The sequence below is a fragment of the Dreissena polymorpha genome, chromosome 9 (assembly GCF_020536995.1).
Source record: "Dreissena polymorpha isolate Duluth1 chromosome 9, UMN_Dpol_1.0, whole genome shotgun sequence".
Classification (NCBI taxonomy): domain Eukaryota; kingdom Metazoa; phylum Mollusca; class Bivalvia; order Myida; family Dreissenidae; genus Dreissena; species Dreissena polymorpha.
The window spans coordinates 37,549,585-37,610,687 of record NC_068363.1 but is presented as its reverse complement, the minus strand read 5'-3'; the positions used below and the strand labels follow the sequence as shown (position 1 = coordinate 37,610,687).

Genomic DNA, 61,103 nt, shown 5'->3' with positions numbered 1-61,103 from the left:
TAATATTACGCTGTGTGTGATGCATAACGGAAATATAGTTCTAGTAATTCTATGTGCAAAGTTTAGCCTGTGGATTCCACAATTGCAAATCAGTGACGACACAGCGGTTTTATGGAATTTTTCATCTTATTGAAGACTCTTCTTAGCAAAATTTAATTTAGACTGAAAGTGTCGTCCCTGATGATCCTGTGCGGACTCCATGGGCTTAACTTGGACGACATCTGACGAGCATCCATTAAACCCTGTTTTTCCAGGGCGAGACTTAAATGCATGGAAATAAAAAAAAATGATTTATGTAAGCACGCACAATTGAATCATTCATTTCAAACGGCGTCTCCTCTGAATTCAACAAAAACACACAGACAATAAAAACAAAGCCCATTAAAGATGTCTTTATTTCCTCTTGCGGCAACAATTCTATTCGCCGACAATTACTTAGCAAATGCGTTGAAAAATAGACTTCGCATCTGAGACAGGTTGTTTTCGCTCATGTCAATATGCTCTACCGCTCGTTCAGTTCTCCCGAATATTTCCTTGGAGATCTGTAAACTAATGGAATCTCGTGAATAATCAGACCTTTGTCAACACTGATACGACATCGGTTTGTCAACTCATTACTTACCGGGACAGCAAAACGGAAGTAATAGTGGGAGATTTACGGGCTTCAGTCACCTTTAAACCCGCATTGGCTGGCATTTATTATGATGCTTTATTTTCAGTGAGCCATGGATCATATGTTAAAAGGATATTCAATAATATTTTAAAATAAGTTTAGCGAGTTGAATATTTTGTATCAGGTCTATATAATTAGTAAAATAAACAATTAATACTTTATGTGTTATACGACCAGATAATTTTCTCTTTTTTTTGTATACTTTTATCGGTTTAAACGTGAACAGAATAATTTTTGACTGGAGATTTTTAGGTCCAATGTTTAAATTTATCAATATAAACCATTTAATGACAAGCTTCAATACATGCCAAAATCTGTGGCATGTATTGAAGCTTGTCATTAAATTTGTCAAAGATGATAATATTATTTTATGGTAATATTACGCTGCTGTGACGCTGCTGTGTTCTATCTATTGCATTCAATCTTAAATTATTCACTCCAGCCATACATATTTTGACAATACATCCATTACTACATTAGTAACATATGACAAGTGTATCCTCTAACGTATCTTCTAGAATACATTAAATGGTTTCTTCTACGCCCAATTTCATGTCCCTAGGAACGAATAATGATATTAAAGGAATGAAACGGTACTCGCACAGTGTGCTTCTATGCGAGGTCTTAATGAACGTCACAAATGAGTTGATAAGTTCTACTCATGCAAACGTCTAATACGTTGGCATCAGAAATATGAGACTTTCGCTGATGTTCGAATACGTCAGTTGACGTGTTTCATTAGCGGTAAAATGGAAACTTGTCTCGTTTTAAAAGGAACATGAACAATGTGTAATACTTAGTTTATATGTGACCTTAAATATGCCGTTCATTAGGCTACCAATATATTGAAAAAGCAATTATTTTCAGAATTGGGAGATTTGTCTTTGTGACATAGTTTAGTTAGTGTCACCATTAATTAAATTTACTACTCATAAGAAGATATCTGCTAAATCTGCCAGTGCCTCGTCGAACTTTCTTCATAGTGCATATCTTACATAAAACTCTCTCATTCGTCATCTTTGTGTGAAATATGCTGCTTTCCGTATCCTGTATATTGCCAATTTGACCGCCGAACATCCGGAAACCGTCACAAATGAAAATATCGGCGTCCAAAATTTTCAAACGTCCACAATTCGGACGCGTAAGTTTGTTCCAAATAAGAACAGGTACCGAAGATTCCGAAGATTTCACAAGACTTAAAATCGGACACGAAATGGTCCCTGGCGGTCATGAAGAGTCAACGAACAATCCCGTTTTTGCAAAAGTTGCTTTTGTGAACTATTAAGGAGCCTAGTTGACGGTAGGTTTACATGGCATCACTAAAATGTTGACATACGTGTATTTTAATAAGATGTTTCGTAGTCCGTGGCTATTGTAGTTATAAAAAAACAACAACATATTTGTATACAACATATTTATATACGCATGATAGATATAGGCATTTTAATCCCTGATTACAGAAGCTGCCACATGTCTCTGTCCCACACTGTCGACCCGCTAGAGGTCGTCACATGCGCTCTTCTTTCCCCCACTGTCGACCCGCTAGAGCTAGGACTGCTCTTTGTACTTAACATTCTTTGCTAGTTCGCGATCGAAGCGACCGGGACTAAATCAGCTTATTATTCTACGTTTTTTTTTATAAATATTTGCTCATATAGGTATGAATTAAAAATATTAGGAAGGTGCGCGTCGGATGCGCTCCTACCAAGATCCGCTTATGACTATATCAATAGCCTCATCTGCATGTTCGTGTAGAGTTAAGTTAATAAATAACTCATTTTGTGTTGCAACACATTTTTACAGCAATAACATTGTCAGAATCATTACAAACATGTTTCATCAAGCACGTTCTTATTACGGCGTTCACGGTTATGTATTGCACGCAGACGTCTGCTATCAGTTTAAGGAATAGCCGCATCTTACAACTTATATCAGACGCATTATGAAACATGCTTCTTGTCAAAACACATTAATTCCAGAAGAAAAGATCAAACCATGTTAATGGCATAAACTAATTCCCAATAGTGTATATTAATTGATGTTCCGGTTTGTCATGTCCATTAACCACTACTAATATACTTCTGAAAACGTCAGGGTTGGCTAGTGTACTGACAATAAAACATTTACGGAATGAGTATAACATTTACGGAGTGAGAATAACATTTACGGAGTGAGTATAAACATTTACGGGGTGATTATAACATTTACTGGGTGAGTATAACATTTACGGGGTGAGTATAACATTTACTGAGTGAGTATAACAATTACGGGGTGAGTATAACATTTACGGGTTGTACGGGGTGTACGGTTTTGTTGAACATAAATTATTATTAATGATGTTTTATCACAGTCTACGCTGTTTTCCATTATTGCATGCAGCCGTGCGTCCATCTGCCAATCCATTTTTACGATGCATACCTAGCATATGGACCTCGGACGTACCGGTGTTAGAAGTGTCGATGGGATGTCCAAACATGATATTTTATATTTTTAACAACCTACACATAAAAAATACATGTACCTTATGACTAATCCTCTTCAGATACTTATTCACATTTAATACTAGCGCATTACTTATTCACATTTAATACTAGCGCATTACTTATTCACATTTAATGCTAGCGCATTACTTATTCACATTTAATACTAGCGCATACACATTTAACGGTAAAGCAACCCCTTAAAGCTTTAGAGATAACCGTATCTTAGAATCTGCGTCTTTAATAAGCGACTGAGAGTGACAATATGATAAAATGTGACGCCCGTATATGACCCGTCCGTTCTATTATTTTGCAATTCAAGCATGTCTTGTGTCTTGTAATGGATATCTTAATGGAACAAATGCATTGAAATCGGTAAACTAAGACAGGTTCGCTACATGTGTCGCTTAGTGTCTCTACATGCGATAGATGGTGATGTCGGTAGAACAAATATTTGTATTTGATTTGAATTTAAATACGAATTTGCACGAATAAAATAAGCTATTGAAACACTTTCATCAACATTTATAAAAAGTTTATATAAAAGAAATTTAGTGCCTTCCGTTTACATGGTTTTCTCCAACTGTAAGAACAGTTTATATTATTTATAACACATTCTAAATAACTTTTATTTGCAAAAAAATGCCATGCCAAATGTCCTGCCATTTTATTGAAACATAATATAATATATCGCGCTCGATTGATTTACTTTGGAATAAATTTTACATTTCGTAAATGATCATCAATTCGATCGTGTACACATATTAACATTAATGTTTGCACTTAATGCTACGTAATTTGCTGTATAAAAATATGTGCTTAAATTGGAAAGGTTCATAATATTGTAGCAACTCGCACTTTGGAACTTATATACCGAATGAAAATGAAAAAAAAGTAACTTAAGAAAAAAAAATCGTGGACTTCAACACTGATTGTAGCGCTACACGTGTACTCGGAAAAACTTTTGACACATTAAGATTATGTTTTTTATTCTTCATTTTCTTTTTAATATTTCAATATGAGCGGTTTTCTTCTGTATTGTGTGATCATTCTCGATTAATTCAGCCAAGTTAAAAAAACACGACTTAAAGATAATTCTTCATACTTGTTTATTGAATAATTTAAATGCCCGATATGGTATGACAAACATCACAATATCCCAGAACATTTTATATGCTCTTTAAAATAATGTGTAGTAAAACTATATACTTTTTTCACAAATAAAATATGTAATGATCACAAATATGTATGATGTTTTAAAATATATTAAGGGAGTTAAGAATATGTATATGCTCTGAAAAACTAAATGTTGGCTAATAAGCTTCATTAGAAACAAATCAAAACTTGTACCGGCCGGTTTGATTGGTTCATGTTACGCATGCGCAAATAAATTCATTTTTTGTCCGAATAGGCATATGCTAAGTTTGATGTCAGTTTTGCAATATAATATTTTTAGCGATACTTTGAATATGAACGTGCTTGCCAAAAGTACTATTTAATTCAGTTAAGGAACATTCCTTGACGAGAACTGTCTGCAGGCATGCACGCACGCACTGTATGGTATTTTTAGTTCCAAGGAAGTCGCTCCTTATCGAAAATCAAGTTTAGGCGGAAAGTGTCGTAAACTTAGTTTTCGGTAAGGAGGGACATCCTTGAAACTTAAAATACCATACAAGCGGAAAGTGTCGGAACGGAAAGTGTCGTCCCTGATTAGCCTGTGCGGACTTCACAGGCTAATCTGGGACGACACTTTACGCACATGCATTAAGCCCAGTTTTCTCAGAACATGGCTCAATTGATTAGACAAATCACAATGGTTTTACATAATGTGAAGGCTAACAAGTTGAAATGGTTGTCGTCACTTCGCTTATATTCCTTTATAAAACACTAGTCGTGTTCGTTAAAGTACCGGTACTCTCATATAGTGGTGGAGGCGACATACCTCCAAATTATTTCGCCATGTTCTGTCTTTTGAAACCATCACTGACAGTCGAGGACTGAACAGCGCCATATTGATGACGTCGTGAAAGTTGCGGTCGCGATTTATCAGCTCGCTCCTCGTTGCTGTCGGACATCACAAGTGAATGCCCGGAGAGCCGGGGATTGCTGTAGATGTCCGCAAAATGTCAGTAATATCTGTTTAAACCCTCCGAGGTTAATTAATTAATGCAAAATTATATATTACATGTAGCAGCACTACAACTGTACTACAGTGTGCTGATAATGTCACATAATTTCAATTTCGAAATGTCACATCACTGCAACTGTACTACGGTTTGCTGGGAATGTCGGCGTGTCACATGTCACATGTATTGGTTATTTTGTCAAAAGTAGTATTATCACTTGAACAATATATAAATCAAGTATGTTTTAGTGGATTAAGGATATTAGACTTAGTATTCGTTTGAATGCTGTATGCATATACATGTGTAGTGTGCTTTAAATTATTAAGGATATTAGAAATAGTATTCGTTTAAATAGTGAACTAATTGAGTGCGCTTTAGTGAACTAAGGATAATGATTAAAAAAAGGTAGCTGTAGCTTATTTCACATTGCAGGATTACAATTGAACTGTATAGCAGGCAGTAACTCATGAAATGACAATGATTTCCTTTGCCTCACACCTGCTATTTTTTTTTATTTAAAAACAATATAATTACATATAACATTTCATTATTTTATTTAATATTGTATCGACTAAATCTTAAAATGTCTCTTCAGGAAATCTCAGCTTTGACATGGTCAGCCTCCCAATTCCTTCGTTCAAGGGAGGCAACTCACACTTAACTATGAAAAGGTTAAACACACACACACACACACACACACACACACACGCACACGCACACGCACACGCACACGCACACGCACACGCACACGCACACGCACACGCACACGCACACGCACACACACACACACACACACACACACACACACACACACACACACACACTTGTAATGGAATTTTTACGTTATGACCTCATCTTTCAAACAATTAATGATTCTAGGTTTGAAAGTAGCATTGTCATGATGGAAATTGACATAATATATTGCAAAGTAAATACAGAACAAAGAATCGATTTATTTGCGCTTGTGCAACAACCAGCGTCTTATAATTCTTTTGGTTCATAAAATAGTTAAAAGCAGCTGAGACACGTAATGTTATCAAGAAGTACCAGAGCATCACCTCGAAGAACTTTTAATAACTAAAATATTTGTTTAAAAATGTAATGCTGCGTTTACATCGTAGGCTCGTCTAAATGACTTTTCTTGCGTATAAATGTGTAAATTCTTAAATAAATGTATAATTGTTTGCGTGCAGATTACTTTAGCATTCCAAAATTCATGTTCATTACAAATTCTTGCAAATATGTTTTTTTAATTACATTTGCGAAACGACATGTATTTGTATACCACTGTTAATAAAGATATATATATATATATAGTTGTAAGTCATAACTTTAAAGTTTACACTTTAATAAGTATAGTGTTATTGTATTTTTGTAAATTCGGAACATTTTAATGTTTATTTTGAACGTTTTAACGGTTAAAACAGCTTCCTTTTGTCTGTATGTACATGTGCGTGCGCGTGTGTACATGTGCGAGTATGGTTATTAAAAGACACCTGTTATTTCGAAATATTTACAATGACAACCTTAAAGTATATCGCCAGTAGGGGATAATTCTGCCTTAAGTGCGGGACGAGAAACCGGGTCCTCAAGCTATCAAGGCAAGTGCTTTAGAGAGTAAGCTAACTGAACCGCTTACATAGCGAATCACCAATCCCGCTCAAGTTGTGTGCCTTTTCTTCTATAAAGTCGCAATAAACCTTCCACGTCGTGTAACATTGCACAGTATAAAGCGTATCTCGGAGAACATTATTTCACACTTCAGTGTCTCCCGTCGGCACAAATGTCGCAAGGTGGTAAAAGAGACAACCAGTCCGGGATTTCAGCCTCAGATTTCCTAGCAAGGCGGGCACATGCCAACAATTAACCTCAGGCAAAGAATGGAAGTTAACATTTTTCAGCTAGCATGATATTTTGAATATTAACTTGCTTTGGCAAAGTGCTATTCGATGCAGATCGTAAACGTTTATTGGTGAATACTATCTATACACACGCAGGAACGCACGCACGTACGCAAGCACGAACGGACGCACACAAACACACTCACACGCTTCATGTGTTTGTTTTTAATCAATTACATGACAAGTCGCTGAGTAAACGTATGCAATTTAATAACAAAGAAATAAGTAAATGTGGATACATTAAAGAAATTGAGTAATTAGACAAATCAGGTTGGTTTTATATTATGAATAGGGAAACTAACAGGTTGCAAGTGTTGTCGTCACATCGTTAGTATTCCTTTTTAAAGCACTTGTCATGTTCTTTAAAGTCCCATATGGTGGAGGAAGAGGCGACATAACGTCCGCACATTTCGCTATGTTATGTCTTTTAAAACTCTCACCAGCAGTCGAGGACTGAACAGCGCCCTCTTGGTGACGTAATGAACGCTGCGGTCTCGCGCTAACAGCTCGATCCTCGTCATTCCCGCTGTCGCTGTCGGACAAAACTAGCGAGTGCCCTGAGAGTCGGGGGTTGCAGCGTATGTCCTCAAAATAGCCGGACGTTCCTAAACGTCGGTTTAAATGTTCTGAATCAGGCCTCGGAAATGTGGACGTACGAGCCCTGTTTGCAGAGTACCGCTCGGGGAAGTGTTGCCCGTAGGCGGAGGAACATGTCAGATCACCGTCCGATTGGAATAAGTTTTTAAGGGTATGATTTTCAGAAATGAACGGGTCACGTTTAGTTTCCAGTGCTTCCTGGGGATAAACAATGCCTCGCGTATGTTTATGATGCAATAATTTTTCCCTGTCGCCATTTAAATCAAGATTATCTTCAAACTGCGGCACAAAATCGCTAGAAATGTCACAGCTGGTTACTTGACTCCCCTGCGTCTCATTGTGCTCCGATTTTCCGACGTCACCGTCGGGGTCGGTAGAGCGCCTTGAAGGAACGTGTATCGCGTTTAGTTCAACGTGGGGACACTCGTGACGCAAATCGCCGTTCGTCGGTTGTATGATGTCGTCCTACAAAACATAATATGAATCATGTAGAGGTTAAAAAAGAAGTACAATGTATGCAACAACAAATGGCAACGGAAATATATGGCGTTGTAAAATCTATAAAAGAACGTTATACAAATAAAAAGATATTGTAAATATAATGACTTAAAACTGAACAAAACTACCGATTTTTAATTTTTTGTTATAACAGCCAGCACTATATGTCCCATGTTAAGAGGTAATTGACAATCGTGATAGTAGTTGGGATCAAGCATAAATAAGTTTTAAAACGTGAGGATCGTGGTAGTAATTTGATTATAAAATTTGTAAATAAAATACAGTGTACACCAATACATTAAAAAACAAGGCTATGGCAGCATACTGTGTATATGTTCTGCTTTAAATAAACGAGTATGTGCCATTTCAACCTTGGAAATCTCAATTACATCTACAATATTTGTATAAAATAACAATGCTGTCAGGACTTACTTTTTTGTATTATATAGTGATTTTCTAGGACCAAGCGTATGAATCCGATCTATATTTAAATAAAACTTTATCACACGTGCTTAATTAATAATTATTAATGAATTTATGTTCTGATAATATTTTTGAAGAAGAACGATGAATAACATGAAAATAACGTTGAACTGAATTCGACTTGACTTGAACGCCGTGAATTCCGTTATTTCTGACGATAACAGCTCTTTCATTTATGTCCGATAAAGCACCTATAAGCCTATGTCTGGGACAAAATACTGGGCTTAATGTATGTGCCTTAAGTGTCGTCCCAGATAAGTCCGCATGGGCTTATAAGGGACGATACTTTTCGCTCACATGGATTTTTTCGTTTGAAATGAAAGTCCAGTTTACAGGACAAGTGTCGTCCCTTATAAGTCCATGCGGACTACACAGGCTTATCTGAGACGACACTTAACGAACATGTAATTAGACCAGTTTCCCCAGAACTAGGCTTTTTCCTCAAAGTTTTGTTAATTTTTTGTAATGGAATGTACGCTCTTTAAACATGACACTTCATAAAAGCATTACTTTATTTTCACCATAATTAACGAAGTTGGACAAAACTTATGCGTTATGTTTCATCATGCTACGCAGTTTATATTGACGATTAAATTGTTGCAGGAGACGAAATTCGGATTTCGAATGCATTTGCTCGTGAAATGGAAAACCGTTTTTATCATCGATAATTTGAACAGAATGACCACAATTTCCTGACAACAGTTGCTTGAACGCCGTGATAGTAATTTGAATACATCCGCAGTCGCGCGCCTGTAATTTGCCAGCAGACGAATACGAACGGAAAGACGTTGTTCGTTGGTTATCTATTAATTGACCTTAAAATAAATATACTTAAAACTTCACACGGCATTATAAAGTTTTTATTTCAATCGTAGAAGCATTTTCCATATTGTGAAAATATTCCAAAAAGTATTATAATTATCTATATTTATAGGTCAATAGACATACTATTTCTCTTTCTTATGCATGTTTATTGAACAACTCGGGCTAAAGCCTGGTTTAATTCTTTTCGCATCAAAACTTCACACCGTCATGTAATGACCTATCAACGACGGCTAAAAAAAGAAAAGAACGTCTTAAATAGTCTACGCACCATTTCGTAGCGTTTACTTCCGGCGCGCTGCAGGCACACGGTGGCCATGATGATGACGATGCCGCCGCAGAGAAGCCCCAGGATCACGATGCCGCTCATTGCCCAGCTGGACAGGTGCTCGAGCCCCGTAGGGCAGTCCGAGTGGTCCCCGCACGGGTTGTGTCCGTTGCACACGATCTCGTGTTCGATGCAGCGCTCGTTGTTGCACTTTCGCTCGGACGTCCTGCACGACCCTGGAATGACCATTATTTTCAAATGTAAGTGTGTGTTTTGTTTTATTTAATATTTTTCTTAAGATTGAAGATAGCTATTTTACTTAAATAGACACAATGAGTGGAGTTTTTTAATTTATTTTTTAACTTACGGTGAAAGTAAAATTAATTCGTTAAAATGTTTGTATTATTTAGAGATTCAATTAATAATTAAGAGACACCATATTCTTATTAGATGCTATTTCTTAATTACTAGTTGGTGTACCGGTAATTAGAAAAAGCATACGCTGTTATAGCTGTTGAAATCTCTTATAAAGCGAAATATGATAAAGTATGTGTTAAGTATGAATGGACTGTTCACCAAAAAAAGATAAAACACAATTTGACAATTATATTGGAAATCAATTATAAATAATAGCATTTTACCAGCTATATCCGATATTTAAGAACGAATGGACATACACATTATAACACGTTTGCCTTCACTACTAATTCAAAGCGTGAAACAAAAACTTTCAGATCTGTTTATTAATGAATGGTACTCAGATATACATAATTCTAGTAAATGCAGTAATTATAGGCTAATTAAAGACACATTTGGGTTCGAATCATACCTTCTTAAAATTCCTGATAAATTTTTAAAATACATTATACAAATTCGGACAAGAAATAACAGGTTACCTGTCGAAACTGGAAGTTGGTACGGAATAGAATCGAACCAAAGACTGTGTAATTTATGTAACTCCAATAATCACATTGGTGATGAATTCCATTATTTACTTGAATGTAATGCCCTTAAAGATCTAAGAAAACGTTTTATTGATAAAAAATATTACACAAGACCTAATACTATTAAATTTAAATTGTTAATGTCATTCGATTATCATACTAACAGTAATTACAGAAAACTATGTATGTTCATTAAGGAAATATTGAAACAGTTTTAATGTTGAACTTATATTTTTCTGGTGTTGTTTTTCTATACAATTAAATAGTTTATGTTGTTACCCCCTTGTGATTGATGCTTAACTTCTAAACATTCTCTCCCTTTAAATGTTTTTTGTGTGTGTTTAGTTTGCTATGTAATGGCCCCTTCAACTATGTACTTTTTAATTTATGTTTGTGTAACTTTTGCTCACACTGTCATGTTATGCATGAAATGAGCTTGAAATAAATAAACTTGGAAACTTGAAACTTAAATGATGTGAAGTGAACTTGAATCAATGCCTTGGCATAATTGTTGATTTAAAGACATATACGATTACAAACCGGTTTTTTTTCGGAAACGAAACGGTGTCATCAATTATGCAATTTTATGTTTTATAACGGCATTAATTGGAAAACGATGACGCTGTAAACATCCGCTGCGTATAAAATTTATAGACATATTTGCATTATGAAGATCACGGTTTCTATGGCAATACTAGTTATCATTAAATTTCGTTTCATTCGAACATAATGAGCCATCATGACGTTGGATTGGGAATTGATACGAAATATATGCATCTCGTAACAGAATCGACATCAACTAATGTAACATGATTACAACACGAAATACGGTTATGATTGCATTGTCATCTTTATATCCATTCCCAAGTGTATCCAATCTTCTCGACTCAGTAATCAAGGCGTTTAACAAACTCCCCTGGTACTGGGCTAAAATCAGCCATCATACAGTAGGCAATATCAGCATTCCCTTGACGCACATCTATGCTAACAGCAAACCAAATAAGCGGACAAGGGTAATTCAATATATTTGCTCGTAATTTATGACTTTATTTACTTAAATTCATAAGTGAATCCATCACAGCTGCTATAAATCATATGCGTGGAAGACAAACGAAGTGTCTGTCTTCCATTTCGCCTCAAGTTTGCTAGACGAAATCGGGATTTATTCACTTCAATACGAGATACTGTACCACACGTTCAGTACCATGATAATTCTTACTGAAAACAATTTTAAAGGTCATATCGGCGATGTATATAAATCAGGGACGAAGGTTTCTTACTTGTTTTTTTTTTAAAGAGACTTCCTTCAACGAAAATTTCCAAAAAGCGGACTTTGTCGTCTCTGATTAGTCTGTGCGATTTTTTCTCAACAAATCACGAGCCACATTGGGCATTAAGCCTATTTTGATATAATTCTGTTGAGTGACATTTCATGAATATAAAATCAGGGCAATTTGTACCTCTTCAAGCTTTCCATAGAAAATTTAGCGCGTAATTGATGATATTATTCAGATGCCTGCTTTGACACAAGGGCATTTAATCAACGATAAATATCACGCAGTCGCCACTGAAAGTCAGCAATCCCCGGCCAATGTGTCATTTCCGGGAGACAATAGATGGCTGTGACACTGAATACAATACACATCCCTCTGAAGTTCTTGCATATTTACTAGGATTTTCGTACGTTTGATAGCCTGTTGAATAAAAGACATGTTGTGTGGAATCCGAGTATTTATTCTTTAAAGGTGCCTTTTCACAGATTTTGGCATTTTTTAACTTATTCATTAAATGCTTTATATCGATAAATGTAAACATTGGATCGTAAAAGCTCCAGTAAAAAATCAAGAATAAAATTAAAAAAAGGAAAACAACATTGTCCTGACCAGGTTTCGAACCAGTGATCCCTGGAGTCCTGCCAGAGTCCTGAAGTAAAAACGCTTTAGCCTACTTAGCTATTCCGCCGAGTACACTTACTTGACGTATTTTATACATTATATAAGCAATCTTCGTAGTTTCACCAAATTTAACGACAAAAACAGAACTCTCCAAATTATTCAATCGTTTCGCGTTGCAACGCTTTATAATTTTTAGGTTTTAAAATCGTCAAAAGATGCATATAATGGCTATATTAGACCATGGTAAATGTTCAGTATTACTGTTTCCTCACAAATATCATAACTAAAACGAAAATTTGCGAATCTGAAACAACTTTTTTCAATTTTGTCAATTTACCAAAGCGTGAAAAGATCCCTTTAAGACAACTATATACAACAACAATTACTACTACTACTGCTTCTACTACTACTACTACTACTACTACTACTACTACTACTACTACTAATACTACTTCTACTACTACTACTACTACTACTACTACTCCTACTACTACTACTACTATTACTACTACTACTACTACTACTACTACTACTATTACTACTACTACTACTACTACTACTACTACTACTACTACTACTACTACTACTACTACTACTACTTCTTCTTCTACTACTACTACTACTACTACTACTACTACTACTACTACTACTACTACTACTACTACTACTACTACTACTACTACTACTTCTTTTTATTAAACCTTTGCTATAACCTCGGGCAGTTCTGTTGTATCACAGGTTAGCAGACACGATACATGTATTTACGGGTTTAATCAACGACATCTACTTTTCTCGGAGGGGTTGATTTGAATGCACCGATGTGCCAACTGAATATTTCATTCTTGGTCGCTTACGAAGGCACTGACAGATAAACACAATGACCCTTGTCAGAACATCTCATCACGATAAGAGCAATCTGGCATCGGAAGAAATGTCGTTCGAATTTACAATGTGCTATATGACAAGAATATTTATACATTACAAAGGGCCGTGAACAAATAAGATCCTGCTCGAAAACTCCAAAAAAAAAAAATAATATATATATATATATATATATATATATATATATATATATATATATATATATATATCCGTACACCGAGTGCTCATGTATATCGTTCACACAACCTTTTAAGTTCTGTATTAAAGCCTTCTTGTTGACAAAATGCGAATTCCGCGACAAAATCTTTTAAATAATATGTGACGTCAAAATGCGGATCTTGTTTTGGTTCTCATTTTAAAGCAAATAATAAACGTGGCATGCGAGATTAAACAACCCCACTATCAAATGAGACTCGCTCCGGGGAACACGCGGCTTAATGCATGTGCGTAGAGTGTCACCCAAGATAAGCCTGTGCAGTCCCAGAAGGCTTATCAGGGACTACGCTTTTCGCTTTTCTGGTACTTGTCGTACTCATGATGCGGTACCGATGTGTACGAAATACTATTCATTCATATGCGTATGTACGACTTGTATTAATATTATGCTGTGTGTGGTGCATAACGGAAATATAGTTCGAGTAATTATATGTGCAAAGATTGTAATACAAGTTTAGCCTGTGGATTCCACAATTGCAAATCAGTGACGACACAGCGGTTTTATGGAATTTTTCATCTTATTGAAGACTCTTCTTAGCAAAATTTAATTTAGACTGAAAGTGTCGTCCCTGATGATCCTGTGCGGAGTCCATGGGCTAAACTTGGACGACATCTGACGAGCATCCATTAAGCCCTGTTTTCCCAGGGCGAGACTTAAATGCATGGAAATATAACAATGATTTAAGTAAGCACGCACAATTGAATCATTCATTTCAAACGGCGTCTCCTCTGAATTAAAGAAAAACACACAGACAATAAAAACAAAGCACATAAAAGATGTCTTTATTTACTGTTGCGGCAACAATTCTATTCACCGACAATTACTTAGCAAATGCTTTGAAAATAGACTTCGCATCTGAAACAGGTTGTTTTCGCTCGTGTCAATATGCTCTACCGCTCGTACAGATCTCTCGAATATTTCCTTGGAGATCTGTAAACTAATGGAATCTCGTGAATAATCAGACCTTTGTCAACACTGATACGACATCGGTTTGTCAACTCATTACTTACCGGGACAGCAGAACGGGAGTAATAGTAGGATATTTACGGGTTTCAGTCACCTTTAAACCCGCATTGGCTGGCATTTATTATGATGCTTTATTTACTGAATCATAGAATGAATCAGGGACCCTATATCAATATAGTTTTAACTAATATCTAAATATATTAATAATAATGAATAGTTTTAAATATGCTTAAGCGATTCGAGCGCATATTAACGCAGGTTAATCCGTTTATGCCTAGTGGACTCTCCCATCCTTCTAAATTGAATATATTTATTTCCAAAATAAGGGATGTCTAGTATATTTATTTCTTTTTTTATAATATTTCTTACAGAAATTCCTTCAAGCAAACAGCGCAGACCCTGATGAGACGCCGCATCATCATCAGTGTCTACGCTGCCTGCCAAGGCCTTTTTTCTAGACGCTAGGCATAAATGGGTTAAGGCAAGTACTTAGGTCAGCGATGAATACGAAACAAACAGTTTAGTCTGAAGACGTTAGACGACTATATTTTCTTTTAAGTGCATTTCTTTAGTGTTTTACGAGTGTAATTGTATATAGCTAACTTATTTCTAGACCAAAGCCTGGTCGACACATAATCCTTATCTATAGACTTTTCAAAGAAAAAGTATAATACAACAGCACTTACATAAAAGTATTATGTATTATCTTTAACGGAAAGGGGCTATTGAAGATAATTATTTTTAGTGACGGTAAAAGAACTTGTATCGCTTTATAATTCTTACCTAGTCTAAATGCTGCAAAAACAATCTTGAAATGCACATCGATTCCGAATCCTCGATTTCTGTAAAATCTCAGTGACAAGGCATTTCCGGTTGTTGCGTACACTTTACTCCCTATTTCCACTTCCGTTTTGGAGCATATAATTGGACGCATGCCTGCAATTTACAAGAAGACAGTTTCATTCAATTTTGAATTTCCGGTTTCTAAGTTGATAATGATACACTTCCTTGAATTTGATAGGTTTGTCAATAATCTACGCGAACCATAACACACAATAGGTTTATCTCTATTTTCATTTTAATCGATAATCACGTTTGAAAAAAATAGAACCACTAAGTAATTCTACTCCATAAAATCATTTTGTAGTAGTTTAAGATCAACAGAAAAACATGCACCTATAAGTAATGTGGCAATCTGACGCCGTATATTCAGTTTTTCGGCTCTTTTTTTATGTTTGATTACATTAACATTCACAGCATCATGCACATTAAACAGTTCCTTGGGTAGATGGCACTGTAGCAAAACAGGATATAAACACGTGCTGTTAACGGTCAACATTCGAAGATATGGTTAATGTTTTGTTTAGTTTAAACCTATTTATTTTAGCTCGATTGCATCGAAAGCCTCGGACTTATTTAAATGTTCTCGATGCCGTTTCCTGGGCCTAGAACCAGTACTTGGTGTCTTTGTGGAAGATCTTAAGAACGCTCCCACAGTGGGGATCAAACCAATGACCTCCCGGTCGTTAGGCAAATACCATATCAATTACAACAGGGCCACTTTAAATGGTTTATGATTGATGTAAACGTAGCGGTATTTATGTTCCAAAGTCATGCATCGTGGCTATCTGTGTCGTTCAGACGAGGTTCTTTTACAGTTCCAGTAAGTCCACGGACGATAATTCAAAGTACTTTAAAGAAAGAAATGAGTCCTTATTAACTTCAATAGTGTGTTTTCAGTGATATTGTTTTGATTGCGAGAATGAATTAAATACAGTGAATGTTCCAATACGTTTAGTACGAAGTTGTATGAACCACATGTACATATAGATATCTCACAACGCAATGTACATTTGATAATTGTAAACGGTTTATACATGTCTAGACGCGTTGCCACTCTACGAGCAGAGATTTGACGTGAAACTGCATAGCAGGATCACATTCCTACCTTCGTAACCAACCACGTGATGATAGCCGAGCCACGTGGTTCAACAAGTTCTCCATTTTTTATTTGTTATTTTTACTTTTTGTTATTATGAACCTAAACTTATACACTAGATTCAAAATATAAAAGAAAATGATCCTACTGTTCCTAATATAATACTTAAACAATATTTAAATAAAATCCCACCAAATCTTGTAGGATTGTTTTCTTGTGATGGCAGAGATTGTATGTGAATGAATGGAACGACAACTCTGCGTGGAGATTGATGCGTCGCAAGCTGTGAGATGTACAGTAACTTTTCGATTTGAAGTTCGAAAATCGTTATGTACTTATTGTTTTCGAGATTTTGTAACTTGTTGAGGTAAAATGTTCATGAAAAAAGATTTATATTTCTTGTTTTACACATGTTTGAAAAATTGCGGTTTAATTAAAATTTTCGAGCAAACGCTAATGTGTTTGGCCGCCTTATATGCAGACGAGCTCCAGATTACAGCGTATTCACCGAAAAGACAACACTAAAGCAATTTTAAAGAATACATGTGATATGTAGTATATTTACCAATATAGTTGGTATGTGCTTCACTTAACAGAATACTTTACAATATTGTCCGTCAACTGCCAACGATTTATATATTTTGGTTATATTCAATATCCAGAATTGCATCCATTCGGGAATGTATGTACATGTATATCAATTTACTATTGTATTTACAAGTATCGCGAACAAGTTGTAATCGTGCACACCACGAATCAGGCTCGCGACGGTTTCCATTTGGCAGCGCTGGTGTGACAAATGGATCGATTAAAACATCTTGCCCCCGTGTGTAGCCATCGCCGTAAGGACCTTTCATCACGCTACCAACATTGGATATCTCGCTACATAAACCAGGGCTTTACCGAAAATTATCTTAATATTCCCGCATCGGTTTGTCATCTGTACTAAAGGTCAAATAACTCAGGAATGAAGTGTCCACTGTTGATGAGAACAAAAGTCGTGCCTATGTTAACGTCATGACCATAGTGATAACATATTTGCAGTTTCAATGTAATCTCTTTAAAAAAAGTCAAAGTAGTTCGTTTAACGAACATGAAGCATTTATTCCATCTGATCATCTGATAGACCTGTTACCGCAAAGCCTACACACGCTGTACAGGTTTTATCATTTCTCGAACTCAGTATCGACCTTGTGACATGTTTTCAAGAACTAAACAGTTTATTGTTAGAAATCGTTAATTTTCGTCCAATCAATGAGGGATGCATGTGATTACACATGGATGAAAATATATCAAAGAAATTTAAAAACTATTTTATACAAAATGATGCAACTGTTCAGATTTAACATTGGACGTGATAATCCTCAAACAGTTAAGCACACAAAAGTAATGCAAGCGGACATTTGCCTTTGGGTTTAGGATGACTATCCGAAAAGAATTACACAAAACATTCTGTCGAACAATAAGGTGTACTTAACCCATTTATGCATAGCGTCTAGAAAAAAAGGCATTGGCAAACAGCGTAGACCCATATGAGACGCCGCATGATACGGCGTCTCATCAGGGTCTGCGCTGTTTGATTAAAGGAATTTCTGTAAGAAATATTCTAAATATAGAAAGAAATATACTAGACATCCCTAATTTTTGAATTAACTTGATTCAATTTAGAAGGATGGGAGAGTCCACTAGGCATAAATGGGTTAAACGGATAGGTTGTGGGGTGCGTATATCGAATGTGCCAAAGCACCTTTCGTAGTAGATCAGTCTTTAAACATTCCACAAACAGAGGTCATGGGAGTGAACCTTTGCGAGTGACTTTGTGGTCATCATGATAACATCCCATGAGAGCGTGGGTTGAAAACCAGACGATACAAAATGACATTTGAATTTAATGCATTGAAACGTTGTTGTCAACAATCCATACATCAAGTAAATATTTTAAATAAGACAATCCAAAATATAGAACTCTATGCATCCTGTCAAAAAGAGACTGAAATATAAATACAAATGAGAATTCTACAACAATATACATACACCGTTTTTGTTACAAGTAAACATTAATTAATACAAGTAAGACAGTTTTGTCGATATGGTTGGAAAGTGAGCGGCATTTTAACAATTAATAAAACAAGTAATGCGCATTAAACGGCGAAAAATACCTGTCTCGGCATGGACGTCGTCATCTTGTTTGTCACGTGATTACCCCCTATGTTTTGTGACGTTGGATTTTGATAATGATTTTTCATAGTGTTTGTAGTGTTAGTTTGAATGGAAAGCGATCCGTTTTAAGAAACGTTATTGGTAAGAAAAGATATTCATGGTTTATCGAAGTACAGCGTTCGGGAGTGGATGGAGGATTTTAGGTAAGGGGGAGGGCGCTTGAACTTTTATCATTTAAAATTGCATTTGTAAGCTACCTATCTTGTAGTTCAATATTGCTTTTGTCAAAGACTTTTGCCAGGGTCATAGAAGTAGGAATTTTAATCCCGGTTTACAGCCAAAGCGCGGCCATTTCCCGAACTGTATAGGTCACATAACCCCACACCGGAACTCCTGTTTGCAGGGTTACATGCAGTCAACTTGATACTTAGCACACAATGTTCAGTGGTTCATTTTGGTATCAATTTGAAGGTATATTTGTTAGCAATAAGAAAAAAAGCCATTTGTGTGCTCTACTTTTTGTGTTGATGGTTCCCGGCTTTGAAAGTAGGTCATACTATTTGAGCCCAAAATGGCATTCTGCACAGCTGTCAAAACCGGTGTGCCTATTCTAAGGTAAATATTTTGAGTTACCACGTATAGAATTTAAAGACATGCATTTGTTTCAAAAGATTGTGCATTTATCTTTCCAATGATGTATGATGATATAGTGGGTATGCGCTTGGTCATGGTAAAAATTGATCACGAACTTCAACTTTTTTATATGTAATATAGAAGGAAATTAATTGCGCATGCCTGACCTATACCCGATAGCGATAAGTACAGTTTTATGTATTTAACATTATGTACACATTCGCGAATGAAGCGAGTTAAAAATATAAGCATGCGTTTCCATGTTTTCCATCTATATGTGCGTTTATCTAGATGGCCCAGAAATATTTGGGTGGCGCGCGCAAGGGATGCTCCCAACCCGCCTGGATCCGCTAATAACAATTCTGATAGCCTCATCTGCATCTGTGTTGAGAATAAGTTCGTAAATAATTCATTATTTGCTGCTGCACACTTTGGCCAAAAGAACATTGCCAGAATCATTACAGAAATGTTTCCATAAGCACCTTTTAATACCTCGTTTCAGTAATGTATTGCCTGCAGACGTCTGATATTAGTTTTACGAATAACCGCACCTTGCAATTAATATCAGACGCATTATGAAACATGCTTCTGGCCAAAGCACGTTAATATCAGTGAAACAAATCAAACCATGTTTATGCCATGATATTTTCCCCATAAGCTTGGTGTTGAAATTGATGTTAAGGTTTGTCATTTTCTCAACCGATGTTAATATACTACTGCAAACGTCATTGTTGCCCAAGGGTCATGACAGTATAGCAATGCCATAGTGTATCGGTACGTATGCCTGTGTCCCTTACGATAAAATAATATTGTGTATGGTATAATTGAGTATATTTAAATGAAAAAAATCACCCAAAAGTTTCGTTTAAAATACAATTAGTATTGATAATGCTTAATCACAGGCTACTATGTTTTTCAATGCTGAATGCACAAATTCTTCTATTTGCTATTCCAGTTTACGATACCAAATCTTGCATGTGGAATTTGAATGTATTTTAACGTTACACGTATCGATGGAATGTGCAATAATTACCTCAATATACTAAAATACATATCTGTAAAAACTTATTTTAAACGTAAAATCTTCATATGTAAAGTCAAATTTTTAAACGGACAAAGGCATTCACGTCTAAAGACAATACTTAAAGCTTTGCTGACTTCATTAGGTTTAGAGCTAACAATATTTCAGGATTTGCGTCGTAAATTAGCGACTGAAAGCGCGATATGATCAATGTGACGCCGTATATGACCCACCCTTTCTATCATTCTGCAATACAAGCGTGGTGTGTGACTACAAATTCTTCATTTATTTCACCATTTCCACAACTATGAATGAAAATGAAAATTTGAAATTCAGCAATTGTTTGCAATGGTCATCTTAATGGTATGAGCGCTTTGACATCGGTAAAATAATAACGATTTGCTAACTTGTGAACTACATTCGATATATGGTGATGCCTCTAGAATATTTACTATATGTATAAACTAGATTCCTACAAAGAGTCGGTGATGAATATTCAGTTTGCAACAATTATTTTCGCACCAAGTAATTATTTTGAAAAGTCGGAGAGCCTAGTCAGTTTCACGATCACCTTCGTTTTGTCAGATAATGACGCTGATATAATCAGATATCGTTTAAAGGGGCCTTTTCACAGATTTTTGGCTATTTTGAAGTTTAATAAAATGCTTTATGTTGATAAATGTAAACATTTGACCTAACAAATTTCAGTAAAAAATCAAGAATACAATTTAAAAATAAGAAAAAAACAGTAACCCTCAGCATGACTCGAACCATGATGTCATATTATATACTTTATATAAGCAATCCTCGTACGACAACAACAGAAGTCTCTAAATTATTCAATCGTTTCGCGTTGCAACGCTTTATTATTTTCAGGTTTTTAAATCGTCAAAAGATGCATATAATGGCTATTTTAGAGCATGGCAAAGTTCAGTATTACTTTTTCCTTTTTCACAAATATCATAACTAAAACCCTTTAAAAGCGAATATTTACGGATTAAACATTAAAGGAGTAGACCATGAATGTCATTTAAACGAACATCCTCTTCCTAGTTTATACAACGCAACTTTCAATGCTGAATATATTCCGACCCCAGGCGAATTTGACACGTTATTGAATCTATCAAATGAGCACGGACGGATCGATATGTATACAATTAACAACCAAATTCATCAAATAATCATCCGTACGCTCGTTAATGCTTCATGTTTCATTAATGGAGAGAAATGAAACCGACCATTTGCAGTGATGTTGGGCAGCGATTTATGGCTGTTTTATTTTTGTATAATACAATCTGAAGCGATGACTTGTTTAGAATGATCCTGCACGTCTATTTCAAGGCCTTTTAGAGAGCAGTTTTATGAGAGCATTATCAATTTTGTGGATGGAATGCAATTAGAAAAATTGAGTTTCACGTTTATTCTAGTTTAGCTAGCAAGTAAGCGTTTTTTAACTTTTTTTACAGACATCATTAAGTAGTTTAATGCCTTAGATTGTTCTTATTGAATTACGATATATTATGTTCTTAACAATCTTGGTTTGTTTGATAAAAAATAACACTCATAAACAAAACGCATTGTAATGCGAGTGTTTCCATTAAATGTCGTTTTTTAGAACTATGTGTTATGACCACTACCTTTATACGTGACATTTTTATCCCCCGCTTAAGGCGGAAGAATATAGAATTGGCTGTCCGTCCGTCCGTCTGTCACAAAACTTTTTAGGGATATCTCTCATAAACTATATAAGATATCAACATGAAACTTTATAGGTGAATAGATATCAATGAGTTGATGTGCCATGCAAAATAATCACACCACTATACTTCTTTAATAAGAGTTATTTCCCTTTTTTCATTTGATGTAACTTTTCAGGGCTATATTTCAGATTCCATGCAAAACTTCAACATCACACTTCATGGGTGTATTGATATTAATGAGGAGAAGTGTCATGCTTTGAACCATAACCCTTCGCTTGCTTAAATCAGAGTTATTGCCTTTTGTTGTTTTGTATCACGGAACTTTTCAGGGCTATATTTCAGAAACGATTCAGCATTTTAACATGAAACTTCATAGGTGTGTACAGATCAATGGAAAAAGGGGCTATGCACATGAACCATAACCCTACACTTTCATAATTAAGAGTTATTGGACTTTGTTGTTTTCGTATGATATAACTAGTCCAGGCTATATCACAGAAACGATACAAGATTTAAACAAGAAACTTTGGGTGTACATGTATATGAGAGATATTATACCGTATATAAAGGGATTTGCATCAAACTCAAAACAATATTTGGCGGGGGATATCAATTCAACAAATTTGCATGTTATATATGATATGTATGTAAGGAGAAGACTATCGTTGTACTATATACATGTCTGAATAAAGTATATATGTCCTGGTGTGTTCTGTCGAATATAACTCACCCAACTGAATCATCAAAACATTGAAGCTAGAATGGACAAATATTAATGAATTTTATACTTTTACTTGAGATGTAATGTGCGGCGTTCGTGGAAAGAAGGCATGCCATTGACCTCGTAACTCGAAACCTTATTTCTTTAGTGTTTTACCATCTCTTAATCAGATCCACTTTTTAATAAAATGAGTCGCGTTCTGAGAAAACTGGGAATAATGCATGTGCGTAAAGTGTCGTCCCAAATTAGCCTGTGCAATTCGCACAGGCTAATCAGGGACGACACTTTCCGCCTAAATTGGATTTTTGCTAAGAAGGGACTTCATTGTAAAGAAAAATGTCATACAAGCGGAACGTGTACGCACATGCATTATACCCAGTTTTCTCAAAACATGACTCAAATAGACAAACACAACTTATTGTGTACTTTTGTAGAAAGGCATGGCTCTTATGACGTAGCACAATTAAATTTAGTGACGTCAATTCTAAAAAAAGCCGACGCACCTGTGGGGACGCTTTCATACGGGCCGTTGACGTCACGAGGCTCGAGGCAAGCTCTGTCCACGCGCTCAGTGCGGTTTGGCGACCCCATGTAGAGCTCGGTGAAGTAGAACATCACATGACTCCCGATGCCGGTGCGTATCGTGAAGTCACAGGAGACCCGGGAGTCACTGTTGGTGGCGCTGCTGATAGAGAGCTCCAACGCCGCCTGGTGCACCTTCTGTGTCTCCATGTCGATGACGTCATTGCAGCTGGTGTCTGGAAACAAAAGGGCCTGACATTTGAAATACTTATGAGTGGTTACAATCGTGAAATTGTTTAATTTAACAAAACAACGAACAGCATTAGAAATATATCGTACGAAAGTGAGCGAATTGCATTTTAACCAAGCGAGTATGACACATTTGAGAAAACAAATACTCGCATGTTGCTATATTTGGTAAATGTTTGTTTTTAATATATTTGCGCAAATATTTTTGTATCAAATAAGTACGAGACGACATGAAAGATAATCATGAGATGCATGAACTTCTTATTAATTCACAAATTTAGAATATATTTTTAATCAAACAGTCCGTCATGAATAGTTCTGCAGTACATATGCACTCCGTCTGAAAATTATTTGGTATTTTTCTTATATTTCTTATAAATATCGGTCAGACACAAGGCACTGTTTATGCATATGATATGTGTATTGTTTTAAAGATGCAAAGCTAAAACACGAATGTATTCTAACAACTGCAAATCAGTATACCGGCAAAATAAACCATGATAACGATGGACTTGTCTCAATGCATAAACATTGTGAAGTACAGAAAAACACATTTGAATGTTTAGGGGACAAAGTTTAATTTTTTTTATTAATTAATCAAACGGTAGACTCAAAGAATCGATAATAGTCTTTCAAAATAGAACCTCTTATTTTTCATAGTAATAACAGCGCATGAATTCATCTCTACTAAATGAAATAAAATAAGAATTGCAAAAACAAAAACCAGAAACAGTAGAAGATTACTTATACAAAAATATAATTGTATTAAAAACCTATATTTATTAATTTAAAGTGTTTTTCTCTGTAAGCAACAAGTCGACTCATTTTGCTTATTGTTTTTATTTTCAATTACAGAATTTCCGTCACGCAAAGCAATAAATATGCCACTAATTTTAGGTAAATAGTATGTTTCATGATTTTATTATCATGTCTTTGTATTACATATTCATCTAAATGGTTAACGTTGTGCACATGTTGTCATTTAAATGTTCTTAATTTTATTTAATAACTCTATATCATAATGGAAATATGCTTCATGTATTGTAATTCTTCCCTATCTGTAATTATTATAATTAGTTACCGCTTAGTTATAATTTACGTATTCTTAGAATTGATTGTGTTTATTCATATTTGTATTCTTAAATGGCCATTTTATTTTATGTAATGTTATGCTAATGTACTTAATTACGTGACTGAAAATAATTTGTATATTTGAGTATGAAGACGATTTAATTGTGTATACGTTCTGAATAAACAGTCCATCTGTCTGTATAATATAAATTGAAAAGGGATAAGACATAAGTAAATCGACATGAAAGTATAAATGCACAATACTTACATGTGTTAAGGTCGTGAGTCATTGCTTCTAGAAATGGTAGCTTTGCAATCATCAACAAACACTGGCCTAGCGACAAAACCTTCACTTGGACATAACACTCAAGCTTAGCCATTTCACCCTTTATATTAATTAACACATATAAAATAAAGCTATAAAAGCACTGTCACTAACACGATTATAAAAAGTTGGGTAATTTAGCGCCTGCCGTTTACCCCTACTGTAACACCAGTTTATAATATTTAAACGACGTTCCGTAGTAATTCAGTTATTGCACCTATCAATTGACTTAATAACATGCATCTATTCATTGAATCGATTAAATAAAAAGTTTGACATTTCATTTCATTGAAATATCATAGTATAGAACGCGTCCGATTGATTTACTTTGTAATAACATTAGCGGTTCTGAAAAATACCATCATCAACATTTTTCAAGAAAAGACAAAGTGCGATACAAATTTGATGCCATTCACATTCAGTTACATCGAGGAATTGTATATACAACCATGAACAGTCTTATTTATAATTTATCATAACACAATTTACTGACACTGTCTTCATACCCAACACTAATATTACCGAAGACTATTTATTGGTCACATTTATAATTAACCAATATAACTTAATATATGTTGCAAAGTTTATACCCTATTAAGTTTCTATAAGGATTTTCTAATTTAACTCCAAGTTCGTGGGTTGCAAACGGTAAGTTCCTTGTTTATTTCTTAAATAGAGTCCTCCACACACACCACACGCGAAGATGGACAGAAGTTTCAAATAATTCAGCGTTACGTGTCAATATCTATACGTTCAGCCGGTAACGATTTGCTAATTTTTCCAATCGCAATTGGAATGACAGCGAACATGTATGGTGTACAATTATTGTCAATGCGCTGCTGCTGTGATACAAATACACTTCTTAAATAAAATACAAGTTATTGAATGTAAATGACTTTGATCATTTGAAACCTATGAGTCATAGTGTATACTTAAATTTAACCCATTTAAGCCTAGTGAACTCTTCCATCCTTCTAAATTGGATCAATTTATTTCCAAAATTAGGGATGTCTGGTATATTTATTTCTATATTTAGAATATTTCTTACAGAAATTCCTTTAAGCAAACAGCGCAGACCCTGATGAGACGCCGCATCATGCGGCGTCTCATCTGGGTCTACGCATTTTGCATGGGCCTTTTTCTAGACATTAGGCATAAATGGGTTAAAATATAATCTGTTAATTTCACAGCTGTACACATTTTGCACCCAACACTACGTACGCCATCTATGTTGTAATATAGCACAGTCTTAGTGATACTGTATTCACCGATGATATATTCAAACGAATTCTAAATCTGAAGTTTCAGCACATCGTGGAATGCACGTTGACACAATTTTCAAAAGATTAAAGTAATGAAAACATATCATATCAACGCAGCCATAAATAAAGAGTTTGGAGAGAACATTAAAACTGAACTTAGAAACGGAAGAGGTTGACCCAAGCCTTAAATGACGATAGCAACAGGGATCAGAAGATAAGGTTCGAAGTAGAAGAAGAAAGAAGAAGCAGAAGAAAAAGAAGAAGAAGAAAAGAAACAAGAAGAAGGAGGAAGAATAAAATGAACATGCACACCACAGTACCAAGTGCGAAAGAGAAAGCTGTCCGGCAGGAACGAAGAAAACGGACCGGCAAAGACAAAAAACGAGCATGAAGCCATGACGAATGAGCGTCAAAAGAAAAATAGAAGGTTTTCAATAACTAAAGAGACGGAAATATCAAAGCGCAAAGGACATCATCAACAAAACGATCAAACAATCCTACCATGAAGTTTTCCAAACGCTGTTGGACATCTTCAATGTCAGTTGGTCGCAGAGCCAGGAACCATAATGCTTGGGGGAGGCCATGAATAGTACTGTCCCGAAGAAAAGAAGAATAAGTCGAAACGTCTGGGTTTTGACTCATCAGCCTAGTAAGCAGAATCTACAAGACCATGGGGCGCGTTGTCAAACAGCACATGTGGCTTGGAGACAGAGAGCATCATAGCGACAGAGCAAGCTGTTTTCAGACGATATAAGAGTACGAACGACCAGATAATACACCTAGCACATGTTATAAGTGACGCATTTCAGACCCAGAAGGTGATCATTGCGGTCGGCATTCGGAAAGGCGTGAGAATACTCCAAGTGTAACGGCGATCCAAAAGAAGAAGAACAAAACTTACTTGGCCATTTTATTTTACACCACAGCACACATTTGTATACAGTTTTAAACTACAAACTCCTACTAACGCCTTTACTAAAACGAAGCACATGAAAAATGTAATGTGAACATTATTCAGTCGACAGCGTCTTCTTATATTCCAAGTGCAACGTTACAAACTTAATGAATACAGTACTTAAAATAATGCTAATTCCGACATCCATAGTACACTAAAGCACAGTTAATGATTACGTTATTCGAAGGAATTATACTCATATACCCCTGTATACAGCGCTCAAACAAATATTACTCCTGATATTCTTAGTTCGCTTAATGTATGTTAAGTTCACGCGAATACTTCTTCTGACATCCCTAGTGCGAAATAACCCACAGTAATTATGTCTGCAGTTTTCACACGATTGTTCCACTTTCGACCCCGGAATATCATCACACGTGTAAACACCGTTTACAAAATAATACGACTCACAACTCACCACTATTACACCTGCCCATTTCTGGTTTACCCTGTATATACACACAATGTAATACTACCGATTTCGTCGCATAATGTGAATGCCACCCCTAGCGCACCATAGTACGACTGCAGTGCTGTGACAGCGGCAGACTGTCTCATAGGAATTTACTGTTTGTTTGGCACGCTAATTACGCATCATGCTTTCAAAAGAATATTTGTTATCGATCATTTCTGACAGAGTTTCATTTCAATTTAGAGAAATTTTAATAATTAATAAACTAGTTATTGTATGAATGATTTGTAATCTGCTAACGTATGGGAGAGTACAGTAAATGGAAATATGGTTGAAAGCTAACAGGTGTCATCTTCGTCATCATCATCATCATCATCATCATCATCATCATCATCATCATCATCATCATCATCACCATCATCATCATCATCATCATCATCATCATCATCATCATCATCATCATCATCATCATCACCATCATCATCATCATCATCATCATCATCATCATCATCATCATCATCATCATCATTATCCTTCTCGTCATTCTCCTCCTCCTCCTCCTCCTCATCATCATCATCTTCAGCAGCAGAAACGGCAACAGCAGCAGCGGCAGCAACAGCAGCGGTAGCAGCGGCAGCATCAATCATCAACTTCTTCTGTTCTCGTCTTCTTCTTCTCTTTCTTCATCATAATCATCATCGTCGTCGTCAACATCATCATCATCATTATGTTCATCATCACCATCCTCATCATCAACTACAACATCGTCATCATCAACATCAGCAGTATTATCATCAAAATTGTAACACCGCCAACATTCCAGACAGTCGTGCGTATAACCGTTTCATACTCCATGATTTTCACCCTGCTTATCACCAACACTTAAGTACTCCTTCGAGAGTTCACTGGAATTTAAGTTTTGTAATGTAGAAGAACTTAGAATTGTGTTTTATAATGATACTTGACAGTGTGTCGACAACGTTTTCCACCTGCACTTAATGCTTGCTCAATCCATGTGTAAATAAAGTGGAAATGGTTTAACATCAATGCAAATAATAATACCATTATTGAAAATATTAATATGATATTTTATGACAATCGATTTGTAGGCCTGATAATATGAAACAGTGGCATAGCTAGCAAACAGGGAACATATTAGCTACGACGTAAATTGTGTATTCTTTATAGTACACTGTTTTAAACATATCACCCGTTTATCCTGTACCAGTAAAGAAATAAATAAAATATATACTATTGTATGTTTCTATTGTTCTTTGAATACGTTTTATTCATGTTTGGCAGAGCAAGTAAAATAGCTTCGTTTGAATAATTATTCGCATTTAAGCAACTCTTTGCTTTACTGATGAGTTGGTTATGTGGTAACCTAACCACGAGGAAGTAAACCTTCTTTGATTTTATAATACATGTCCTAACTCTAGAGCAATGGTAATTGGACTTCAAACACTATCTTAATTAACAATACTTATAATCGTAGTATGAATTAATATAATTGCATTGACATTGTAAAACGTTTCGATTGCGTAATTGTATATGCTGTCAAACTATCGCAATTTTAACAATATATTAACGCGGCAAAATATATAATACTACAGCCTTTATTAAAGTGATATTATGGGCATTTTTCACTGTTGAATTGAGCTGAAAAGAATTAAAAGGTCAAAAGAATTCGTTAAAACTGACCATTTATCTACAACTCATCTTGCTACCTATAAAAATATATATTATTTTCGATATTTTACATGACTCACCCAGTCCTCTAAGCCGAAATGATCCGTAAAACAAAAGTGTGTCTTTGTGTCGTATGAACGAATCTGCATGAAAACTACATTTGGACTCACATCGCACATCGAGTCATTTCTGTCGTCAGTTGTCAAAACGAAAGTACGGTTGATATTCAAATGGATTATTTGCTCTTTCCGGGATATTGTTTTAGTATGGTGATGCTGCATTTACAAATGTAAGTGCATATGAAGAGAAAACACCAACAAATAAACAACGGTTGCGATAGACACTTATATACTGTTAGATGCCCATAATATCACTTTAATATCCAAATACTTTTCGAATAAAACTACTCAACTGCAGTGCTTTTCGAATAAAACAGCTAGCTACGAGCTTTCTGCGATAAGCAATTGAGAACTTATTACCCCCTGTTGTTGAAGGGGCCTATTCACGGTAAATTGACACAATTAAAAAAAGTTTTTTCAGATTCGCAAATTTTCGTTTTCGTTTTGATATTTGTGAGGAAACAGTAATACTGAACATTTACCATGCTCTAAAATATCCATTGTATGCATCTTTTAATGATTTGAAAACCTGCAAATTATAAAGCGTTGCAACGCGAAACGATTGAATAATTTGGAAAGTTCTGTTGTAGTCGTTATATTTTGTGAAACTACGAGGATTGCTTATATAAAGAATAAAATACTTTCTTCATTGTGTGAGCGCGGGTGACCGAGTGGTCTTAATGGTACATACATTTTACTCCAGGACTCCAGGGGTCAGTGGTTCGAACCCAGTTGAGGGTTACTTTTTTTTCTTTTTAAATTTTATTCTCGATTTTTTACTGGAGCTTTTTATTTCCAATGTTTACAATTATCAATATAAAGCATTTAACGACAAACTTCAAAACATGCAAAAATATGTGAAAGGCACCTTTAAGTAACGAAAGTATTTGCAAATGGTTTTGTTATATCAGAACTTGCCTTTAGGACGTTTTCAAATGTTCCCTCCATATAATCCGCGTCTGTGATTGGCCGATTATCTTGTGCGCACAATATAGCGATTGTGTTTTCAAGTCTCAAAAAAAAGAGACGGGAAAACAGAACTTGTGTTTTCCGCTCCAAAAAAAAAGACGTGAAAACAGAACTTTTGTTTTCCCGTCGCCAAAAAAAAAACTCCTGAAAACAGACTTATTTTGTGTTTCCCCGAGTTAATTTTTTTTTTGGCGACGGGAAAACATAACTTGTGTTTTCACGCCTTTTTTTTTTGGAGCGGTGATGTCACCTTAGTGCCACCGTACGAAGCAGTAACGACAGTGAATCTGAGGTTTATAACTCATGCATGTTATTCTACTCGTGGAAAACATTTAGGATCGATCTTAATCGTTTCATGTTGATGAATTCTTGTACAACATGGTTACTTTGTAGAATATTACGTCTCCAGATGTATATATTTATTTATTTTTTTTTATTTTTTTTAACGAAACTTTTTAGAAGTGAAATACATAAAAGTCCGATATACTTTTACGGCTGGACCCGGCCAGCTAAGACTGTATAACGCTGGGCTCGCAATTCGATGTACAGTACTTAAATTCGGGCACCAAACCGACATCGCCGTTATAACAGTTTCATTACAGTTCCATATTTACGGTTTATGATACCACCGCATTGATATCTACCTGATATAACGTTGCCTGATATATTTTTTTATATCATGGTAAACAGGAAGTTCTTATATCAGTCAAAGTTTTTAGTTACTTGGGATTTGCAATAAGCTCAACAATTTCTATCAACATAAATCAGATTCAACAAAACAAACAATTCGATAAAAAGAACGTACATATTTTATTCTAGTTTAAAGTCATAAATCACAAAAACGTTATTTTTTTTTTTAAATCACCACAGCCCGCACTACTGAAGTTAGATGACGTCATCATTGGGACAATAAATCTTAAATACCGATACAGTCATTGCACTCGCAAATGTTGCACAGAAAGTAAAGACAAATGATAACTGTATGCTTATCCTCAACTATTTAAACAAACGATTTAACACGCTTATGTCAATATTGACACCATCATCAAAATGTCGATTTCAATACACATGTCCAAAATGGCGTCTCCAAACTATTCGGTGAAGTGTGTATTCGATTAAATTTGTCGCTGCAGTCCATTCCTGATCTCCAATTCAAGACGTTTATAATTAAAGCTGGTGAACTCTTCCCATTCGTAGTACAAACAACTTTTTTTCTCTATACGATGTTTAAAATAAGCGAGTATTCGTGTTGTCTTTTCGAACGCCGTTGCTTCATGTATGTCAACGTGTAAAAGCCATATCAGCAAAATGAGCAGAGATCCGTACATTTTAAATATTAAAAAAATGAATTGTTTTGCAAATTTTTAGGAAAATGTGGTATAATAAACAGAAAAACAGGTTACTGTCCCATCGCAAGCATCGCCGTTATATTCTTCTTCTCGCCTGATATATTACAAAACGATGGGACAATAACCTGTTATTCTCTATATATACGCTCAAATGCAGACATGAATTAAAACAATATTCCCGCTTTTCAAACAGATTGCAACTCATGCTTACAAATTGCCCACCTCGTGGAAATTCTTCAGTTCGTCCATCAGTCGTGGGTTATACCCGAGGTTTGGTCTTCCGGCGAGCCATTTTGTGACACAGATGGTTCTCCTTTTTATTGACGATGCTGGAACAGCATCGTCTAAGGTATGATAACCATCAAAAAATTCTTCACAATAGCGACCTATGTAAAATACCGAGCCAGTTCGATTGAGATAACTCGATTTTTCTAATCGAAATACCTCGACCCCGTTTATTTTCATTGATAACATTCTCCTAGCAGAGTTGTCGTACGTGTTTCAACATTCAACAATGGCCGCCCCCATGAGAGTCTCGAGTCAAAACTTTCTTACTGCATAAATTGGCTTGTTTCGCTATTTAGAAGCTGTCATTTATGATATATGAGTTATTTATTCACTAAATCCCCGCTAATGACAACAATGGATGGAATTCGAAGGATATATTCGATGTGAATGGATCACTTTCTACAACAATGGCTTCGCCCATGAAAGACTTGATAACACTCGTGTCAAAACTTTCTTACAGCTTAAATCGGCTTGTTTCGCTATTGAGTAATGCAACAATAAATGGAATTCGAAGGATATATTCAATGTGAATGAAGCACTTTCTGGATCTCGACAGCTTGACAAGGCAAAACTGGCATACTGATGATACTGGTATTTTTAGTTATCAATAAAGTCACATTTTGCTTTATAAATTTTGTTCGAGCATTTTGCGACTTATTGAATGGCTATGATACCCGATATCAACATGTCATATGGGATTTGCATATCACCCAGCTGTCCTGAAATACAACATTGATTACAAACTCTTTACTCAAATTACTGGTTTGTATGAATTCTTTCTTTTTTCTATTTAAGTAGTTGATATAATTATTGTCCAAATAATTAGACGTAATTTACCGTTTAGTCCATGTATATCGACCTCATATTTACAGGAGTAGATATTATGTAAAAGGGGCATTTTCACAGATTTTGATATGTTTTGAAGTTAGTCACTAAATGCTTTATATTGATAAATGTAAACAGTGGATCTTAAAAGCTCCAGTTAAAAATCCAGAATAAATTTCTTTATAAAAAAAAGTAGTCCGCAGCAGGGCTCGAACCAGTGACCCCATTAGTCCTGGAGTAAAAACGCATTAGCCTGCTCGACTATTCTGCCAAGTATAAATGGTTGACGTATTTTATACCTAATATAAGCAATCTTCGTAGTTTCACACAATTAAACAACAACAACATAACTCTCCAAATTATTCAATCGTTTCGCGTTGCAACGCTTTATAATTTTTAAATCGTTAAAAGATGCAAATAATGGCTATATTAGACCATCGTAAATGTTCAGAAATACTGTTTCCTAAAAATAACATAACTAAAACGAAAATTTGCGAATCCGATACAACTTTTTTCAATTTTTGTCAATTTACCAAAACGTGAAAAGATCCCTTTAAAGTTAAATGAACTGTATCCCAGTAAAAGAGACATTAGGCGATTGTGGTCAGTTAAGATCCAGTTCAGTTCAGCCTGCAGTTGCTTGAAAGCTGTTTGCTTAAGAGCGGTTTTCTGACAATGACAAATAGTTTAATTGGATACTGATTAGACTGCCCTTTTCCTGTGACATGGCTAATTAAATTCAGAAGCCTGGTAACAGTTTAACGTTAATGTTACCAATGTGTCACACCAGGGCCTGGATTTTGAAATCTAGGCCATGCATGGTCAGAAGATGTCATTTAAGATTATACATTTTTTCAAACACATACAAATGCATACAAATATAAATAGCAAAATGCACTAAGTCAGAAGGCATTTGACTTCGGCTGGTGCCTTGGCACACCAGGTGTTTCGGTTGCAATAGTTTGATGGACTCACTACTTGGATGTGTAGTTACATTATTTACAGTATATCAAACAGTATTTAGCATGAACCAATGATTTTTTCAAACACAAATAATTGATGTAAAATGCTTGAAGGAATAATATTTAAGGTTTAATTAAGAAGGCATTTTCTTTTTGTTTTTAAGGATATCTTTGAAAATTATATTTTTTATGAATTTTTTGGCAACAAGGGGTAACGCATTTTAAAAAAATGTAATTAATTTTCTGACAAAAAACTGGTACCATGAGTAGCATGAAACATTTTTTTTTAAACATTTGTAATTGATGAAAAATGATTGCAAAAATAATATCTAGGGTCTAATAAAGCATTTTTTATTTTGTTTTAATAGGTTACTCTGAAAATTCTATTTTTCATGATTTTTTTTTGCAACAAGGGGTTATGAAATTTAAAAAATGTTACTGGATTTTTAGACCAAAACTGATACTATGAAAATACTATGATGCACTTCGCCAAAACATTTATAATTATATTGTTTATTCTTGAAAATGTATTGTCCCTATTCACTAAAAATAACATTTTTGATCAGAAAATTCATATATAATGATGTTTACTTTTATTTTCAAGAAACATAATGCCTCTTTTTAGTTGTATTCAGCCACAAGTTCTTGTCAGCCACTTAAGGGTTATAGGTTGCCTTTTTTTACTAAATGCAAAATAATTCTACACTTTGAGACATTCATAAAATAGTTTATGTCTTTACAACACCGACAGGCTAATAAATTTATGTATCAAGTACTTCCATACTAACAGGACCATTCTAGGCGGGCAACCTAGCAACCTTGATTTGTTCATATCTTCCTATCAATCTGTTATATGTGTTATGAATCACTTGTTCGGAGAACATTTAATGTTTGTTATAGCTTTTAAATAATTCAATGTTCAAAGTGATAGTGTTATTGACCGATAAACCAACATACTGATTAAAAGGGAATATTTTATTAATTATTTGCATTTTATCTTACATGAGAAATATTTGCCTAAATGTTTTTCAAACTATAGAGAAATCTATATACAATTAATAATTGACGACGTTTATCAAAACAAAACATTTATGATATGGAAGTTTAAAGATAAAAATAAATAATGCAAGTTTTATCAGATATTCGTAATAATTTCCAATATAATTGAGTGTCTGAGCAATGTGGATGAATGAATATATCGGATAAAACGAACACTTGTCTACACTTGAATTATGATATATTTTTCAATATTTTATGCACTTAAGTTTAGCCTTAATGCGTTTTTATAAGCATTTATAGACAGTGTCCCTCCCCAAAATCAAGGAATTATTACTTGTCATTCATTTGTGTAATGGTATACAATTATTTGGTGGTAGAATATTTGAGAAAAACATTAGAAACGAAACTTGTCAGTGATGAAATTTTCCATATGGTTATGGAAATCACCGATCGTCGGTTTCCGAAAAACAATACGTCCAAAAATATGATGGTTATGCCCAAAGATTTTGGTGTTAATTAATATTACTGGTTTATATTTTAATAATTTCGATTCTCATTTGATTAATAGGTAATTTCAAGGCTGATAAACTTGAAATATGCAAGCTATTCTTTCGTTATGCATATGTCTGTCGATACATCTGTACAATCGGTAATTTCCGTAACCACTCGTTAAATTGTAGCAGACACGCTCAAATTAAACAAATTATGTTTCACACTAATATTCTACCTCTTTCTTGCTAAAACTAATGCATGAATGATTTAAAAGTAATATTGCATCGTTTTCAGCCAGGAACACTGTCTATGACCGCGAAAAAAAAACATAACAAACTTTTTGATTTACGATATTTACTTTATAAATAGCTTGCATGCGGCATGGCATTGCATGTTCCGCAAGATAAATATCTCGACTTTATTTATTGGATGATTTCAGACTGTTTCATCAAATCAGAAAATAGCTTTTAAACGTAATTTAGACCCATGTTTAGCGAGATAATTAAGTACCACTTTTTATACACTGCCGAATTGTGACATAACAAGTTGCCTCCCTTTCGAAGAAGAGAGGGTATATTGTTTTGCACATGTCGGTCCGTATGTCCGTCCACCAGATGGTTTCCGGATGATAACTCAAGAATGCTTATGCCTAGGATCATGAAACTTAATAGGTACATTGATCACGACTCGCAGATGACCCATATTGATTTTGACGTCACTAGGTCAAAGAGCAAGGTCACGGTGACCCAAAATAGTAAAATGGTTTCCTGATGATAACTAAAGAACGCTTATGCCTAGGATCATGAAACTTCATGTGTACATTGATCATGACTCGCAGATGACCACTATTGATTTTGAGGTCACTAGGTCAAGGTCACGGTGACCCAAAATAGTAAAACGGTTTCCGGATGATAACTCAAGAACGCTTATGCCTATGATCATGAAACTTCATAGGTTCATTGATCATGACTCGCAGATGAACCCTATTGATTTTTAGGTCACTAGGTCAGAGGTCAAGGTCACGGTGACCCGAAATAGTAAAATGGTTTCCGGATGATAACTCAAGAACGCTTATGCCTAGGATCATGAAACTTCATAGATACATTGATCATGACTCGCAGATGACCGCTTTTGAGGTCACTTGGTCAAAGGTCAAGGTCACGGTGACCCGAAATAGTTAAATGGTTTCCGGATGATAACTCAAGAACGCTTTGGCCTAGGATCATGAAACTTCATAGATACATTGATCGTGACTCGCAGATGATCCCTATTGAATTTCAGGTCACTAGATCAAAGGTCAAGGTCACGGTGACCCGAAATAGTATAATGGTTTCCGGATGATAACTCAACAACGTTTATGCATAGGATCATGAAACTTCATAGGTACATTGATCATGACTCGCAGATGACCCCTAATGATTTTCAGGTCACTAGGTCAAAGGTCAAGGTCACAGTGACTCAACTTTGAAAAATGGTTTCCGGATGATAACTCAAGAATGCTTACGCCTTTGATCATGAAACTTCATATGTACAATGATCATGACTCGCAGATGACCCCTATTAATTTTCAGGTCAGTAGGTCAAAGGTCAAGGTCTCAGTGCCAAAAAACGTATTAACACAATGGCTGCCACTACAACTGACAGCCCCTATGGGGGGCATGCATGTTTTACAAACAGCCCTTGTTTAAAAAATGTTTTCATGTAGTATACACATATTGATATTTACAAAATTGATGCATATGAATAATAGACTTTACTGAAATCATTTAAATGATACTGAAATCATGACAGTGAATTAATACTGATAATTATTTAATATATTTTGCTTGATACAATCATGTACATCTATATCAAATGAGATCATACTGTAACTTCAGTGATGAATTTCAGTGAATTAAATTAAATCCAAAATATAAGTAACTTCTATATCTCTCCCGCAGCGCGCACACCTAAACATTCTGCTGTGTACCTATCCAGATCCAGATAAAAGGATATGATACATAATTATGTATCATATTGTTCAGAGGGGATGATTTTACCTCTGTTGTAACAATGTATTGTTTTACTTCTTTAATCAGTGTGTTTAAAGATATATAAACATAGCTCCAGGGTCTTTGCTCCAGGCAATGAATATTGCATATCCTGATCTCTTTTTCTAATGGATATTTTAACTAGTTCCTACATTCAATACAGTCAAATATATGTTAAGTAGTATCTGTACACATTGGTAGATTAAATTTGTACATCAAATATTATTTTTTAATTGTTTTAAAAAGATATAGTTCAAATGTTCATACTAGATTCATTTAGAACCTTAGTCATGTCACGGAAATCTACAGTCCGTGGTCATGTGGTAATGAAACATTTTTAAATATAACCACTTTTATATGGAGTCCTGACCAGATCTCAAATGCATATCCCTTTTCTCTGTCACCCTGGTAATCTCCTTTCAAAATGGCAAATCATATGCAGAACCGTTCTTTATACACAATGGTTGAATAAAAAAATTGACATCCTTTTCACATGGAAATTTCACTTTGACAGTCATGGAAAAAGAGCCTGCACAACACAGATCAAAAATACTTTTTATTTGTAGATAATCCCATATCTTGAAATTCTATGTGCATAAATATCTCAAGTCTTCATGAAATCAGGACAACAAAAATGTTTCTTAAGTCCTTAATTGACCTGGCTATAGTAATCAGATAATTATAAGCCCAGTTAGTCTATTTATGTCTTATGCTTTGTGTATTGTAAACATACACACAATATTGCGGGTACATGATAGCAATAAATAATTACAAAGCCATCCATACTATAAAGGTCAATGGCAAAGCCTGTGAGAAAAATTTGAACGCATTGAGTGTAATCACACAACGTGCTCATGGTGAGCTTTTGTGATCGCTTTATGGCCGTCGTGAGCCGTCAACATTTGCCTTGTTTACTCTGTGAATGCCACGTTTATATTCCAATCTTCATAAAATTTGGCCAGAATATAAGTCTCAATGATATCTTGGATCAGTTCGAAAATGGTTACAATTGGTTGAAAAACATGGCTGCCAGGGGTTGGGGCATTTTTCCTTATATTGCTATAGTAAAACTTTGTTAACACTCGAGAGGTCACATTTATTTTCCGATCTTCATGAATTTTGGTCACAATATTTGCCCCAATAATATCTTGTTATCTCAGGTGAACGACTTTGGGCCTTTCAGGCCCTCTTGTTTGTTCATCTTACCATTTGAAGAAAAGATATCATTGCACAGATGTCTTTTACTTTTAGCATGTGTTATGCTGCATTTCTTATGTGGCTTGTTCGGGGTATATTGTTTAGCACATGTCAGTCAGTCCGTCAGTCGGTCAGTCCCTCAGATGGTTTCCGGATGATAACTCAAGAACGCTTAGGCCTAGGATCATGAAACTTCATAGGTACATTAATCATGACTGGCAGATGAACCCTATTAATTTTCAGGTCACTAGAAAAAAGGGTTAGGTCACAGTGACTAGAATGCTTAGGCCTAGGATCATGAAACTACATAGGTACATTGATCATGACTGGCATATGACCCCTATTGATGTTCAGGTCATTAGGTCAAAGGTCAAGGTCACAGTGAGTCAAAACAGTTAAATGATTTCCGGATGATAACTCAAAAATGCTTACGCCTAGGACCATTAGACTTCATAGGTACATTGATCATGACTTGCAGATTACCCTTATTGATTTTCAGGTCACTTGCTCAAAGGTCAAGGTCACAGTGACTCATAACGGTAAAAAGGTTTCCTGATGATAACTCAAGAATAGTAAGGCCTAGGATCATGAAACTTCATAGGTAAATTGATCATGACTGGCAGATGATCCCTATTGATTTTCAGGTCACTAGGTCAAAGGTCAAGGTCACAGTGACAAAAAATGTATTCACACAATGGCTACCACTACAACTGACAGCCCATATGGGGGGCATGCATGTTTACAAACAGCCCTTGTTTGTCTTATGTTGGTAAATGTTAATCTCGGTCATTTCTAGGTTAAGTTTGAAAGTAGGTCATATGTGGTCCAAACTAGGTCAACAAATCGAATCACAGAAAGGGTTAGTGAACACTCCAGAGGTCACATTTTATTCCAGATCTTCGTGAAAATTGGACAGAATGTTATCTCGATGAAATAAAGTTTCAGTTTGAAAGTTGTTAGTTTGTCAAAAACTAGGTCATTAGGTCAAAATATAGAAAACTTCCTTTACCTTTCTACAGGCCACATTATCTTCCTGATTTTCATGAAAATTGCTTTCAATGTCCATCTTAATCAAATCAAAAGCTGAATTTGCAAGTTGGTCATGTGCAGGCTAAAGCTAGGTTACAACTTAGTCAAATCATACACAAGTTTTTGACACTATAGAAGGAGTTTTGGGTGAGCGATACAGGGCTATCTTGTTTTAGAACAGCCTGTAGTAAGAAAGGGAAGGTATTGTATTTGTTTCAAAAGTAACATTTTATTGTTATTGGAAGTTACTGAGCAATTATATGATGTCATAGTTTTGGTTATTTTGCTCACTTGTTATGATGTGAAAATGTGAGCTTTTGTTATCACTCTTTGTTGTATTTTATCCAAAGTTAATTGTGAACGAATAAGATATCATTTTACAATGTTTAAATTTGGGTGTCACCTCTTTGCCAGATTCTTATGAAACTAGTCACCTCTATGTCATTTTGGGTTTCATATTCTATCAAAAATTAGGGCACTAGGTCAAATATAAGAAAAGGTCTGTTAATACTTTAGTGGTCACATTCTCTCTCTGATCCACTTGTAAATTGGTTAGAACATTATTTTAAATGATTTCAAAGTCAAGCTTGAAAGTAGCATATTCAACATTTAGGTCACAAGGTCTAGTCTCAGTGATTAACAGGTCACGTTCCAAAGTGGGTCATGTGCTTCCAAGCATTTGATCAATAACTAAAATCATTAAAATCTATGTTAACACTTACATTTTTTACCTGATCTTCCAGGCAGTTGATCAGAATGTTCAAATAAATAAAAGTACGAACTCGGTAACAAGGCTCAACAAGATCGGATAGACGCAAATAGTTTATTCATACTCACAATGCCTTTTTTTCTAGATCTTCATGAAAAATAAGTAAACACCACTAGGAAACAATCAGTTTCAGGTGAGCCACATTGTGCTGTTAAAGCTATCTATGTATAGTATAGATTGTTACAAAACCTTGTTAATCAATATTTATAAATGAAAAAATGGCTTTCTAAAAGTTGTAGTCTTGGATGATATATTCCTCAAGTTATAATCTTCGACATTCTTTTGAGAAGAAAAACAAAATTTGACTATTAGTATACCCCAACATACTGTGATTGGGGGCTAGCACAGGAATTATGTTCCTCGAAAAATAATGGGTTAGCATATTGTTGCTGTTTTATCCAGTCGTCTGGACCATTACTCCCAAAAGAATTGTAAGTTCAAATATGAGATATTTAGGTAAATAAATCTCATTGAAGGGAGTGCAGTGTCCAAGAACGTAAACGATTGCACCACAACCATTTACTTTTGACCTGCGGATAAATGACAAGCAATAAAAATTACACAATTGCGGTGATGTAGATTAACTTAAATGGATGCTTATTTATTAAATGCTTTCCGGTGATTTATACAGAAATACCAGTGAAATAAACTGGTATATCACTGTTTTAAACAGTGAAAAATAACAGTGAAAATATCAATATTCTTCGCTGTTTTTCTGGGAAATTCGACATTTCACCGAATCCAACAAATATCCTCTATACATCCATCCTCTTCAAAAGCATCGTCAAACCAGTACTTTCAGTACTTTGATTCTAATCACCTGTGTCGACCAACACTTTTCTCGCGACTTGTCTGTTTCTCTGTATTTGCTTTGCTTTATGTTTGAAACCTGAGCTTTTTGAAATAGAAGCTGGCAAATCATCAGCAACACTGTGTCCTCGGTCGTCATCTCGTCGCCCGTGTTGCATCGTCGTTGGAGCAGAAACAGAAATCGATTTTCGAATTGCAACATTTAAAACATTCGCCATCGTCCGTATTATGTCGTGTTCCTCCCCCTCTTCCTCCGTAGTAGTAGTATAAGTAGTATTATTAATAGTAGTAGAAGTAGTGTTGGTGTTGGTCGTGTCGTTGCTGTTGTTGCTGTTTGTGGTGGTGGTGGTGGGGGTAGGGGTAGATGTGGGGTGGGAGTCGGGTGGGGGTGGTGGGGCTGGCGGCGGTGGTGGCGTCGGCAGCGGCTGCGGTGGCGATGGTGGTAGTAGTAGTAGTGGTGTTTGTAGTGTCGGTTGTGTTGGTGTTGTTGTTGTTGGTGGTGGTGGTGGTGGTATTGATTTTGGTGTTTGTGGTGGTGATGATGGTGGTGGTGGTGGTGGTGGTGGTGGTAGTGGTGGTGTTGGTGGTGGTGGCGGCGGTGTCGGCGATGGTGGCGGTGGTGGTGGTGGTGCTGTTGTTGTGGAAGAAGTAGTAATTGCAGTATTAAGAGTTGTTGTTGTTGCTGATGTCGTTATTATAGCAGTTGTTGTTGTTGTTGTTGTTACATTAGACCGGCTATCAAACGTACGCACATCCTAGTAAATAACCAAGAAACTCAGAGGGATGTATATTGTATTCAGTGTCACAGCCATCTATTGTCTCCCGGAAATGACACATTGGCCGGGGATTTCTGACTTTCAGGGGGGACTGCGTGATATTTATCGTTGATTAAATGCCCTTGTGTCAAAGCAGGCACCTGAATAATATCATCAATTACACGCTGAATATTCTATAGAAAGCTCGGAGAGTTACTATTCCCCTGATTTAATGTTCATGAAATGTCACTAAACAGATTTATCTCAAAATAATCTAAATACCCAATGCGTCTCGCAATTATTTTAAAAGTAAATGATACTTTTTAACCTTTACTCACTTGTAAAGAGCATCTCATTTAAAAACAGTGTAAACTAAAATATGCAGACAAACGTGTACGTGCATTCTTGACGCTAATAATCCTACACAATTAAAACGTGTATCTAGGTGGAAAGCAAACACGATCGACAACACCCAACCTTTCAGTCACTAACTGGTAATACCACACTTTGACCTTTCCGTATAATAACATAACACCAATTATACAAAATAATGCATATTTGCTTTAAGGTAAACGTGTGGAGTCGTACATAAGCGATTCCTGTTCGGCGAGTTCTCATTTCACAAAACACATGTTTTGGGATTGCTATCAAGTCAAACATTTTGTCAGAAGTTAGAATTTTGATTCAAAACAAATCTGGGTTAGAAAATAACACATACGTTACTTTCAAAAACATTTTCACTTTTTGACCTTAAATGCTCACAAATAGTAACGTAATTCTTTGAATTGTCGTTCTAGCCCAATATTATTTCTTTACATGTAAATGAAAGGACATCGCCCATGTATCTCAAAATCATAGTACCTATTAACCCATAGGGTTAAAATTAAGGAAACATTGTAAAACATTTAAAACACACAAATTAATTGTTCATGCAAAGTTTGAGCATTTCCTAGCATGCAGCCGCCATCTTTTTGTCATATCTTTGCAATGTCACACTTTTTAATAATCTCAACTGAACCTAGATCTATTTCTTCTCGTTTTTACACATGATAATCTGAAAGCACATTTCTCTTTGTAAAACATTTATTAGAACGAAAGTTGTTGAACCTTCATGCTACTTCGAGTGAGTGTGAAATGTATGTTTTCAGAAATAAAGTCTTAGTAGTTAAATCTTTATGAATTAATAGATATTTTTCGGCGTAAGCTGTATTAAGCCAGCTTTTCACCCTGACTTGACCTTTGTAAGGGTCCAATAATACTCAAATAAAATTTCCCGCGGCTAGGTACGAATGAATACACTTCATTTATTCCATTGGCTGATTTGAGTATAACACCAGAACATTGGAAACATATCCGCGTCTTTGTAACACTGTTTTACTGCATGAAACAATTTTATCTCTAATGAAAAGGCTCAATAGATAGAACAGTTTTACAATCAATTTTCGACATAAATACAGTTTGTGCGTTCACCTTTTATTTTCAGAGAATTACCAGCGCAAAAGCGTTTATACTAAAGGTTATGTTGTCATATTTAGTACTTACTTGCATTGCATTTCAACCCGCGAGGTTTCGGGTCAATAAGCGGCTATTTGTGAAAGTCATAGTTTATATACAGTTCATCGTCGGAGTTCGCAGAAGGGGTTGCGATCATTGTGTTACACCGGTCTTACTGACAATAACGTAGTGACTGTAATGCATTGCATTCCAATCCGCAAGGTATCAAGGTCAGTTTGTCAGTTTGCGGTCAGTTGCAGAAATCTTTATATAAACGCCGTCTCGTAAACTTTGTGCACTTGAAGTATGTTTTGATCAGAAAGATACTAAATAAAGATATTCGGCGATATTATTGTGGTATGTCAATCATCGATTTTTAATATGGTTTCAACATTGGCATGATAAGGACCAATTTTGATAAAATTAATTAGAAATATTTATCCATTTAGACCAGTTTATTAAGCATGAGCACAATAATTCACTATACTATAATTATGCAATTAAATAAGATTCGAGTATTGCCGGCTGACCTATATGCACTCGTTTATTTTCATGTTTCTTGTGTTTTTCTATTCTGTAAATATAGATATCTGAGTAATAATATCACATAAAGCATAATAAGCCACGAAATCTGGCGCAACACCCCGTAATTGATTTGCTTATGATGTAGCTAAGAACTGCGCAGAAAAAAGGCATCCGCTACTTTTTATCTCATAGAGATAACTTTTGATCGTTCATAAACATCGACCACAATCAACGCCGTATATCTTTTTTAAAGATATTTCTTGTTTCTCCTACAACTGATTTTCCCATGCCCGCTTAAAAAGTCCCGGGGCAAGATGTTTTTAAATAAATAATTGAATGAGCGTTAGTATAAATTTGACATCTATTTTGTATAACATACCGTTTAAGTCGTCGATATGTACTTTTTATTCTAATCTATCACTAAAAGAGAAATTTGATATTGGTAAAATACAAAATAAACGTATAACAACCAACTCTCTTCTACAAAACTAAAGACTGAATTATCTTCAGAGCCTACATTATATTCTACAATATATTCTACATTATAGTCTACATTACATTCTATATTATGTTCTACATTATATTATTCATTATATTATGCATTATATTTTTCATTATATTCTTTATTTTATTCTGCATTTAGTCTAATTTATTTTCTACATAATATTTTTCATTATTTACTTTATTATATTCTATATTATATTGTACAATATATACTACATTATAGTATACATTATATTCTACATTATAGTATACATTATATTATACATGGTATGCTACATTATATTCTATTTTAAATTCTAAATTTTATTCGACATTATATTCTACATTATATTCGATATTATTGTCTACATTATATTCTGCATTATATTCTACAGTATATCCTTTATGATATTCTACATTATATTCTATATTATAATCTCCATTATATTCTATATCATATTCTAAATGTTATTCAACATGATATTCTACATTATATTCTACATGATCTCTACATTATATTCTACATTATATTCTACATTATATTCTACATTATATTTGTCAATATATTATACATAATAATTCTAAATGATATTCAACATTATATTATACATTATGTTCTACATGATATTCTTCATGATATTCTACATTATACTCTACATTATATTCTATATTATATAAAACATTATATTCTATATTATATTCTACATTATATTATACATTATATTGTACATTATTTTTCATTATATTCTTTATTATATTGTACATTATATTCTAAATTATATTGTACATTATATTCTATATGATATTCTACATTATGTTTTATATGATATTCTACATTATGTTCTACATTATAGTCTACATTATATTCTACATTATATTATGAGCCTTCATAATCTTCTGAGCCTTCCTAATCTTCTGAGCCTTTATTATCTTCTTAGCCTTCATTATCAGAAGCCTTCATTATCTTCTCTTCCAGACTGATCACGGTGTTCTGTCCGTGTGGTAAAGTATCTCTTATTGAAGTGCATGTATCGTGAACTCGTCAAACAAACGTCGGGCAAATGCATGACAGGCACTTCGGCTGTCTTTCGCGCATATGATTTATAGCAGCTGTGATGGATTCACTAATGAATTTAAGTAAATAAAGTCATAAATTACGAGCAAATATATTGAATTACCCTTGTCCGCTTGTTTGGTTTGCTGTTAGCATAGATGTGCACCGAGGGAATGCTGATAATGCCATCTCTATGATAGCTGATTTTAAACCAGTACCAGGGGAGTTTGTTAAACGCCTTGATTATCGAGTCGGGAAGATTTGATTCACTTGGGAATGGCTATAAACATGACAATACAATAATAACCGTATTTCGTGTAATGATTATGTTACATTAGTTGATGTCGACTCTGTAACTAGATGCATATATTTAGTATCAATTCCCATTCTAACGTAAGGTTGGCTTATTACTTTAAAATGAAACCAATTTTCATTGTAATTAGAACTTGAGAGAAACCTAGATCTTTATCATTGGTAATTTGCCTTAAAATTGTATACGCAGTTGATGTTTATAGCGTAATGGCTGTCAAATTATAGTCATAAGAAAAAAATGCATGATTCATTACTCCGTTTCGTTTCCCAAAAGGTTTGTAATTGTACATGTGTATAAAGCTACATACTAATTATTGGCATTCACTTAAGTTTATATTTATTGACATTATAATTGTAAAATGGTTGGTCATTTTTTGGTAAAATTATCATTCAATAAAATGCAGATGTACTACATGTGTTCTGGGAATGTAGCAGCACTACAACTGTACTACAGTGTGCTGATAATGTCTTATCATTTCAATTTCGAAATGTCCCATCATTGCAACTGTACTACGGTGTTCTGGGAATGTCGCAGCACTGCAACTGTACTACGATATGTTGGGGATGTCACAGCAATGCAACTGTACTACGGTATGTTGGGAATGTCACAGCACTACAACTGTACTACGGTTTGCTAGGAATGTCACATGTCACATGTATTGGTTATTCTGTAAAAAGTAGTATTATCACTTGAACAATGTATAAATTATGTATGTTTTAGTGGACTAAGGATATCAGACGTAGTATTCGTTTCAATGCTGTATGAATATACATGTGTAGTGTGCTTTAAATTACTAAGGATATAAGAAGAAGTATTCGTTTAAATAGTGAAATAATTGAGTGCGCTTTAGTGAACTAAGGATAATGATTTTTGAAAAAGGTAGTTGTAGTTATGCATAATGCAGGAGTACAATTGAACTGTAGAGCACGAAGTAACTAATGAAATGACACGGATTTCCTTTTCCTCACACATGCTATTTTTTATTAAAAAACAAGAATTTGAAACATATGGAGATAAAAAAAACTTCAACTATACAGGCCCGTACCCAGGCACTGGGCCCAGGGGCCCGGGCCCCCCCAGCTGGCTGTCGAGTTATGATTTTTTAATAATGGTTCTACTACAAATTTTCTCACATGAAAGGGCCCACAGTACACTTCCCTGCAATACAAATGTGCAGATTTGTTTTATTGCCCCTGATACACAAGGGGATTAGCGCTAATTTACTCGCCAGTGGAGATAAGCCCCTAGGCATTGTTTTCTTATCACCTTGTACACACATCCCCGATCTGTCAATTACCCATTGTGCTCAATGCTTCATCTGTTGATGGTGGGTGTAACATGTCTTTTAATTGGACAAGGAAAGAGAAACAGCGAATGGATGGAACTGTTACAGAAGGTCGTAGATCTGAACGATAATAATGTTTTCTCTTTTGAATTCTAACCTCCTCTAGAGTCATAGCTTATTAAACATTTCTGTGAAAACTGTCTTGTAGATGATAAACATTTTATAATGAATTTACTTTGAAATTTTATATAGAGGAGGTTTGATTTGAAAGAGAAAATACTAGTAGGTTATATGTCAGTTACTGACATATAACCATAGTAGTATTTTCTCTTTCAAATCAAACCTCCTCTACAGTCATACTTTATGTTACATTTCATAATAAAGGTTTTTTAGTTTCAAAGGTTGCTTTTACTTCTTTATAAAGTGTAATACATTTCTGAAATCTAAAGCTTTAAACATGTGTGTGAATTGCACACCAAGGGATCGTTGATAAAGCATGTCACGCTTTTTTAAAAACCATTTTTACCCCGGCATGTCACAAACTGTTACAAAATCTTGGACCCCCTTCCCTAAAGTACGTCACAAACTCACACTTTCAAACATTTTTTTAAAATTCATACTTAATTTAAATTTAATCTAAAACTCAATTCACTATTAAACCGTATTAAAATTTCACTTACTGGTAAAAGAACTTTCACATTACAGGCTTTTATAACTGTAGGGTTGTTACGATGAGCAGTATGAATATTTATCCACGTGTTTACCTCTAATAAAAACGAAATTATAATTAAGATTTTCTTTCAACCCTTTACTAACTAAAAATGGAACAGTCCAATTATTTCGTCATTGAAATCTGTGTGGAGGTTGTGCCTATTGAATAAGCCGGCCCAGCCAAGTTGCCTATTAAACATTCGAACAACAGAATCAGGAGATACGCAATTCGTCTTATTTTGACATAAAACTAATTCAAATGTTTCACAATTTTTTGAAAATTATTTTTAAATTCTACTAAAGAAATAATAAATAAATTATACATTTTTTTTTAAATAAATGTGTGGCATCACACATGGCCTGACTCCCCTCCCCCATGTCACAAACTGTCACTTTCTTACTCATCCTCCCCCCACCTGGAGCGTGACATACTTTATGGACGGCCGTAATGGTTAAAGGTGCTGATTTACTTGTTATATATCCATAAATTTATAACGCAACATATGTTTCTATATGCATTAAAACTCACCTTGAACAGTGCCTAATAAAAAAAAATCTATTCGGGAGGGCCAACCCCTCCCGCACCCTCCCCGTTTGGGCCCCCCCAGTCAACATTACAACTTTAAAAACAAATAAAATTTTATTATTTTTATTTAATATTGTATACACTGAACCTTAAAATGTCTCTACAGGAAATCACAGCTTTTACATGGTCAGCCTCCCCAATTCCTTCGTTTAAGGGAGGCAACTCACACATAACTCTATATTGGGAATATGCAAAGGTTACACACGCGAAAATGGGAGGTTTGACACGAGGGTTATATGCTGTTAGTATTATCTTCAGCACTCACGGTTGATTTAATATTATATAAGGTATATATGTTAGTTAAGGATATAACCCCTTTGTACTTCATTGTCAAAACGGTTTCTCTAGCCTGGGATCTTAAGCATTTGTTTTTGCTAAAAATGACAGGCTACATACCACTGAATGCCGATGTGTAATTTTAAATGTAAGTGTTTTGAATTGCAACATACACAAAAACGTGTAATTGTCTTTTTTACGCTATGACCTCATCTTTCAAACAATTAATGATTCTAGGTTTGAAAGTACAATTGCCATGATGGAAATTGACATAATATATTGCAAAGTAAATATAGAACAAAGAATCGATTTATTTGCGCTTGTGCAACAACCTGCGCCTTATAATAGTTTTGGTTCATAAAACAGTTAAAAGCAGCTGAAACACGTAATTTTATCAAGAAGTGCAAGAGCATCACCTCGAAGCATTTTTAATAACTTAAATATTTGTTTTACAATGTCAGTTGTGGGGTATACATATGGAATCAATATTTAGTAAATCGTAGACTCGTCTACATGACTTTTCTTGCGTAAAAATGGGTAAATTCTTAAAAAAATGTATAATTGTTTGCGTTCAGATTACTTGAGCATTCCAAAATTCATGTTCATTACACATTCTTGCAAATATGTTTTTAAATCATATTTGAGAAACGACATGTATTTGTTTACCACTGTTCATAAAGATATATATAGTTGTTAGTCCTTAGTCTAAAGTTAACGCTTTTATACGTTTAGTGTTATTGTGTTTTTTTTGTAAAATCGGAACATTTTAAATGTTTAATTTGAACGTTTTAACTGTTTAAACAGCTTCTTTTTGCGTGTATGTACATGTGCGTGCGCGTGTGTACATGTGCGAGTATGGTTATTAAAAGAAACCGGCTATTTCGAAATATTTACAATGACAAACTTAAAGTATATCGCCAGTAGGGGATAATTCTGCCTTAAGTGCGGAACGAGAAACCGGGTCCTCTAGCTATCAAGGCAAGTGCTTTACAGAGTAAGTTAACTGAACCGCTTACATAGCGAAGCACCAATCACGCTAAAGTTGCGTGCCATTTCTTCTATAAAGTCGCAATAAACCTTCCACGTCGTGTCACATTGCACAGTATAAAGCGTATCTCGGAGAACAACATTTCACACTCCAGTGTCTCCCGTCGGCACAATTGTCGCAAGGTGGTAAAAGACACAACCAGTCCGGGAATTCAACCTCAGATTTCCTAGCAAGGCGGGCACATGCCAACAATAAACCCCAGGCAAAGAATTGAAGTGGAAATTTAAAGCGAGCATGATATTTTGAATATTAACCCATTTATGCCTAGTGGACTCTCCCATCCTTCTAAATTGGATCAATTTATTTCCAAAATGAGGGATGTCTAGCATATTTATTTCTATATTTAGAATATTTCTTACAGAAATTTCTTTAAGCACACAGCGCAAACCCTGATGAGACGCCGCATCATGCGACATCTCATCTGTGTCTACGCAGTTTGTCAATGCCTTTTTTTCTAGACGCTATGAATAAATGGATTAAGCGAGCATGATATTTTAAATATTAACTTGCTTAAGCAAAGTGCTATTCGATGCAGATCGTAAACGTTCATTGGTGATAACTATATCAGCGCACGCAGGAACGCATGCACGAACACGCGCACGTACGCAAGCACAAACGGACGCACACAAACACACTCACAAGCTTCATTTGTTTGTTATTAATCAATTGCGTGACAAGTCGCTGAATAAACGTATTCAATTTAATAACAAAGATTTATGTAAATTTTGACACATTTAATTTTTTTTAGTAATTAGACAAATCAGGTTGGTTCTATATCATGCATAGGGAAACTAACAGGTTGCAATTGTTGTCGTCACATCGTTAGTATTCCTTGTTAAAGCACTTGTCATGTTCTTTAAAGTCTCATAACGCGGAGTCGGAGGCGACATAATCTCCGCACATTTCGCCATGTTCTGTCTTTTACAAATCTCACTAGCAGTCGAGGACTGAAAAGCGCCCTCTTGATGACATAATAAACGCTGCGGTCTCGCGCTATCAGCTCGATCCTCGTCATTCCCGCTGTCGCTGTCGGACATAACTAGCGAGTGCCCTGAGAGTCGGGGGTTGCTTTGTATGTCCTCATATGTTTCTAAACGTCGATTTGAATTTTCTGAATCAGGCCTCCGAAATGTGGACGTACGAGCCCTGTTTGCAGAGTACCGCTCGGGGAAGGGTTGCCCGTAGGCGGAGGAACATGTCAGATCACCGTCCGATTGGAATAAGTTTTTAAGAGTATGATTTTCAGACCTCATAGAAATGAACGGGTCACGTTTAGTTTCCAGTGTTTCCTGAGGATAAACGATGTCTCGCGTATTTTTATGATGCAATAATTTTCCCTGTCGCCATTTAAATCAAGATTATCTTAAAACTGCGGCACAAAATCGCTAGAAATTCCACAGTGGGTGGTTTGATTCCCATGCGTCTCACTGTGCTCCGATTTTCTGACGTCACCATCGTGGTCGGTAGAGCGCTTTGAAGGCACGTGTATCGCGTTCAGTTCAACGTGGGGACACTCGTGACGCAAATCGCCGTTCGTCGGTAGTATGATGTCGTCCTACAAAACATAATATGAATCATGAAGAGGTTAAAAAAAGAAGTACAATGTATGCAACAACAAATGGCATTCGAAATAAATGTCGTTGTAAAATCTATAAAAGAACGTTATACAAATAAAATGATATTGTAAAAATAATGACCTAAATGAAACAACTACCACCTGTTTACTTAAATGACCTATATGCACAAATAAACAAAACTATCGATTTTTAATTTTTGTTTTAACAGCCAGCAATATTAAGACGACAATGACAATCGTGATAGTGGGGATCAAGCATAAATACGTTTAAAATTTGAGGATCGTGGTAGTAATTTGATCATTAAATGTGTAAATAAAATACAGTGTACATCAATACATTAAAAAACATGGCTATGACAGCGTACTTTGCATATTTTCTGCTTTAACTCAACGAATGTGTTTTTTTTTCAATGTTAAAAAAATCTGAATTACATATACAATATTTTTATTAAATAACAATTCTATCAGGACTAACTTTTTGTATTATATAGTGATTTTCTAGGGCCAAGCGTATGAATCCGATCTATGATTAAATAAAACGTTATCACAGGTGATTAATTAATAATTATTAATGATATTATTTACTGATAATAGTTTTGAAAAAGAACGAGGGATAACATATAAAAAAAAACGTTCAACTGAATTCGACTTGACTTGAACGCCGTGAATTCCATTCCTTATGGCTATGAACAGCTCTTTCATTTATATCCGATAAAGCACATATAAGCCTCTGTCTGGAAAAAAATCTCCACGCAGAGTTGTCGTTCCTCGCTCTCAGATACAATCTCTGCCATCACAAGAAAATCCTACCAGATTTGGTATGATTTTATTTTATTGGTTTAAGTATTATATTATGAAAAGTAGTATCATTTTCTGTTACATTTTGAAAATAGTGTATAAGTTTAGGTTCATACTGAAAAAAATACCTGAATAAAAAAAGTAAAAATAACAACGGTAAAACTATTGTACCACGTGGCTAGGCTATCATCACGTGGTTGGTTATGAAGGCAGGAATTTGATACAACTATCCTGGTGCCCGTCAAATCTCTGCGCGGAGGTTGGGAACAAACTGGGCTTATTGTATGTGCCTTAAGTGTCGTCCCAGATAAGTCCGCACAGGCTTATAAGGGACGACACTTTTTCGTTTAAAGGAACTCTATTCTAACTGAAAATCCAGTTTAGACTGCAAGTGTAATCCCTTATAAGTCCCAGCGGACTACACAGGCTAATCTGAGACGACACTTAACGAACATGCAATTAGACCAGTTTCCCCAGAACGAGGCCTTTCCTCAAAGTTTCTGTTAACTTTGTGCAAAGGAATGTGCGCTCTTTAAACATGACACCTCATAAAAGCATCACTGAATTTGCCCCATAATTGAGCCGCGTTCTGAGAAAACTGGGCTAAATGCATGTGCGTAAAGTGTCGTCCCAGATTAGCCTGTGCAGTCCGCACAGGCTAATCAGAGACGACACTTTCCGCTTTTATTGTTTTTTAGTTTCAAGTAAGTCCCTCCTTACCGAAAATCAAATTAAGGCGGAAAGTGTCATCCCTGATTAGCCTTTGCGGACTACACAGGCTAATCTGGGACTACACTTTACGCACATGCATTATGCCCAGTTCTCTCAGAACACGACTCAATTAAAGAAGTTGAACACAACTTATGTTTTATGTTTTATCATGCTACGCAGTTAATATTGACGATTAAATTTTTGCGTGAGACGGAATTCGGATTTCAAATGCATTCTGATCGCCAACTGGAAAACCGTTTTAGTTTCGATAATTTGAAAAGAATGACCACAATTTCCTGACTACAGTTGCTTGAACGCCGTGAAAGTAATTTGAATACATCCGCAGTCGCGCGCCTGCAATTTGCCAGCAGACGAATACGAACGGAAAGACGTTGGATCGATACCCACCTTCAATGCGTGTAGTATGATTATTAATTCATGTCCATTGTTTTCTTTGAAATATTGAATTATTTAAGCATTACTTTCTCTATGCATTATGTTCCTTCATCGGAAGAATTTTTTTTTTGATTATCAATTACTCACAGGATGGCGAGATAGCATAGACGCTCAAAATCGTCCCCCTTAGTATAGTCAAACTCATACACTATCTGATAAAACCCATGCCAAACAATTCTCTTATTTCTACATGTGAGTTGAATTTTAATCCTTTTGACATACCGTATATTAAGCGTTCGTTATTGGTGTTTATTTGTTCGAGGAAATCACAGTTTAAGCTTAGTGTTTTTTTATTCCACGTGCTGCATGCTACCAAAGGTTGTTTGTTAAGTGCATCTTAGATAACTTATTTAGGACCGGATAAATAACACACGTCATCGGGTTCAATATAAACACTTGGTATGCAATGACAGCTTGCCTCATATCCCATATAAGTTGCATTATGCATTTATTCATTTAACACATAATATACGCAAGACAACAACAACAAAAAAACGTTGTTTTACTCCGCAGGAAAAACGCAAAATGAAGCCCCCACCGTACGACATAAGAAAAAAAATACGTACATGAAACTTAGTTCGTTAAAGAAATTTTGAAACAGTTGAATTGTATAAAATGTGTTTTGTGACTGTTTATCTGTACATTAAAATAGTGTCTGTTTTCCCCTTTAGACTGCAAGTGTAGTCCCATATAAGTCCCAGCGGACTACACAGGCTAATGGTTTAATTGTGTGCGTATATGTTCATTTAAATTATAAATATTCTCTCCCTTGAAATGCAAAAATATATCACGCTTGCTGTATAATATGTAGCCCATTCAATTATTTAGCTAACGATGTATTTTTGTGTAATTGTTGCTCATATTGTCAGGTTATGTATTAACTAAGCCTAAAATAAATATTCTTAAAACTTCACACGGCATTATAAAGTTTTTATTTCAATCGCAGAAACATTTTCCATATTATGAAGAGAATCGAAAAAGGTTTCTAAGTATCTATATTTATTGGTCAATTGAAATACTATTTCTCTTTCTAATGCATGTTTATTGAACAACTCGGGCTAAAGCCTGGTTCAATTCTTTTCGCATCAGAACTTCACACCGTTATGTATAGACCCATCAACGGCGGCTAAAAAACGAAAGAAACGTCTTAAATAGTCTACGCACCATTTTGTAGCGTTTACTCCCGGCGCGCTGCAGGCACACGTTGGCCATGATGATGACGATAGCCCCAGGATTACGATGCCGCTCATTGTCCAGCTGGACAGGTGCTCGAGTCCCGTCGGGCAGTCCGAGTGGTCCCCGCACGGGTTGTGTCCGTTGCACACGATCTCGTGCGCAATGTAGCGCTCGTTGTTGCACTTTCGCTCGGTCGTCCAGCACGAACATGAAAATTACAATTTTCTTCAAATGTAAGATAGCAATTTCACTTAATTACTCGAAGCTGCAGTGAGTTGTAATTTTTACCCTTTTTAACTTACGATGGAATCAATGGAATGATTAAATCTTTAACGAGCCACTGTTTGTATTATTTTGAGATTTAATTCATAATTAAGAGACACGCGTCCTAATTAACCCATTTTTTGCCTAGCGTCTAGAAAAAAAGGCCTTGGCAAACAGCGTAGACCCAGATGAGACGCCGCATGACACGGCGTCTCATCAGGGTCTGCGCTGTTTGTTTAAAGGAATTTCTGTAAGAAATATTCTAAATATAGAAAAAAAATACTAGATATCCCTAATTTTGGAAATAAATTAATCCAATTTAGAAGGATGGGAGAGTCCACTAGGCATAAATGGGTTAAACGCATGGTCTTAATAACGTGTGTCTATATTAGAAGATACTCAGAAGTTTTTACGCGAAATGTAATAACGTGTGTGTTACATCGGCATTTTATTTAATGATAGTTTTTACCAGAAAATGAACAATCATTTCACACAATTTTAATGGAAATAAATATAAACTTAAGTGAATGCCAACATGTACAATTTCAAACCTCTTCTGGGAAACGAAACAGAGAAATGAATCTTGTATTGTTTTGTTCTTATGACAATACTTGGACAACCATTACGCTATAAACATCAACTGCGTATAAAATATAAAGACATATTACCAATTATAAAGATCTAGGTTTCTCTGAATTTCTAATAACAATTAAAATTCGTTTCATTCAAAAGTAATGAGCCAAAGTTACGTTGTAATAGGAATTGAAACTAAATATATGCATCTAGTTACAGAGTTGACATCAACTAATGTAACAAAATCATTACACAAAATACGGTTGTTATTGTATTGTCATGTTTATATCCATTCCCAAGTGAATCAAATCTTCTCGACTCGATAATCAAGGCGTTTAACAAACTCCCTTGGTACTGGGCTAAAATCAGCTATCATAGAGTAGGCAATATCAGCTTTCCCTCGGCGCACATCTATGCTAACAGCAAACCATATTAGCGGACAAGGGTAATTTAATATATTTGCTCGTAATTTATGATTTTATTTACTTAAATTCATTAGTGAATCCATCACAGCTGCTATAAATCATATACGTGGATGACAGCCGAAGTGCCTGTCTTGCCATTTGCCCGACGTTTGTTAGACGACTTCACGATTCATGCACTTCAATAAGAGATACTTGACCACACGGATAGTACACCGTGATCATGCTGGCATAGAAGATAATGAAGGCTCAGAAGATAATGAAGTCTCAGAAGATATTGAAGGCTCGTAATATAATGTATAATATAATGTATAATATAATATAGAACATAATGTAGAATATAATGTAGAATATAATAGAATTTATATAGAATATAATAAAAAATATAATGTAGAATATAATGTAGAATATAATGTAGAATATAATGTAGAATATAATGTAAAATATCATGTAGAATATAATGTAGACTATAATTAAGAATATAAAGAAAAATATAATGTACAATATAATGTATAATATATCATATAATATAATAAAGAATACCATGAAAAATATAATGTAGAATTTAATGTATAACATAATATAGAATAACATGTAGAATGTAATGCAGAATATAATGTAGAATATCATGTATAATATAATGTACAATATAATTTAGAATATAATGTAAAATATAATAAAGAATATAATGAAAATATAATGTAGAATATAATGTAGAATATAATGAAAATATCATGCACAATATCATGTATAATATAATGTAGAATATAGTATAAAATATAATGTAGAATACAATATAGAATATAATGTAGAATATAATGCAGAATAAAATGTAGAATATTATGTAGAACATAATGTAGAAGATAATGTAAAATATCATATAGAATATAATAAAGAATATAATGCCAATTATAATGTAGAATATAATGACAAATTTTATGTAGAATATAATGTAGAATATATTGTAGAATATAATGTAGAATATAATGTAGAATATAATGAAGACATCATGTAGAATATAATGTAGAATATCATGAAGCATATAATGTAGAATAACATGTAGAATATGATATAGAATATAATGGAGATAATAATATAGAATATAATGTAGAATATCATAACGGATATAAAGTAGAATATAATGCAGAAAAAAAATAAAGAATGCAAAATAGCATATAATGTAGAATATAATGTAGAATTTAAAATACAATATACTGTAGCATAATATGTATAATATAATGTATAATATAATGTATAATATAATGTAGAATGTAATGTAGAATATAATGTAGAATATAATAAAGTATATAATGAAAAAATGTAGAAAATAAATGACTATAATCTAGAATCTAATAAATAATATAATGAAAAATATCATGTATAATATAATGTAGAATATAATGTAGAATACAATATAGAATGTAATGTAGACTATAATGTAGAATATATTGTAGATTATAATGTAGGCTCTGAAGATAATGCAGTTTTTAGTTTTGTAGAAGAGAGTTGGTTGTTATACGTTGTTTTTTTTGTATTTTACCTATATCAAATTTCTCTTTTAGCGATTGGTTAGAATGAAAAGTACAGCATCGACGACTTAAACGGAATGTTACAAAAATAGATGTCAAATTTATTAACGCTCATTCAATTATTTATTTCTTTATAAACATTTGTCCCCGGGACTTTTTAAGCGGGCATAAGAAAATAAGTTGTAGGAGAAAAAAATCGATACATTCATAAAGATTTAACTACCAAGACTTTATTTCTGAAAACAAACATTTCACAGTCACACGAAGTAGCATGAAGGTTCAACAACTTTCGTTCTAATAAATGTATTATTAAGAGTAATATGCTTTCAGATTATCATGTTTCAAAACGAAAAGAAATAGATCTAGTTTCAGTTGAGATTATTAAAAAGTGTGACATTGCGAAGATATGACAGAAAGATGGCGGCTGCATGCTAGGAAATGCTCAAACTTTGCATGAACAATTAATGTGTGTGTTTTGAATGTTTTATATTGTTTTCTAAATTTTTACCCTATGGGTTAATAGGTTCTATGATTTTGAGATACAGGGGCGATGTCCTTTCATTTACATGTAAAGAAAGAATATTGGGCTAGAACGACAATTCAAAGAATTACGTTACTATTTGTGAGCATTTAAGGTCAAAAGTGAAAATGTTTTTTAAAGTAACGTATGTGTTATTTTCTAACCTCAATTTGTTTTGAATCAAAATTCTAACTTCTGACACAATTTTGAACTTAATAGCAATCCCAAAACATGTGTTTTGTGAAATGAGAACGTGCCGAACAAAAAATGGATTTGCGTACGTTTGATAGCCAGTCTTATATAACAACAACAACTAAAACCGTAATAATAACGACATCAGCAACAACAACTCTTAATACTGCAATTACTGCTTCTTCCACAACAACAGCACCACCACCACCACCACCACCACCACCACTACCACCACCACCAACGCCAACGCCATCGCTGCCACCGTCGCCGCCGCATCACCAGCAGCAGCCGCCACCGCCGCCGCCGCAGCCACCACCACCACCCCGACAACCATCACCACCACAAACACCAACACCACCAGCATCACCACCACCACCAACAACAACACAAACACCACCGACACCATCAACACAACTACTACTACCACCACCACCAGCACCGCCGCCGCCGCCACCGCCGCCGCCACCACCACCACCACCACCATAACCACCCACACCCCACTCCACCCAACGCCCACCCCAAACCCCCCACCACCACCACAACTATTAACAACAACACCAACACCAACAACACCACTACTTCTACTACTACTGCAACTAGTACTTCTACTACAACTTATACTACTTATACTGTGGATGTCCGCACAATTGTCAGGAAGCTTTTTCCGTCGGTTTAAACCTTCCGATGCAAGCCTCCAAAATATGGTCCTCCTGTCATTATCGCCACCTCATTGACTGTGGCTCAATATCATCTGGAAGAATGCAAAATTATATATTATATCGACAGGAAGGCAATGTGTCTGTGCATACAACAAGCTGTACGTTTTCAAAGCAATGGTTTGATGTCGTTAGCCATATCATTGGGTGAACAATGTTTTCATCACAAACGCAAAAGACATCGGATTTCTTTTTTTAAACTTCCCCATGCCACAACTTATAAAGGTCATCACGTTTTCGAATGGGTTGTTATGATTGGTTTCTAAAAATTTGGGAATGAATAAATCTTTTTACTGAATCGCATTACACTGTCCGATTCTTTGAATAATTCGAAATATGTTGAACAAACATATGACAACTATTCACCATGTCGTATTATCCGTGCAAGTTTAAAACATCCGGTCCTTAGCGCAACCTCGGATGTAGTATTTGCTTGCCTCGCAAAAAGTGGTGGCGCCCATACCAGACCCCCTTCATAAGGGAAGATAAAAATGCAATGATCGTTGTAGATACAATAAACGAGATTTTAATATGTATATAACATAAAATAAATAACCACGACAACATACTTCGTCTATATAATACATAAACTAAGCGACTGTATTCCATTTCAAATTAGAAAAATCGAAAATATTAATTACACCTACCATACTTTTTCATATCAACCATGTATACATGTTACTCTTAAAGTGCTAATAGCTTGAATAACGCTCAGTTTTCCTATAATATGGTAAATATGTCAAGCATGTCAATCTTATCTTTTATTTAACCCATTTATGCCTAGTGGACTCTCCCATCCTTCTAAACTGGATCAATTTATTTCCAAAATTAGGGATATCTAGTATATTTATTTCTATATTTAGAATATTTCTTACAGAAATTTCTTTAAGCAAACAGCGCAGACCCTGATGAGACGCCGCATCATGCGGCGTCTCATCTGGGTCTACGCTGTTTGCCAAGGCCTTTTTTCTAGACGCAAGGCATAAATGGGATAAGAGAAAATTATCACGTGTGCTTTAGTATCGACGAATTAATATAAGATCAAGATTTTTTTAACAAGAACGATCGATAACAAAATGAACGTTCGAAAGGACATATCTTCGATTTACCTCCAAAGCCGCGATGTTCATTCCTCTTGACAACTTTATGTCTTTCATGTTTTAAAAGTATGTGGTTGTTCAAGTCCACGTGTGCCACGTTCTGGAAAAACATGGTTTACCGTAATTATTCTAAGTTTCGGACACATGTCCGAAAATGTAGAGACGAAAATTAAAGGTCCGAAAATTATAATTATATTGAAATAAAAGCAATAAACCAAAGCACAATAGTGTTTCTACTTTAAAATAAAAACAACTTCACAGCTTTGCTTACTCTTGCCTGAAATGATACAGAGCACAAAAGTAAAAACATTAAACATACCTCTTCCTTAATTGGAAGATATAATTTAATATGCCTATGAGTGAAGCGATTGTTTTCTACCGGCAACCAAAGTAATTTACCCAATTACGCAAATGTTATGGTCCATTGCCCTCAGGCATGTGTCTCCCAGGTTGTATGACTTCAAACCGTTTGTAAAACCTTATGATCAAAGTGTCACAAGATTAGCGAATACAGTTCCGAAATCTGGTAAAATAGCGCTGTAAAATGTACTGTCCGAAAATTTAGTCATTAATGATAGACGAAAATGCGCATGTCCGAAAATTAAGAGTCACACAAAATAATTATTTTGGCAAAACAAAAAGATTTTTCCAAACACTTAGTGTCCAAAAACTTAGATTAAGTACGGTAACACATCTGCGAACAGTGTCGTACCTTTGCAGTTCTAATCTTTGAAACTTAACGCACATGCTTTTAGTCCAGTTTTTCCTGACAGAGGCTAATATATTTCAAGGTTTGAATCATTTTTGTTAATTCATGTTAGATGTTTTAAATCAGAATAAAACTATAAACATAATGTAGTCAATGCGGGGAATCACGTGGTCAGATTTGAGAAAAAATGGCCGCCGATGCCTCGATTCGATGGAGAAATTGAATCTTCAAACAGGTACATCTACCTTATTACTTACTTGTTTTTATTCGGATAACGACTATCGAGGGGCCAACCGGAAGCGGTTTCAGCGAGTATCAACCGTTTCCGCTGGTTGGTCTGAGTGTGGAGATAACTCATGGAATATTTCGCGATTTCCTGAACCGTCAGGAAATCGCGAAATATTCCATGAGTTATCTCCAAAACAAATAAGTTTGTATTATTTTGAGACTCAAGTCATAATTAAGAGACACGCGTCCTAATTAGACGCATAGCCTAATTACATGTTGCTATATTAGAAGATACTCAGAAGGTTTTACGCGAAATGTAATAACGTGTGTGTTACACCTGTATTTTATTTAATG

General features: G+C 35.0%; 1 protein-coding gene across 1 annotated transcript; it reads right to left on the bottom strand.

The window, feature by feature from the left end:
• Positions 1-7,373: 7,373 nt before the first annotated feature.
• On the bottom strand, positions 7,374-25,491 carry LOC127845557 (uncharacterized). The gene is made up of 5 exons (XM_052376574.1): positions 25,037-25,491; positions 23,430-23,684; positions 15,536-15,688; positions 9,852-10,084; positions 7,374-8,242 (listed from the first exon to the last, which is right to left on the bottom strand). Exons 1-5 carry the CDS (start codon positions 25,146-25,148, stop codon positions 7,478-7,480), a joined length of 1,518 nt encoding a protein of 505 aa, XP_052232534.1. The 5' UTR covers positions 25,149-25,491; the 3' UTR covers positions 7,374-7,477.
• Positions 25,492-61,103: the final 35,612 nt, after the last annotated feature.

Bases quoted from the DNA above. Each gene is read 5' to 3' on its own strand.
- LOC127845557 (XM_052376574.1), bottom strand. From the start codon at position 25,148: ATGGCTAAGCTTGAGTGTTATGTCCAAGTGAAGGTTTTGTCGCTAGGC. The intron at 23,685-25,036 runs GTAAGTATTGTG...TTTTGTTTCCAG, and splicing joins GACTCACGACCTTAACACAT to ACACCAGCTGCAATGACGTC. The intron at 15,689-23,429 runs GTGCGTCGGCTT...TGTAAATTGCAG, and splicing joins GTATGAAAGCGTCCCCACAG to GCATGCGTCCAATTATATGC.